The sequence below is a fragment of the Cherax quadricarinatus genome, chromosome 1 (genome assembly GCF_038502225.1).
Source record: "Cherax quadricarinatus isolate ZL_2023a chromosome 1, ASM3850222v1, whole genome shotgun sequence".
In the NCBI taxonomy this organism is placed as follows: domain Eukaryota; kingdom Metazoa; phylum Arthropoda; class Malacostraca; order Decapoda; family Parastacidae; genus Cherax; species Cherax quadricarinatus.
The window spans coordinates 76739954-76794953 of record NC_091292.1 but is presented as its reverse complement, the minus strand read 5'-3'; the positions used below and the strand labels follow the sequence as shown (position 1 = coordinate 76794953).

The following is a 55000-nucleotide window of genomic DNA, read 5'->3' as shown; positions in this document are numbered from 1 at the left end:
CAAACCACCTCAACAAACTCTCTTCAGCCCTCTGACTAATACTTTTATTAACTCCACACCTTTTCCTAATTTCCACACTCCGTATTTTCTGCGTAATATTTACACCACACATTGCCCTGAGACAGGACATCTCCACTGCTTCCAACCGCCTCCTCGCTGCAGCATTTACAACCCAAGCTTCACACCCATATAAGTGTTGGTACTACTATGCTTTCATACATTCCGTTCTTTGCCTCCACAGATAACGTTTTTTGTCTCCACATATACCTCAATGCACCACTCACCTTTTTTCCTTCATCAATTCTATGATTAACCTCGTCCTTCATAAATCCATCCGTCGACACGTCAACTCCCAAATATCTGAAAACATTCACTTCTTCCATACTCCTCCCCAATTTGATATCCAATTTTTCTTTATCTAAATCATTTGATACCCTCATCACCTTACTCCTTTCTATGTTCACTTTCAACTTTCTACCTTTACACACTCTCAAATTAGTCCACTAACCTTTGCAATTTTTCTTTAGAATCTCCCATAAGCACAGTATCATCAAAAAGTAACTGTCACTTCCCATTTTGTATTTGATTCCCCATAATTTAATCCCACCCCTCTCCCGAGCACCCTAGCATTTACTTCTTTTACAACCCTTTCTATAAATATATTAAACAACCATGGTGACATTACACATCCCTGTCTAAGACCTACTTTTACCGGGAAGTAGTCTCCCTCTCTTCTACACACTAACCTGAGCCTTACTATCCTCATAAAAACTCTTTACAGCATTTAGTAACTTACTACCTACTCCATATACTTGCAACATCTGCCACATTGCTCCCCTATCCACTATGATATGCCTTTTCTAAATCCATATTATTATTATTATTATAATCAAAAAGAAGCGCTAAGCCACAAGGGCTATACAGCGCTGCAGGGTAGGGAAGGAAGCAAGGGAATTGGATGGCAGAAGGGAGGGGGGATGATCAGCAGGTTACAGAAAACAGCGGGGCAGGGGATAGTACGGGGGTAGAGGGTAGCAAGAGATACAAGTAGAAAGGGCTGAAAGTATCAGAATTTGTGAAGTAAGTCAGTCGTTGTCAAAAAGTCAATGAGAGAGTCCGGATGAAAGGTGGGTCCATCAGCGAGAAGGGAAGGTAAAGAGAGAGCAGCGGGGCGAAGACGACGACAGAGGTAAATTCTGCGTGCTCGTTGATAAAGTGGGCAGTCCAACAGAATGTGGCTGACTGATAATGGAGCTTGGCAATTCTCACAGAGAGGAGCAAGACGCCTCTCCATGAGATATCCATGAGTAAGACGAGTATGGCCAATGCGAAGACGGGAGAGAGTAGTCTCCCAACCTCGACACTGGTGATAAGAAGACGGCCAGTAACCTATACTCGGTTTAATAGACTGAAGTTTGTTGCCGAGCATAGTAGACCAACGTTGTTGCCAACGGGTGTGAAGGTGGGAAGATATTACAGCAAAATAGTCCGTACATGGAATACCTCTATAAGAAACTGGTAGGTCATGTACTGCTGACCGCGCAGCAGTGTCTGCCTGTTCATTGCCCTGTACGTCAACATGACCAGGGACCCAACAAAAAACAATATCTTTATGCTTAGTAAAGATGCGGCGTAGCCAAAGTTGGATACGGAGGACTAAGGGGTGAGGTGTATCAAATTTTTGTATAGCCTGTAAAGCACTAAGGGAGTCTGAGACAACCACAAATGATGACACAGGCATAGATGCAATACGGATAAGTGCTGTAAGGATGGCATATAATTCAGCAGTAAAAATACTAGCTGAAGATAGTAAATGCCCTTGTACGACGCTGTCCGGAAACACTGCTGCGAATCCTACGCCGTCAGAAGACTTAGAGCCATCTGTGTACACAGCAATGGCATGAGAATGAGAGTGAAAGTGGTCAAGAAAAAGAGAGCGGGAAGCGACCGTAGACAGTTGGGCTTTCGAGCAAGGGAGGGAGAAAGAACAGACTCGAACAGCTGGAACTTCCCAGGGGGGTAGGGAAAAGTGAGATGCTACATGTACATAGAAAGGTGGTAGTTGAAGAGAAGACAAGAGCGAATGAAGGCGAAGAGAGAAGGGACGGAGTAAGCAGGGGCGGCGAACAAATAAAGAATGTCTACTAATATCAGTGACCATTCTATAAATGGAAGGATTGCGGAGATCATGAGAGCGTACATAGTAGCGCAGGCAATGGGCATCACGGCGATCGGATAAGGATGGAACGTTCGCTTCTGCATAGAGGCTTTCGACAGGGGAAGAGCGAAAAGCACCAAGGCATAAACGTAATCCTTGGTGATGAATGGGGTTAAGGCTAGAGAGAGTAGCAGGAGATGCCGCTGAATAGATCTGGTCACCATAATCAAGTTTCGATAAAATAAGGGTGGAATGTAGGTGAAGGAGGGTTCGACGATCAGCTCCCCACGAAAGATGAGCAAGGGTTTTAAGAAGGTTCAGCCGGCTGTGACAAGTTGCCTTCAGAGAGGTAATGTGAGGTTTCCAGGATAACCTACGATCAAAGAGGAGGCCCAGAAACTTGACTGTATCACGTTCAGGGATACGTGAGCCATAGAGGTACAAAGGATGATCAGAGATGACAGAGCGTCTAGTGAAAGTGATTTGGTGGGTTTTAGTGCTGGAAAATTTAAACCCATGTGTGGTGGCCCAATTGGAAACACGGTCGACTGCATGCTGGAGAGAAACTGTAAGGAGGTGACAGTCAGCGCCTGCACAGGCAATAGCGAAGTCATCAACATAGAGTGATGACCAAATATTTGATGGAAGACTAGAGGCCAAATCATTAATAGCAAGGAGAAAAAGTGTTGTGCTCAGAACACATCCCTGGGGGACACCTTCAGCTTGGACAAAGTCCGGGGAGAGCACATTATTAACCCGAACACGGAAATGCCTGTCAGTTAAAAAGTTCTTAAGGAAGGATGGTAGATTGCCTCGAAGGCCTAAGGAGTGGACTTGGGCTAAAATATTATACCTCCAAGTTGTGTCATATGCCTTCTCAAGGTCAAAAAATATGGCAATAACTGAGTGGTTATTCGCAAAGGCATTACGAACATACGTATCCAAGCGCAGTAAGGGGTCTATGGTAGAACGTCCCTTACGAAAGCCATATTGACGAGTGGAGAGACTGTTGTGTGTCTCTAAATACCACACTAAACGTCTATTTACTAGACGTTCCATTACTTTGCAAACTGCACTGGTAAGAGCAATGGGACGATAGTGGGAGGTTTCATGTCCCGTAGTGCCTGGTTTGCGGAAAGGGAGAACAATGGCGGATTTCCACAGCTGTGGAAGAACTCCTTGTGACCAAATAAGATTGTAAAGGCGTAATAGGACTGCAAGGGCTGACTGATGTAAATGTTGTAGCATACGAATATGAATGTCGTCGGGCCCAGCTGCCGATGATCGACAAGCTGAGAGTGTTGCCTCCAGTTCTTGAAGTGTAAAAGGCACATTATACTGTTCTTCTCTGAGAGAAGAAAAGTCCAAGGGTGCTAACTCTCTGGCAGACTTTGAGGAAAGAAATGAGGGGCATAGATGGAGTCCCTGAGAAATACGGACCAGATGATTGCCAATTTCATTGGCAACATCTAGTGGGTTTGCTATATCAACACCGGCAACTCGCAGAACAGGAGCCGGGTCAGGAGAATATTTACCACTCAGTTTTCGTACTTTTTTCCAGACTGCACTCATAGAGGAAGCAGAGGTGATGGTGGAGACATAATCTCGCCAGCAAGTGCGTTTAGCGTCACGGATGACACGGCGAGCGATCGCACGCTTCTGTTTAAAATTAAGGAGTCGCTCTGTGGTTCTATTGTACCGGTACCTGCCCCATGCAGCGCGTTTCAAACGTACTGCACGAGCACAAGCAGGAGACCACCAAGGCACGCATTTCTGAGAATGCCTGCCCGAAGTTTGGGGTATAGAATGAGAAGCTGCGGTGAAAACGGAGGACGAGAAGAGGTGTAAAAGCTCATCGATGGAGGACGAAGAAGGAACCTCTTTAAAAACAGTCAGGTGTGAGTAAAGGTTCCAATTTGCCCGATTAAATTGCCAGCGTGGGGTGCGAAGAGGTGGCGAATATGAAGGGGAAGAAAGAATGATTGGGAAATGATCACTGTCATGTAAGTCCGGGAGAACAGACCAAGTAAAGTCTAATGCGGCGGAGGAAGAGCAAACTGAGAGATCGATGCAAGAGAGAGTATGAGTCCGAGGATCAAAATGGGTGTGAGTACCTGTATTTAAAACATGGAGGGGGTGGGTGGCAAGAAAAGCCTCTAACTGAATTCCACGGGAATCACAGTGAGACCCTCCCCAGAGGAAATGGTGGGCATTAAAATCACCAAGTAACAGAATCGGTGGCGGTAATGACGAAACAAGGAAGGCAAAATCCGGAATAGATAATGCCCGAGAAGGAGAGAGATATAAAGAACAGAGCGTATACCACCTATGTAAGTGGATACGGGCTGCTGTGTAATGCAGCGAAGTATGAATAAATAGTTGATGGTACGGAATATCAGTGCGGAGAAGAAGGGCACTTTCATTAAAGGTCCCATCAGGAAAAGGATCTGAAGAATACAACAAATTATAGCCTGAGATGTGAGAAATAACAGCAGAGTGTAATTTTGGTTCCTGTAAGCAAACACCAACAGGGGCAAACTGGGAGAGTAACATCTGAAGCTCACCCCGATTACCCCTGAGGCCGCGTATATTCCACTGTAAAAAGGCCATGATTGGCAATGATAAAGATACTTGAAATCCGCAGGTAAGGGTTCCTACGGACTAGAAGGGTTAGAAAAGTCCACATGCGGAGGCAGTGGAAAATGTTCAAGCAGCGAAGGAACGGTGCGCTGTGAAGAAAGGAGTTGCGCAGATGGAGCAGAGGAGAGAGAAAGAGCGGAAGGTGGATCAGTGTCCATTGATGGTTTGGTCTCTGCAATATATTCAGAGATTGCTTCAAGTGTTTCGGAATTCAGAGATGTCGTATGGGAGACAATATTGGGAATGGTAGGGGGAGGATGAGTAAAGATTGGAACTGTATTGGACTGTACCAAGGTAGAGGGGGGCGAAAGGGTGGAGGGAACTGGAGAAGCGTGGCAGGGGACAGAAGAGACAGGAACCTGGGAGGTGGCAGAAGAGGAAGAAACTTGGGAGGGAACAGGGGAGGAAGGTACATTACGAGGAGGAGGGTGAACCTCTGCACTTGTAACCGAGCCAGTGAGAGGGGAAGAACTAGGGACAGAGACAGGGAGGGTAAAATGAGGAGGTGGAAGATGGGTAGGAGGTGTTACCGGACCTTTTTTTGACTTTTGAGAAGTAGAGGGACGATTGGGAAGAGGTGTCGTACGAGGTCTCGTCGATACTGAGGCTTGTAAGAGAGAACTCGAAGAAGCGAGATTAGACTGAGGCGTTGAAGTAGGGACGTCTGAGCCGAGGACAGCAAAAGGATTAGATACAGGAGTGATTATGGGAGAGGTAACCACAGAGGTGGGTGTAGAAGATGGGATACCAGAAGTGGGGGGACGTTTTGAAACATGGGAATAAGAAACACGTGGGAGTCTCCCTTGGAGGCGGAGATGAGAAACTGCCATGGCATAAGGGAGACCTTCTGTCTCTTTGAGGTAACGGATTTCCCGCTCGTTTAAATAGACCTGACAACGGCGAGAGTACGAAGGGTGAGCCTCATGACAGTTAAGGCAAGAGGGAGATCGATTGCAAGACGTATTAGAATGGTCATCGGCACCACAGACTGGGCATTCGGCGATAGATCTGCAATATTTCGCTGGATGGCCAAATCGCCAGCAATTTCTACACTGTTGTGGTGTAGGGATCACCTTTCGAACTTGTAACCGATGTCCTGCTATATAAACGGAGGATGGGAGTTCTCGGCTGTCAAAAGTTAAACGAGCCACATTGCTAGGGTATCGTCTCCGCCCACGGGCAGGAAGAACGTAAGTGTCTACCTTGAGGATTGGGAGATCTTGGAGTTCCAGCTGTTCGAGAATGTCGGTGCCACATGTCTGGAAATTTTGTTGAACTATGGTATGGGGCAGAATAACGGTACCACTACAAGAATTGAGGGAATGATGTTTTTCAAGGGTGACAGGAACAGTATCTATATGGGAAAGACGAGAGAGCTCACGAGCCTGGGTAGCATTCTGTACGGTAATGATGCGCGTACCGCTCTTAAGAGCATGAAAAGAAATATCTTTACCAACATGGCGTAGGAGTGCCTTGCCAATACTATGGTCAGAAAGATAGGCAGTAGAGGAAGTTGGTCGTAAAGTGAAGAATTTAGTCCACTGTTCAGTCTGAAACTGAGCGTGGAAAGGTAGTGAAGGACGTGTCAATCGTTTCTGAGAAGAACGAGAAGGTGAAGGTGGAGAAGTATCATCAGCAGGTAATTGTCGTTGACGTTTAGGCGTGGGACCAGAGTTGGTCCGACGTGGAACGGGTTGGCGATTTGAAAATTGCCGCACCGTAGAGGGAGAGGCCGGAAGCATAGTCAGAGGAGAGCGAAGGTCTGATAAATCGAAGGAGTCAGTCGAGGCCTCAGTACCTGAAGCGGGTGAGGAAACAGCACCGGCAATAGGTACAGAGGCATGAGGAATGTCTGAAGAGTGGTCCAAAGACGAGGTGGGGTCAGAACGGGGTGCGGTATCAAGAAGGGGCCCGGGGGTACTAGGTTCATGGACTAGGGCTGCCATGGTTAGGTTACTTCTTTCTTTTTGTTTTTAAGAAAAAAAAAGAAAGAAAAGAAAATAAAAACAAAAAAAAGAAAAAAAAAGGGGGGACCGGGGAGGGATAGTTCCTAGGAGGAATGAAAGGGCCAGAAATCTCCCTCCGCGCCCAAGAGGACTCGACACCGCTAGTAGCGCAGATGCAGCATGGAACCCGTGCCATACCCTACCCTTCATGCCAGTAAACCAGCAATCTGGGATAGCAACCTCACATCTGCCGAGCTACCTCGGTGGACAAAAGAGAGGGCGGCCGGATATCCGCCACAAAGCATACCTCCTTCAGCCACCACCCCCGGAATCCGAAAGGTGGCTTCCAGAGATACACCCGTCGCCCAAAAGACACCCAAAGCTACTCCGGGATACCGGAGAGGGATCGGGACATCCCTAGGCAATCCAGATTCCACGGCAAACTACGCCACCGCCAAGAAACCTCAACGGAATGGGATGGACCCCGGTGTCCTTTCCCCTACCTAGGAACTAGCGCGCCTGTGGGAGAAATCACGAAGGCTAAAAAGAGGAAGGGCAAAAGGGAGGGGTGAGGAGGAGGAGGAGGAATGGAAAAAGGGGAGGATGGGGAGGATGGGATAGGGGAGGGGAGAATGGGGGGTAATTAGGTTCGGTCTGAGGAAGAAGACCGACAGGGCTAATTCCTCAGACCAAGAGCCTCTTCACCACGCCAAGGAGCCCCCCTTGAAGAGGTCTAAATCCATAAATGCAATAAAAACTTCCCTACCTTTATCTAAATACTGTTCACATATATGCTTCAGTGTAAACACTTGATCTACACCTCCCCTACCCACTCTGAAACCACCTTGCTCATCCGCAGTCCTACATTCTGTCTTACCTCTAATTCTTTCAATAACCCTACCGTGCACTTTTCTTGGTATACTCAGTAAACTTATTCCTCTAATTTTTACAACCTCTTTTGTCCCCCTTCCCTTTATATAAAGGGACTATACATGCTCTCTGCCAATCCCTAGGCCCCTTCCCCTCTTTCAAACGTTTATTAAACAAAAATACCAACCACTCCAACACTATATCCCCCCTGCTTTTAACATTTCTGTCATGATCCCGTCAGTTCCAGCTGCTTTACCCCCTTTCATTCTACGTATTGCCTCACGCACCTCCCCCACACTCATCCTGTTCTTCACTCTTACAAGATGGTAAACCTCCCTGGCCAGTGCATGAAATTACCGCCTCCCTTTCTTCGTCGACGTTTAAAAGTTCCTCAAAATATTCTCGCCATCTACCCAATACCTCCGTCTCCTCATCTACTAACTCACCTACTCTGTTTTTAACTGACATATCCATTCGTTCCTTAGGCTTTAACTTTTTTAACTCTCCAAAAATTTTTCTTATTTTCATTAAAATTTCTTGACAGTGCCTCTCCAGCATCATCTGCTCTCCTTTTACGTATAATACTTCTGCTTTGTAAAAACCTCTCATAAGCTACCTTTTTCTCTTATCACACCCTTTACTTCATCATTCCACTAATTACTCCTTGTTTAGCGGATATTCATATAAAAACTTCTAGAGTACAGAGGGTCATCAAATGCATTACAGAACTGATGAATTGGCTATGTGTACGACTTCGAGGGAGTAGATTACTTTTTCGGGTTGTCAGCTAGTAGTTTGAGAATACGAAAAGAACTTTTCAACTGAATTTCCATAACTTAACAGAGAAAGTGTGATACAGGTCAGTCCATGTATCATCACTATCTTGCAAGAGCAGTCACATGTAATGCAAATCCAACGAAAGCAGTCAACTCTGGGTGTCACCCTTGCCCGGCTCCAGCTGGACAAGTACCTCTGGGAGTTTGCACCACCAAGTGATGTTAGACATAACTAAACTTTGCCAAAGGAACTGTCACGCCCTGAACCATTGTGCTGGAATGCGTAAAAATAGAAAATTAATAAAAATATTAACGAAATAGGGAAATATTTTATCTACGGTGGTAAATTACCAATCATTCTGGAAAGCTAACCACTTGCTTTGTCTAAATTTAGCCATACCTTGCTAAATATTAGGTATTAGTAACTTATAATTACTATAAGCTACACTAATGTTTGTGGCAACATGCACTTATATTTAAAGGCGGACATGTATAACTATGTGGAGTGAACCTGCCTAGCATGGGCCAGTAGGCCTTAGTTGTCTGCATAAATTCATTACAAATTGTTACAATCATTAATTTGAGAAAAATTCATTACCACCGCCCACTGCGTAGCTATCTAAACCTTGACTAGTCCTTGAACTCATTTCGTGCCTCATCTTTTGACTACCGCATGCGGAAAGGGCGGTGAGTGCATAAAGCCATTGAAGTAGCGCACAATTAAAAACTAAACGTATATCACTCGATATCAACCGTAAATAAGGCGCAGGTATTACATTCGGGGAGCGCTGACCCCGTAGAGTCATACAGCTCCTGGGAAAATGGAAGACAATCAGGTTCGAGGTATAGTTCAGTTCTCCTTGATCAAGAGCCCCCTCATCGGACTCCAGGAACTTTCCATGATGGGCGAAGCATAGATAATATCTACCTTAAGAACACCATGTATATTTAGCTAGTCATACAAGTACGTGCACGAGCCTTTGCTTTCTTGATATCAAGGTGGCCATCAATAAGACTAGCACTAGCACCGCCGTCAGTAAGACTGTAGCACTAGCACCGCCATCAGTAAGACTGTATGTAGCACTAGCACCGCCGTCAGTAAGACTAGCACCGCCGTCAATAAGACTAGCACTATAGCACCACCTAGGTATAGAGTTGTGAAGGATTACCTTGATTATTATTATAATCAAGGGGAAGCGCTAAACCCATAGGATTATACAGCGCCCGGGGGGGGGGGGATGTGGAAGGCATTCAGGCTTAATTCGGGGAACTGGAGCACAGATCCAATTCCCTAAATCAAGAGCCCCTCACCAACATCAAGGAACCTTCCATGAGGGGAGGATTACCTTGAGGCCAATGGAATACCAAGCGGCAGAAAAAGGAAAGTGGCGATTTTTTTTAAACTCGGTGAGGAACGAGTGGTGCTGTGTAGTGTACGCGTTAGTTACACGCTTTAGTTGACAAGACGCAACGTGGTCATCATGAAGCGAGAGTATAATAGGAAAATATCTATCGCAACTATTAACCAGATTAATCCCCTCCCAGGAGGAACGGTGATTCGTCGAGGAAGTATGGATGCTGAAAAACAAGGAAAAAGAATACAATGAGAAAATGAGCTGGACTCTTGTATCATATTACCAAGGAAACGCTAAAACTAATCTGCTTTAAAACAAGGAAAGGGAGCATAATCCAACTTTTTATGTTAAATCTTTCACCCGCATGCGTAATTTAATGAAATTAAGTGGTAATCACCAGCATGATGGCGCTTGGCGAATGAGTTTGATAAGAGGTAGACGAGGGTTAGCTCTAACCCCATGGATCAAGAACATAGCAGCATCAAGACCCTTCCCCCTCAGAAAAAAGAAGACCGACGTATGTCTCGAGACATGTTGTGGTCCCATATCAGAAGACTTATTACGCTCACGAGGAAGCGCTAAATCCGCAGAGTATGTAGCGCTCCGGGAATGAGGCTAAGGTTCGGTCACATTCCTCGAATCAAGAACCCTTCAGTAGGGTTACTCTCCCCCCAGCCTCCGAGAATGGTAAAAAAATATAGCCGTGGGTAGGCAGACGAGGCTACAATTTAACGAAATGGGTTTTGCTGTTGATATTCACTTCATTTTTTAATTAATTTAATTGGCAGCCCAAGCTGCTATTCGCATTTTGTATGTTAGGTAAAAATGCGCAAAATGCAATTTTTTTATATACTTACAGAGACCATTAAGCCCGTATTGCTATAATTTTACTGTAATAAATTTGGTAAATATTTAAGATGTTAACTTTCATTTAAACATCAAGAATGCCAATATTTATTATACTCTGCAGATTTCAAATTTACAAATTTCTATGTACCAAAATCCAAGCAGTGCCAATGATTTTTCAAACGCCTGGGTAGGTGATGCAGGTTATATGACAGACGCAGTAATAAACAGGTTTGTTGTGGTATCAGCCTGTGTCACTAATACTCCAAGTCGACCTTTTACATGAAGTTTGTCGACCATTTTGACTGCACTGACGATCAACATTAAAGTGATTGAAAACGAAGTGCTTTATTTTCCTTTATTAAAAAATATACAAAGCCAAAATTTGTGTAATCTATGCATTCTTAGCAAAGTTAAAGACTTTCCACTGTCACCCTTTTAAACACTGTGCACACTGTCATGACCCACGTCCACAAGAACATCCAGGCATCTCCTTAAGTGTTTGTGACATGCCTTTCATAACAAGAACCAGGGAAACTTCAGTGTGAATTGTGTTCATAGATGACAGGTGTAGGTAGGAGTAATTCATTACTTTAATAGAAATTTAATGTCATCTTCGAGAAGTCGCGTTTGGAATTTCTTGCTGAACCTGCAAAATAAGAAAAGTTTAGTGAAAACTATGTACACTACACATCACTTAAGAAAATACTATACAGGCAGATTTTTTTTTCCATGTCATATGCTAGCCCAATTTAAAAGTTTATTATATAATGCATCCGAGCGAAGGATGAGAAAGATTTAAATTATATACTCGCAAAACAACGTTAAACCCGTATAGGTCGTTCAGTTTTAAGAATAAGAGCTAACTGGCGTAGCAATGTTAATCAAATTCAAAGTTTATTCTCTAAGGATTACAATGCTGAGTTTACAGAAATTTGGTTATTGTTTGGTTTACATGTAGTAAAATTGTGATTACAGAGTGTACCACTAGCCTCAAGCTTTTATATAAGAAGGCAAGAAGTTTAATTCTCAAGTTTTAGTTAAGGCTTATACATTCCAAGATTGCCATTAAAGGTAGTGTTTCCTTAACAGGCATGTTGTCATAAGGTTATAATATAATTTAATGCTCTTAAGGCTTATTTACCGCCAGATTTATAAAGACTACGCTACTTAATTTCCGTGAAGAATGATTTACAAGTTTGTTAGGCTGCTGGAGGGATGGTAAGAATGAGGATAAGGACTGCGGTAGCATAGATTAATGAACAAAGGTTGTGGACAAACAAGAGGCAAAACAGTTTAGTGTGAACGCTCCTTCTGAGTTTTGTTTTCTCTAACTAGTATGGTATACCATCCAAGCATACTTTAATTTTCACCCATATGAGAAGCCCATTTTAACCAACCTTTTGTATGGTACTCCATCCTTGCCAACGAGAAACTTTTCAAAGTTCCAGCCAATATCTGAACGCGTGACTGGGCTCCAGATAATGCACTTTGGATCACACATTAAGCTCACGCTGTCGTCAGAGGGAAAGGGAAGTCTTTCTTTCAGGTACTGAAAAAAAAAATTAAGTTTTTCAAATTTGGTGTTAAATATAAAACAGCTAATTTTTCAATAATTTTTGGATAGCGCTAAATTTAATATGCAAATGGATGTTCAAAAAGCCTAATTCAGTGCTGTAATCGAGATTCAATACAATCAGTTTCCTACCATATCCACAATTACTGTGGAAAAAAATTACATTCTAATATGGTCATCCCTGAAATACAAGCCATTATATGATCACTTCATCCTTTAGGTATGCAAGGTAATTAAATTTAAGAACACTAAATTGATAAGGCTTTTAGAACTTAAATCAGACCGTGAACAGAGAAACGCTTAATTTTTTTTTTAATAAAGATTTACATGCGTTTTATAGCAGTCTATTGGACTTAACAATTCCTTTTGAAGCTTCAGAAAGTACGCTCCGTATGGCTACTACATGATCGAAGCATCTGGGTTAAATTTTTCTAACTACGACAAATTTTATGCATATTTTCTTTCAAGACTTTAAAAGTAAAAGTTTTCTGTATTTTACTCTATGGGGAAGGGGGAAAAAAAGTGGAGATTTTAAGGAAAAAAGTTATATGCCGAACTCAAGAACGGTATACAACTTTACGACACATTAAAGAAATCTTTAGTTTAGACTGGACATGCTTACGTGACCTTAACTTTAAATGGTATTCAATACGGCAAGTAGCATGTATGGTACTTAAGAGTTGCCCGGTCAGTGAGCTTGACGGCCAGACTGGAAAGTCTGGACACCGACGTCCTTGTCAATCCTGATTAACGTTAACATACACAAACCTTGAATAATGGGTCTGCAGACTCTCCATTAACATCAACTTTGCTGAACATGTCCATCTTTGGGATAAAGTTGTTACCAGGTCGAACGTACTTTAGGCTGCATAGTAACTCCGACTCAGTGGCATTCTCCTGTAGAAAAAAAATATGACAAGCATAAGCTTTTTAATTAAACCATTTTTAAAATCTATGGTCATATGCTAACCCTAGCTTAATTAAACTTGCAAAAATTAAATATTCGTATATAAAAGCCGCATGGCTGGCAAAGACTTAAGAATTAATGATTTTAAATTTAATTTATACCCTTGTTAATTAACTACTTTCAACAACCTTAGTAAAATTACAATAACTAGTGTCAAGTTCTAACTTCACCGGCTACCATCTGTAACTTACTCGGCACTATCAACTACTTCATTACAAGAGTAGTAAGCTTGAAAAAATAATTCACTGGGGGGCTTAAATCACGGAGTACAATAGAAACAAGTTGCATTATATCCAACATTGCTAGATTCAAATTAAGGAAGTAAAATGGTTGTAAGAGAACGGTTATACATACCGTATATATATTCACAAATAGGCTAAACTGGAAAGTTTTTAAACTGTACTATGAAAAATGACATGCCAACTGCTAAGGTGTGAATTTATTTGCAAAGCTTATGCATGAAGCAAAGAACCTGGAGGTATATATTACCTAAAATAAGCTAGCAAATTATGCCTTCCGAAACCTGAATAAATTTATGGTGTGCATTACGCCATACAGTACTTAGTATGCATCAACAATGAGAAATTACTATGAAACTTTTAATATCAAAGTTTATTTGCATTCAAATGTTAGCCAACAGATTGGTACAACAATTGTCACGAGCAAGGAGGGCAACGCAGTTTATCGCACGTGACAGGAACATTAACGATGGACAATGTAATTGTATTTTTGTTCATTTCGGCTTTATCAAATGATACATGGGAACTGACTAGATGGAGATTCTTTAATGGATAAGAGATTTTAATCACGCTAGTCTAAGTTCAACTTAAGGCAGGCCTTGTTACTCTAGTTACCTTTAGCAAACAGGACTTTTGGAAATACTACCAGAGCCTTCTAAACTGTTACAGCAAAACAGTATCGTTTCTACATAACCCACCATGTCTCCACAAGCTACTTGCCCGACTTAAAATAACCCAGCATAATATTCGGCATAAAGGGGATGTGGATTTTTTTTATAATTTTCCTGAATGTTGAGTACATACATAAATGTAAATAGATAAAATGTGTAAAATAGTGATTAATTAGTTGCGTTTTCTGCCTTAACATCTTCATTTAAAAATGCGTATGCATTTTTAAATAAAGCGTCTTTATTATGTTGAACAGTAAAAAAAATTATGCATGACTACATAAAGCCCCTGAGTGTAATATTCAAAGGTTTAAGTTCCATGTGGATAGATGTTGTGGGAAGGGGGGAGGAGTTGCATTATATGTTCGAGAAAATATTAACTTGCATAAAAACAGGTATAAAAATAGATGGAGCAGCAACAGAATCTGGGTAGAGTTTGTAGAAGGTCAAGAAAAGCTAATTCTAGGTGTAATATACCGACCTCCAGGCTTGGATCACGATAGAGGGAGACTTCTTTGGGACGAAATTATTAGGGATTCTAGACACAATAACAGTGATTGTAGGGGATTTTAACTAACCAAATAGACTGGAAATCTTTGACCGGTAATCTGGAGTCCAGTGACTATGGAAACAGTTCAAGACTTTTCTAAAGCAGTGTGTAACAGAGCCTACCAGGAGTAATAATTTGCTTGACCTAGTATTGTCAAATAAGGAAACACTCGTAAATAATCTGGAAATCACTGAAGAGCTTGGCGCAAGTGATCACAAATCCATCACTTTTAGCATTAACTGGGAATACAGGAATAATGATAATACAGTAAAAATTCCCGATTTTCGTTCTGCCGATTATAATGGACTTAGGGAACACCTGTCAAATCTTGATTGGGGGTTATCTAGCTAATGATTCTATTGACGATCATACTTATGATTACGATGGGATCTGCGTTTATGATTTTCTTAATGTACACCGTGCTCAGAGTATATACATTCCCCAGAGAGAAATTAGATCTGATAACGATCCCAAATGGGTTACCAGGAGGCTAAAGCATTTATTAGGGGAGAAAAGGGGAATATATAGGCGCATCAGAAGGAGAGAGGTTAACCTTACTGACCAATGTGTTCAGCTTGAGAGAGAAGTAAAAGAGGGGATTAGAAAGGCTAAACGTGACTGAAATTAGAGTTGCTAATGAATCAAAGACCAATCCAAAGGGGTTCTTTCAAGTGTATAGGACGAAGGTTAAGGAAAAAGTAGGACCTCTGAAAATTGGGAATGGACAGCTGACTGATAACGAACTGGAAATGTGTTCCATATTTAATGACTATTTTTTGTCAGTTTTTACACAGGAAGACAAATGAGATTCCAGAAATTAATAATTATTCAGTTCCTGACGAATTCAAATTTACTAATATTACTGTCACGAGGGACATGGTTATCAAACAGATAGACAAACTGAAGCAAAGTCAGTCCCCGGGGCCCGACGAGTTATTTTCCAGGGTACTTAAGGAATGCAAGATGGAACTTAGTCAGCCATTAACGAGTGTGTTCAATGCATCCATCCTTGCTGGTGTTGTGCCAGAGTTGTGGAAGATGGCCAATGTGGTTCCTATATTCAAATCAGGGGATAAGTCCACTCCTTCAAATTACCGTCCAATAAGCCTGACATCTATAGTTGGCAAATTATTAGAATCAATTATAGCTGACATTATTAGAAGTCACCTTGAAGAGTATAACTTGATAAATGAATCTCAGCATGGGTTTACGAGAGGTCGTTCCTGCCTGACAAACTTACTGACGTTCTTCAATGGAAGATTTGAGGCAGTAGACAGTGATAAAGAATATGATATTGTTTATTTGGATTTTAGTAAAGCATTCGATAGAGTACCTCACAAGAGACTCTTAAGGAAAGTGGCAGCTCATGGTATAGGAGGTAAAGTTCTAGCATGGATAGAGGCATGGCTTACCACTAGAAAGCAGAGTTTTTCCATTAATGAGTTCAAATCTGAATGGGGCTTAGTTACTAGTGGTGTTCCACAAGGATCAGTTTTAGGCCCTCTCGTTCATAATTTACATTAATGACCTTGATGAAGGGATTACGAGTGCCATGAGCAAGTTTGCTGATGATACAAAGATAGGCCGTATGATTCATTCTGAGGAGGATAGCAAAGAACTGAAGGAGGATTTAGACAAATTAATGTCTTGGTCTGAAAAATGGCAGATGAAGTTCAATGTGGATAAGTGTAAGGTACTGGTCCTTGGTAATGAAAACCCTCGAAGCTATAACCTTGAAGTAGAGCATCATACAGAATGTGAAAAGGACTTGGGAGTCATGGTAAGCAGAAGCCTAAAGCCAAAGCACCAGTGCCTAATTTATCTCAAGAAGTAACAGAAGCCCAACAGTTATTTTACAGCTCTATACGTCACTGGTGAGGCCTCATTTAGATTATGCTGCTTAGTTTTGGTCTCCTTACTACAGGATGGATATACTCATTGGAGAACATACAGAGAAGAATGACTAAAATGATTTACTGTGTAAGGAATCTCCCGTATGAAGATGGAATTAAAGCCTTAAATCTTCACTCTCTGGAGAGACGTAGAATGAGAGGAGATATCATTGAGGTGTTTAAGTGGATGACTGGCATAAACAAAGGAGAAGGTACTGAGGGTGTCGAACCAGGTAAGAAGCAGAAATAATGGATTTAAGTTGGATAAATTTAGATTTAGAAAGGAGATAGGCGAGTACTGGTTTTCTAACATTTGTGGATGCGTGGAACAATCTTCCCAGTGGGGTGATAGAGGCTAGGACCTTGGGTAGCTTTAAGAACAGATTGGACAAATATACGAGTGGGAGGGGGCTGGGTTTGATTAGTGTCATTGGGTACGGGAGTTAATTCTTGGGTAGCTTTGGGTAGAGGTCGTTTTGATAAGGACTTGCCTTGTGGGCCAGTAGGCCTTCTGCAGTGTTCCTCCATTCTTATGTTCTTAAATACACCTCTTATAAGTATGCAAGGGTTGGCCAACTTTTAGTTATTACCGGGGAGGTGTTAGGATGTAAACAATTTGGTATTTATAATTTTTTTATATATATTTTATTGAAAAACACATTACATGGTGCACAATTATGCTCAACAGTTCCAATGACTTTGTAGATGAATGGTTCAGAGAACCGACATGTTGATAAATTAGACACATGTGCAACTCTTGGGTATCTTTATTGAGGAAACGTTTCGCCACACAGTGGCTTCATCAGTCCATATAAAGGAGTCTTGGGCACGACCTACTTCAACATTGAACAAATGTTACACGACCTATGACTGCTGCACCTCTCCTGCCAACGGTTTATAAGCTGCTTCTCAGCACGTATGCCGTATTCTATTCAAGATTGATGGACTGACCACATCGACTCAAGGTTGAGGGACTGATTACCTCATTCTCCTCCTGTTCAAGATTCTCCTTTGTATGGACTGATGAAGCCACTGTGTGGCGAAACGTTTCCTCAATAAAGATACCCAAGAGTTGCACATGTGTCTAATTTATCAGTTCCAATGACTAACAAGTAGAAAAGATAACTTACATAAAGCCCATGTTTCAACCCCTCCCTCCCCCCCAAAAAAAAATGCAATTGTGAAACCTCACCACAATGTTTGATGGATACTCCCCCCCCCCTTCTCCCCTAGATACGGCAAGATCTTGACAATTCTAGATAAAAAAAAAAACAGCCCACACCCGACCATACAGTTGGCTGCCATTATGATGCAGAAACTTCCTATGCGAGTAGAAACAAAGTGACAACACACCACACGGTGCACTTATTCATACTGGTGAATATAGGTTTCTTACAAAAAAAAAAAAAAAAAAAAAAAAAAAATTTATAATTAGGGTGATTTTTTTTTTTATTTAAACACAATACACATCATACATGTATGCTATACTTACGTTACATAAACAAAAACGTTATCCATTAAATAATAAAAACAAAACTCCACATTCCTTATCCCAGCACTAAACTACATAAGAAAAACACGTTCAACTGTAAATGCTTGATTCCCCCTCCAAAGTGCCCAACCAGCACACACAACATACATGTAACTAAAAACAGCCCACACCTGTACATACAGGTGGGTTTATTATATCCATAAACTACAGCCAGTATCTTATAACACAAAAGGCAATATAATCCAAAGAATGTCACACTTATTTACATTATATATGAAACTTTATAAACAAAGACATTCTCATAATCCAATTCGTTGCACACTCATTAATATTGTATATTAAACGTTATACACAGACATAATACTAAACACCTCAAAAATTACAATATAATAAAGGTGACAAAATAGCCATTTCCACACCTTACCACAGAGAAACTAAACACACTATTAAAATAAAGATACACACTCATGTTACATAGCACATTATTATTAGTGTGTTAACAATGCTTTGAGTGTTCCTTCTTGTAGTTGTCTCACTGACAAAGATCATTTACTTTATTAAAACTATGATCATCAATGACCTCTTGTCTTTCCACACATGGTTAAACTAAAACATTCACACACGAGAAAACTCTCCAATTATACCACATCTAACATGTCATCCCCTCCCATACAACTCTCATGACAATCCTACCACAATTACATATCCTTCATTATGGTCATAACTCGCTCTAGAAAAGGAAAATGGTCCCTTAGTACTTAAGTAGCCAAATTACAGAGTCCCCTTACCGTTATATTTCTATATGCCTCCGGGAACGCAGTCGCCCACCTGTTACCATAAATGAGTTTATTTCTGCATACCGTGCGATAAATTCCTGCCGCAATAGCCCTTACCCTAATCCCCCCGCCTTTTTCCTTCAAGCCCCAGGAATAAAATAAGAAATCTGTCACAATGTACAGAATGGCTCTTTACAACCTCAGACACCCCCCTTACCTCTAAAGTTAGGGCACGCAGGAGCTCTACATTGCTCCCACCCATTAACTTGAAGACTACCTGCCCCAACTCCCTACAAAAATATACGGCATGAAAAGCTGTTTCCGATTCCTCACAATGTTCGCATTTCGCTTCCTTTACCAAACCCATCACACACAAAGCCTGCTTTGACGTTAAAATCCCCATTACAAACCTATAAACTAACTCCCTTACCCTAGGCATTAATCTAAGTTTCTGGAAATCATGCCAAATCGTGCCCCAATCATACAAAGGGTATACCGCCACCCCTTGCATCACTTCTGGTTTCCTACTAATCTCTACTAACCTTCCCACCTTGAGCTTTTTTACCTCACCTATTACTAACATAACCCTTAGCATATTCTCGCATTCCATCAAGTCCTTTCCTCCCCACCATCGTCGTACATCCCTCATCACCCTCCCAACCCTCACCCCTTTTACCCCCCTCTCCCTTACGTACTTTTGTTTAACATACATGGCCTTTACCCTCGGCCCTAGCATCAAAAGCCCTACTCCCCCTCTGCGCACATTCGTCATAACCACCTCTTTACTTAGCCATGCTCGTCCAAAACCCCATATATAACGAAGCACCCTTCTCTATCTCCTTTATCTCCTGTTCCCGTAAAGGATACACCACTGCCACGTTCCACACTTTACTATAAACCAATGAATTTATTATTCTTGCCCTTTGCATTAGAGTAACATCCTTCGCTCTTAGGTTCCTAATCCGTTGTACAACTTTCTCCCACCAATTCCGAATTCCTCCGCCTAGATAATCCCACAAATTTTCAGCTGTTCAGTCACATCCCATCCAGACTCCACCCCCATTCTACCCCCCCACCCAATCTCCTATCTCTAATAATTTTGATTTAGCCCTGTTGACACGCATGCCTGACGCCTCTCCAAAAAAACTCATTACTCTCCACCTTTCGCAAACCTTCGACATCATTGATCAGTATTGTTGTGTCATCTACATAACCAACTACCTCTGTGAACCCCTTACCCTCCTCCTGTAACGTTGTTGCTTCCTCAACCATTCCATAAAACGGGTGTTGCATACATGCAAACAGAATTTGAGACATAGGACACCCCTGTCTCAAACCTTTCTCCATTTTCAACACGCTACCCAACCTACCATTAATTTGCACCTGAATCGTAGCTTCTGCATACAAGGTCTTCACCCATTTTACTATTCCCTCCCCAAAACCCATAAGCCTTAAAGTGTCAACCATGTACTCGATATTCACACCGTCATAAGCATTCTCCCAATCAATGCCCAAAATTCCACCACCCTTACAACCCTGCAGAAATTCCCTAATACGACTATGTCCATCCCTCATACTACGACCCGGAATTCCCAACTGACCCTTGTGCACCATACCACCTATTACCTTCTTCATCCTGTTCCCTAAAATCTTCGCAAAAATCTTATAATCCGTACACATTAAAGATATGGCCCTGTACGTGCTCAGTGTTCTCCCCTCGCTTTTTTTCTTTACAAGCACGACCACACCCGTCCTCTGACGTTCCCAATTTCCCTTCCTTCAGCATAATTCAATACCTGAACCAAACATTTATGGTTTCCCAATGCACTCTGTAAAAATCATTGGAAAGCCCATCAATTCCCGGTGCTTTCCCCTTAACTTGAACACTGCCTCTTTCACTTCTTCCATACTTATTATTCCCTCCAATCCCCCTCTATCCTCCCCACCTTTCCTAGACCTTCACCCCTCCTCTTTCTTTATTAACTATCCCCACATTACCTTTTTCCCATTTCCTTTTAAACCAATAGTCCGCATAATTACTTATCCCCTCAGTTGTCACCAACATTTGCCCCTTAGTATAACCTTCCAAATCGTCACTAACCTCTAAAAGTATTATAGTGGACTCCTGTTGTCTAATGCGAAAACTTCTTAACACACTACCCGACGGTTTATCTCCCCATAGCACGGCATCCATACCTGCCCTTACCCTTAATTCATCAAATCTTTCATTATGTATGTTCCTTAGTCTCCCTCTTAGCCCTGATATTTCTTCAAAAGACTTCCCCTCATCTCTTGCGTAACACTCATTGAGCTGCTGTTCCAAATAATTCTGTAAACCGTACCTCCACCTCGCCTCCTCCCTTCCTTTATATTTATAAAACCCCGCGATACCAGGTTTAGCCCTATTTTCCCACCAATCCAAAATACTCCCTACCCCATCCCTTGCCCTCCACAATTGTCTCCACCAGTCTCTAAACTCTGCGTTCACCACCTCACTCCTCACCAACCTCGCATTTAACTTCCAGAAACTTGAATATACCTTTACCACTCCCTCCCAGTCCAGTTCTACCAAAACTGCCCTATGATCTGAAAACCCTACGTCCACTGTTTTTACCCCTCCTACCCTAACTGTCTCCGTTATATAAATCCTATCTAACCTCGCTGAATAATTTCTCCTAACAAAAGTGTAATCCACTCTCCAAGCCTCACTCCCCTCCACGTCCCTCACCCCTGCATCCTGTAAAACATTGCGTAACGACCGTAACACACAACCCGCCCCCCTTGGCTCCACGTCCCCCCCCCCTTATAACAGTTCGTCCCCCCCAATTACAGTGACTAGAGGTAAACCCCTTAAAAAATACACTAAAACGTCTCACAAAATCCTCTTTTACTTTGATTATATTCTCCGCTGGCATATAAACCCCAATGAAACATACTCTAGATGCTCCCCACTCACCATCCACCCTCACTACCCTCCCCTCCCCCTTCTTCCCACTTTATAATACGTTAGGGACTATTTTCCTTCACAGCCACTGCCACTCCCCCTTTTAACCTAACAGACCCACTTACATACAATTTATAACCTTTTAATGCCAAAGCACAGGCTATCTTATAATTATGTTCTTGTATAAAGCATACATCCACATTATATCTCCTCAAAAACCATTCCATCCATACTCGTTTCACTTCATTCTTCAATCCATTTACATTTACAGTTACTATCGTGAATTATTTTAATAGTGGTGGTTTACCCTTTCTTCTTGGCACACACCCTCCTATACCATCCTGCTGTATGGCATCTTTCTTGACAGCTTGCTTATTCACCCCCCCTATCCCTTCATTATCCCTAGAACCATTGAACCCTACATTACCCCTTCCCTCTTTCCCCTTATGACATACATCCTTTCTCCAAGATTTTACTCTTGTTCTTTGTCCTGGAGTAAGAACATCGTCCATCTCAGACGTTCCTGCAGTTCTCTTACGAGAACTCCCCTCCCCACACACCTCGTCACCTGTCTTTTCCGCCCTATGGACCTCTGCCACAACGTTGTGCACATAAACATTAGTGCACACAGTATTCAAAACCTCCTGATCTTGCTGCACCGTTGCCTGCACCAGGTTACACCCTTCATCCACCTGTCCCTCTTCAACGTCATGCAAAAAGGAACTAAGTACTTCCTCCAGCAAGCCATCCTGTTGGCCCGTACCCTCATCAGACGTCGATGTCGTCTGTCCCTTATCAACTGTTAGTGTTACACTTTCCTCCATGGCCGCCTCAGCCCTATCCATTTCGTCACTCCATCGGCAAGGAATCTTGTTTGGCCTTACTCCTTCCTCCGACACCTCCAGAGCATTCCTCTGTTGTAAGATCACTGGTACCTGCTCCCTCCGTCCAGCTTTTTTATAGCATTGGGCCACCATATGTTCAAAAGAACCCCACAATCTGCAAGTCTTCCGCTGCCCTGAGTAGTACACGTAGACCTGCGTTCGGAAGACCTCCATAAATACGTATGATGGAATTGGCTGCCTCAACGTCATTTTCAGCGTAAATGATCCTTCAGGTAGCCCCTCATAAGGTCCATTTTGCCACACCCCCATCACTGCTGAGTGGATTTTCCCATAGCTGCTAAACACCGCCGTCACATGCTCCGTCGCCTCAAAAGGCACGTTTCGTACTTTCACCCACGTCACATAGCTGGACACATCATGTAAGCAGACTTCCACCATAGTGTTCACTGCTAGCCTCTTCTCTTGATATTTGTTGACTGCTTGTGTAGAATCCTGCGTCTTTAAACTTGATGAAAATTCTCGACACACCATTTACTGCTACTCCATATAATTCTTCGGTCGGTATTCCATATACCTCACTGATGATGGCATGCAGTAACACGTGCATGGTTGTTCCTGTAAGCGTGCCACGCACCAATTCCACACAAACAGTGCTCACCCGGCGTCCAATGCGATCCGCCATGTTGTATGCACAAAACAGGAAAACTGCGCAGTAAACCAGTTGTATCAGGAGCTACTGCGCAGCCTGTCCGCACGGCACAATAGCGATGCGAACAATCAATAATATTAAAGTGATGAGAAATTTTACCCAGTCTATATACAATAGTCTAAAATTAAATGTTCCAATTGACCATTTCTGGAGATAAAGTCCTTAAATTTATACAGTCCACAACCATAATTTTCCAGTAGTACTGGTTTAATTAAATAATTTTTATAGGTCTAACTTTGTGTGAGTGTAGTTTGCAGTTAGTGGGCATCGAGGGAGATGAAGTGTTGTGACCTGTACCTCAAGTCCCACCTATCTCAGAGGTACAGCTAACATCAGTAAATTAAATTTTTACTCTAGTACTACCTGGTCCAAATTATATGCATGCAAGAATTCGGGTTAATGCCTGTGAACCTCATGCACAATTTATCACGGGATAATCCCCTCAAGCCTAATTTGCTGACTGCCGACAACGAATTGAGGATGTATTATAATTAAAAACTAAGCTCTAAGCCATCCGGGTCATACAGCGCTGAATTAAAGATACAGCTTGCAGAAAATTAAAATAAATATTTAAGTTTTACAGGCTTTGGTATTGTGTGTACTATGAACTGGCTAGGCAGTAGTAAATTTTGAATTTGCTTATGCCGACACAATGTTTAAAGTACTGACCAAGGGTTCTAGAGCTTTGTAAGGAAAAATGGAAGCACAAAAACCTATAATGCAAACTGTCAGCCCTAACCTGATGCCCGAACTGGTTGCAGGGAAAAGCCAGGACTGCCAGACTGTCGCCGAACTTGTCGATCAGCTCGTTCATCTGGACGAAGTCCTGGGTTGTCGTGCCTCAGAGAGACGCTGTGTTTTCTATTAGTACCACTTTGCCCTGGTATTTCCTTAACGACACAATCTCACCTGTGAAAGAGACATTTATCCTGACTTCAAGCTTCCTAAACCAACTAATGAAGATTTTAAAAAATTATGTAAATTGAAGTTTCAAAACAAGATCAAAGTTTTAAAAAGATCAAACTACTTAATTACAATATGTTGCCCTGAAGTTTTTTATAAAAAGCTATATTTTGGTACCGGTGGGCTGTGAAACTGCTCAGTTTCACAACCCACCGGTACAACACCCGAGTAAATTTTTAAGACTTTTCGTCAAACAGTGGCTTTATCAATTCAATACGGAGTTCACTAAGCAGAAACATTACAAGAGGTGATTAATCCCTCAGCCTTTAAAGTGTTCACTTCTTTTGTCTATTAAAAAACCGAGTGAACAAGGCTGAGGGACTTACTCGTAAGGGGTCACACATTGCTGCGGAGATATTAGAGAAATTACGTGGGAAGAGTGAGAAGTGTTAGTGCAAGAGTAAAATTCTGTAAATTAAAGTTGATGTAATAGGCGAGGTGGTCAGTGAAAGTGTCAAAGTGGTGTAGATGCCTGCTTGCCCTCTGACAGACTACAATTTATTATTGTTGGACTGACAGTGACCAGTCTTCCCAGAGCGGCGAAGGTCGTTCCTCAATGAGGCATCTAGCAAATCGCATGTCCAACACGTATGCACGAGTTTTCTTCCAAAACCCAATGACGAGGTGGACAGTCAAAATGTGGATAAAAGCAGCGAGAATTTAAAGCAACTCATAATATTGGCTGACTAATAAAGGACTTGATTATTCTTTTAGGAAAAGCAACTATACCCAACATCAAGGAACTACCATCAGACCCTATAAAAACAAGCTTGTGTGTGGCAAAAAAATTTGCAGAGCATAACTAGGAAGAGTTCAGATCTGCAAGACTAGCTCAGTGACGAATTAAAACCAGGCTAGGTCTAATATGGAGCACGGTTGTCAAAAATGTTTTAAACTTATTTTTTTCCATTTAACATTAATTATATTCAAAAAAGCACGAAACTAATTTGCTTCAAAATGGATTTACTTCTGTACCCCTCATGATAAACTAAACTTTTGCAAAACTTTGCTAGCTTTACTGTAGAAAAGTTTCGCCAGCCAGTGGTTTCCTCAGTGCAATACAAAGTATGATAGATCACCCGTCTGCAGTATATAAGCCCCTTCTCCGCTCATATGCTGTCAATTTAGCAAGGTCACAGACTACAGACTGAGGGACTAATTACCTTTAACTCCTCTTGGTCTTCAACCATTCTATGTATTTGACTGAGGAAGCCACTGGCTTTAGAAACTTTCCCAAAATAAAGATACCCAAGTGTTGCACAAGTCTCATTCATCAACTTGTCGGTTCTATGAACTATCTACAATTCTACTAATGAAGCCTACTGTGTAGACTAAACGTTTCGGATTAAAGGTTAGGCAAGGTTCGTTCAGGAAACATGATAAGCGTTTCCTGACGCGATCTTTAGTCATATGATGACTCACCATTAGTATAAAAGATACCTAGCTTGTCTGGATTGTATACTATATTGAATCTTACCATTGGTGGGGAAATAGTTTAGCCTTTGAACAACACTGCAACTTGCATGGTAATCTTATTTTTGTCTCACTTTTCAATACTATCTTGTTTAATGCCTTTTCCTTTTCTTAATAGGTACTACATGCGCCTTTATCTGGCAGTTATGTCAGGAAAGTAATTTAGGGCCTGAAGCCATTAGAAGCATTCATTACACATGGAAGTTTAAGCTGCTTCCACTGCCTGACTTGTGCAGATCCTTCAGGAAATTATTTCAGTCACTTGCTGTTACAGTGACTAATTTTACTTAATTGCCCTCGTTCAGTTGTGAACCTCGTAGCTAGCGAGTCCAAGAATTACACTGTTAGACGACAATTTATGCATTCGGATAACATTAAATTTTCCTGCTAAGACTGCAACAGTGGTTTCGTTGCCTGTAACACTTACCAAAAAGCATAAATGTGTGCAATGTCAACAGATGAATATTAAATGCTGTAGCGCAGGGTTCTCCGTTCCAACACTTTAGGTTAAGATTTACAGTATAAATACACCAAGATGGAGACCTCATTGTACAATGGGTATATACACAGGTGTATACGTGGGGGCAATGAGGCAATTGTTGGGGATAAATGAATTTGCAGCACTCGAGACATTTAATTAAGGAAACTTTTTGCTTAAGGGTTTTTGTTAATCTTTCACTGTATTTACTAAGAACAGTGCTTAAATTACGGAATCAAGTGGAGAGGGGAGCAGTTAGGTGGCCGTAGTGTAATGCCTGGGGGAGTTTTTTTTTTTATTTTAAACACCTTATACAGTATACACAGATCTTTACACATGTTAACAGAAAAATATAGTACAAAATCTAACATTGCCGTACCCTCTACAATAATGCCGCATCCGCATGAAAATTAAGCGTTATGAACAATAGCAGAATTATACACTACCCCACTCCCCCCAATTGCCAGAACATCCTACCTACTATATTCCTTTATGACAAATGTGCAGATCATATCGGCTGTACAGAAACCAGTCCTAGCCAGTTTTATCACAAACCATGAAGTATACCTACTGAGAATTACATATATAAGAAAAAATAGTCAACATATCAAATAACTGGGAATCTACCTCTCTACAAGGATGTTTCAGCATAGATTGAAACACTCAGTCACAACACCAAGATGTCCGGCACATAGCCTCATCTTTCTGCACGACACACGAAACATTACAAAACTAATCCACGCCTCTACAGGTGCAAAGCCCCTGAACAATTTCCCTACATGCATAACTATGTTTAGCATCAATATTGCATGCATTCCAGCCTTGCTACCGACGGCCGTACAAGTTTACTCAAACCCAGACATTAACAGAACATATCCATACAACGTAACCCACCAGACACCCTATCAGCAGGCTCCCTTGCACCAAGCCACTCACCTCTCCCACGTACCAACACCATTCACCCCCTCTGCTCCTGCTCCCGAGACCAGCCCGTCGCAACCCCTGAAAACCCCAAACAGAACCCCCCCTCCCAGTTCACTCAACGCTAATAAGACTCCCACGTCCATACTACGATAACCCTCCGGAAAATCCCTTCCCACCGACTCCTGGGCGAGTTACTGTAGGTCATCTTCTCAACGGACTATTATAATCATGAGGAGCGCTAAACCCGTAGGATTATACAGCGCATGTGGGGAGGGGTAATGGAAGGTATTCAGGCTAAATTCAGGGAATCAGAACACAGATCCAATTCCCTAGATCAGAGTCCCTCATCAGCGTCAAGGAACCTCCCTGGAGGGGCTCAACGGACTAACTTCATCCAGTTTCATTGGTAAATTTAGGGTGACGAAATCAGCAGCCTTGCCCTAAAATACTTGGAGAAGCCGAATATAAACCCAAGCAAAGTGGTTGGAAAATTTGCCAGTATTCATAATGTAGATAACGAAAGTGCCGAACAAATCAACAACTAAACAATGGAACGAAACAGAGGCAGAGGGTGTAACACTAATGAATGTAAACCTCTGCGCGCGCACAAAAAAAAAAAAAAAATTACTTGTAAGGAGCCAGTTGGACAGGCACACTGCAAGTTTTTTTTTTTTTTTTATATTTTATTTAAAACAGTGCGATACAAATAGCAGAAATATATTAAAAAGATACACGACAAAAGCTTACTGCACTAGAATTTCACTTAACCCGAAACCTAATATTGATACCATACTGCACAGTGGTAATACACACACACACAACACACCGTATATTACAGTGAATATACACACTCACACTCAACACTATACATTACAGTGATATTGTTTTATTTGTTAAAGAACATCTCTAACAAGATTACTTATACAAAACATCAAACACTGGAAATTATAAAGATTGTACAATAAAACAAGAGATATAAAAAAAAACTAAACACGCACAATGACACACATACACAAGCACACACAGGTGAGGTTTCTGCCTGTCAACACACGTATGTGAGACTAAATCTAAGATCTCAGGTGCTTAACAGAGCACCACGATACTCAAACATTAATTTAGGCGATTATCACAAGATCTTAACATACATAGGTATTTAGGATACAAAGAAGGAAACGGGATAATACTAAAAGTCACAATAAAAACATCCAATATAACAAAACAAAACTACGATGTGAAATTTTACATCTCAGCGGAACTAAGAAAAAAATGATGCTAGTAGTTACATGTAATATAATATTACTGAAAAGCAGACTGTAACACAGCATAAAATATAACATAAAATAAGAACCAGTAGCTTATGCTAGGAAAAACAATTACAATTGAATCAAAATCATTAAAGACACCTATAACATATTTGAGTCATTGGAAATTTTCATCATAAAGTCCTTGAAATGATTTATGCATGATAAATGATAATATGCAATCGTAGTGCAATACATTTCTAAATGATAACTTTTTAGTTCCTGAAACCCTCGGGGCAATAACCATATTGCCCATAGATATCAAAACTCAATTATACATCCTTATAAACAGCTCTCCATGCTCACACCCATGTCTAGGAAAATAGCCCGTCGTATCCCCTTACCCACTTTGCAAATCCCATAAATCCCTTAATGTGAAATTTCGATAACCCTCACTAAAATCTCTCTCCCATCTCCCTCCATACACCCCTTTATTTCTACACTGTGTCCTATAAAAAGTTGCTGCCAAGGCATTAATTCTTGCACGCACGTCCGCCTCCCTCATAGCCCACATCATGTATATATAATCCGTAATCATATACCCAATCGCATTCTCAACCCTTTTATTCACCCCAGTTATATCTAAACTTAAAACCCTCAAGACCTGCAAACCCCCTCCCCCCACTAACCTTAAAACCTTACCCATCCAAACCCTTATAAGTTCAATACAATCGCAAAAATACACCGTATGATAAATAGTCGCCAATCCTCCACAATCCTTGCATTCCCCATCCTCTCGTATTCTCTTATAGAATAAAACCATTCCTGACGGCAATATTCCATGTAAAAATCTATACATAACTTCTCTGACTTTAGGTTTTAAACGCAATTTGTTTAAACGCCCCCAAATATTACGCCAATCATACATCGGATAAACTCCTTCTACCGTCGCTACCAAAGCCTTACCATCTGCCCTATCAAGATTTCTCAATTTAATATGTAAAGGATCCCTCACGTTTATAAATACCCGTAACATTGCCTCACCTATCATGAACTCCCTACCCCCCCACCACCGTCGCATATCCTGATGTATCCTATGAAGACCGTCTCCTTTCACCCCTCCCTCCCGCTTATAACTATGTTTTAAATACATACTTATTATCCTCTTTTCGACATCTATAAGACCCAGCCCTCCACGGCCAACCGGGAGTGTGACAACCGCTCTACTTAACCATTCGCTCCCTGTTCCCCAAATGAATCTAAAAACACTTTTTTGTAGCCTTTTTAACTCACAACGAAGTATCGGAAATATTACCGTAACATGCCATAGTTTACTATATAATAGCACATTCGTTGTAATCACCCTTTGTTGCAAACTTAAATTAGCAGCTCTTAACCCACTAAGACGCTTCAGAACACTATCAACGATACGCACGGAATTTATTTGCTGTGCTAACTTGATATCATTTACATAAACGATCCCACATATCTTTATTTGGTCCACCCTTTTCCACCTTTCAGCAACCATTCCGTCCTCACGTGACCCTTTTCCAAGATTCATATACTTTGTTTTCCCCATGTTGATCGTCATGCCAGTAGCCTTTTCAAAAACTTTCACTAACGTTTCTACCCGAATCAAATCCATGTTTTCTCTCACCAAAATCGTCGTATCGTCGACATATCCAACAATGCCCGCTCCCCCATCCCTTACATTACCCATCCCCTTTGCTTCCAATAAAACCCTTATCCCTCTATAAAAGGGATCTTGAAAACAAGCAAAAAAAATTTGTGAAAGGGGACAACCTTGACGCAAACCCCTTCCCATCTGAATTCGATCTCCCAACCTCCCATTCACCTGCACACGCAAGGTTGCCTCCTGATACATTAATTTGGCCCATGATATAATTTCCGCCCCAAACCCCTGCCATCTCATGATCTTCCATAACGTCTCCCGTTCCACACTATCATATGCCGCCTCCCAATCTATAGCCAATACCCCCCCCCTTCCTAATCTTACTCTTTCTTCAATAAAACTTCTAATCATACCGTGACCTTCATACATAGACCTGCCCGGCACCCCATATTGTCCCTTGTCAATCACTCTGCCCAGGACTTTTTTTATTCTGTTAGCCAAGATCCTTCCAAAAATTTTATAGTCACCACATAATAACGAGATTGCACGATAATCTTTAACCGTTAATGGCTCGCCTTTAGGAACTAGGACGACCACAGCCAACCTTTGTTGTTCCCCTAAAACCCCATCCCGCTTCATTATATTGAATAAACGTACCAAAAACCCCTTTAAAACGTTCCAATTTTGAAGATAAAAGTCGCTGGGCAACCCATCAATTCCTGGCGCCTTACCCAATTGCGCCCCAGATAAAGCCTCCCAAGTCTCACACTCCGTTATCGGCCCTCCCAACATCAAACGATCATGCTCCGTCATCTCACAACACACAAACCTACCGATTGACTGCAATGCAATTTCACTTATTCCAACACTTTGCGTTTTCAATTTAACCCAAGCATCTATATACCCACTCATACCCTCCGTCGTCGTCAACTCCTGATTCACTCTATACCCCTGCATACCTACCTGAACATTCAACCCCATTAACTCCATTGCTTTGCGACGTCTGTGTTGATTCCTCAACACACACGCCGACGGCCGATCTCCCCACAAAACCTCTTCGATTCCACCCTTAAGCCTTTCCCCATCAAACCTTTCGTTTTGTAAATTTCGTAGTTGCTCCTTAATTCTTTCAATTTCTATAACAGGATAATTAGCATTCGCTTGTACATAGCAGTCGCGCAACTGCCCCTCTAAATATCGTTGGAAACCATACTGTAACTGACTATATCTCACTCCTTGACTAATATAATATTCCTTAATTCGCTTTTTGGCTATCGTTTCCCACCAATTAACCAAATCCACATCTCCAGGTGCTTCAACCACAAGGCGTTCCCACATATGCCCAAAAGACAAAAGACTTTCCTCCCTCTTCAATAACTTTACATTTAATTTCCAAAAAGATGGACCCCTTCTAGGCACACCGTCAATATCTACATCCATTACAACTCCTCTATGATCCGAAAAAACCACATTTATCACATTCACTCTCCGCACTGTAACCGCACTAGACACGTACATTCTATCCAATCTCGCCGCATAATCTCGTCTAATGAAAGTATGCTCCACCATGCCACCCCCCCCACACACATCCATTAAACCCACACTCGTCAATAAATCTCCCAGGAATCCCAAGCAACAACCCGCTCCTCGAGGCTCCACATCTTTTCGTCGTATTACACAATTCCAGTCGCCCCCTATTATCGCTACATTTGGTAAACTACGTAGATAATATACTAATACATCTTGTACAAAATGAGTTTTAAGTCGTACATCTCCCTCGGCCGGCCCATATACACATACAAAACTTATGTGTGCTCTACCCCATAAACCATCCACCCTAATCACTCTCCCCTCCCCCCTTTCACTATGGCGTACTACAAACGGGCTATTTTCCTTTACCAGAATGGCGACGCCTCCTTTTAACCTCGTCGCATATTCCATATACACATCATAACCATCCATTTCTAACTCATATCCAATTCTGTAATTGTGTTCTTGGATAAATACCACATCCACATCTAGACGCACCAAAAATTCATTAAACCACTTTCGCTTCCGCTCAGATCTCAAACCGTTAATATTTAATGTCAAAACCTTGAAGTCAATTAATGGGGTTTTCCTTTCGTTCTAGGTATAGACTTTTCACTTATACATTTTACACCACCTCTATCCCTCCCCCCTTTTTTGGGAACCACCTTGATAAACCCTTGTTTCGTGGATTCTCTATTCCCTGTCCTCTGTACATCCGCCCAAGACTTTTTTCCTGGCCTTTGGGCAGGAGTAAGCACGTCGTCTGAGTCTGATGGGGTCGCAGTTCGCTTTCGAGTCCTACCCTCCACCTGCATTGGGATTTCTTTAGTACTATCGTGATGCACCTCCACTTCTGCTACATTTACCGTCATACCATGCGACACACTAGACTCAATGCTTCCATCCGTCGCCTCACCATGATGTTCAACCGATCCCAAAATTGTACCTGGATCCTCCACACGGTTGACGATCGACTCGTCTAACAAAACATCCAGTGCCTTCACTAAAGACGCCGCTACATCCTCTTCCCCCATAGTGGGCAGAGTCTCTTCAAATACTTTATTTATGTCCAGTGACGGTGATTCTTCTCGTTGTTTTGCATCCTCCAAAGCATTCTCCTGCGCTTTTTCTACCTCTTCACTCCAAGATGACCGTTGTAGAGACGGATGAGCATAAGACTGTTCTCGTCCCTCAACTTCCTCGACTTCTTCCGATTGTTGCTGTTGTGATATTTGGAGATTCCCACGACGCTTACCACACTGTGCCGCTATGTGGTCATACGACCCACACAGCCGACACGTACGACGTTGCCCCGCATATGTTACATATACTTGAGTTCGAAATGCTTGCAACATAATATAGGACGGTATGGGATGACGTAAGGTCATTTTGACTGAATATGTTCCCTCCAAACTTCCAGCATAAGGTCCAGCGGCCCACCGACCTGCAGAGGCCATATGAACCGTACCATAATTACGTAGTTCATCTTTTATAACAAAATCAGTCGCTTCAAAAGGCACATTCTTGATTTTTACCCATGTGTAGTATCGTGATACATCATGAAGACGTACTGATACAGCTGAATTGACGGCTATAATGGTCTCTTGATACTTATCCACCACTGCTTCGTAGACATTTGCTGACGTCATTTTAACGAAAATCCGTGTCGTCCCATTAAGTGCTACACCACATATCTCTTCATTTGCGATACCATAGGTATCACGGATAATCGCCGGTAGTAACAAATCCATCGTGGCTCCCGTGACAGCCCCACGGGTCAACTCAACGCAAACAGTGTTGATGCGCCTGTTGCTATGCAGCGCCATGTTGGAAAATGAGCAGCACACGTCCTCACTACTCAATGGCTGTTGACGAACTGATGTAGCTCGCCTGAAACAGTAGAGGGGTGCAGAGCACAACCGCACTCTACCGTGGTCAGGCAGCGAATGACACTGCAAGTACATGTACTCCTAAACCAATGTGGTACAATGTATCATGTCACAGCTGCATGCTTATGTTCTTTAGTTTGTTCAGAAGTTCTAGATATGTCTAACACTTCATCACTCTTTCCTGCCTCCAGCAAGGACTTTAATCACGGTCTCTAAGCTACACATCTTTGTTAGAGCTGTATGCCACACTGCGGTTATGAGCTTGCTACGTTGTTGACAAAGGAGGACAGTGAATTTAGTGGTTCCTGTCTAACGTGTGTTAATGTAGAGGGTGCCTAGTTGAGTCTAAGATTAAGTATTACGGAATTTTAGAGGGCTTAATACTTTAGGTCATACTTGTCCGAGGAACTGTGGGCTGGGAATCGTGGGCGCTCAAGAAGGAACCCATTATTATGACTCATCTGGTTCTGGTATGAAGTGTACAACTTGGTCCTATTAGTTTGTTTCCTGTACATTATAAAACGTTAATCAGTTTATCCTAAGATTAGCTTTCATCAAATTTCAATGAGCGAGGACAGCCTACACAATCAGTTTTAAGTGTTATGACAGCATCATCCAATTTTTTCAAATATAAATGGGGATTTTATCTTATCTGTGCACTAAATTATTTTTACATCAGAAGACTGCAATCAAGTGACAATGTGGACTACTCGTGCGCCAATACCGCCACCTGACTACCTCTCCGCTTCACCTTATTAATTATTTAAGGCCCGTGTTCAGTAAACTGTATAGGGGTGAGAAAGCTCTTAATGTGCGAAAAGTTTCCATAATAAAATGGAGGCGAGGCACACGGCTCCCGGACAGATGGCCTACGGATATTTAGCAGAGACATTTCATCGAATATCGGATATCTGGCTGAATGGACGTATAGTCTTAAATTTTATTAATTTCTTTTATGTAACTGCTTTATAAAACTATAAAAAACGATAAAAGGATAACATTGTGCTATTAAAGAGTATTACACATGTATTAACTTAAATATTTAAGTATGGGCAACTGCTTTCAAGAAATCAATTCTTTATTGAAGAAAAGTTTCCCCACACAGTATCTTAATCAGTCCAATAAAGCAGAAAGGTGTAAGTAGTAGTTTGAGGTAATCAGTCCCTCAGCCTGGAATCTAGTCATCAAGCAATAGTTTTCTTCCTCTTGTTGGTATGAATTCCATGATCTTAAAACAAAAATTTTCTTCAAATGATTCGACTTTTACCATTTATTTATAGTCACTAACAAGGAAGAGAAGGAGGCAGTATGTACAGGCCAGCAGACGGACGGGACAAGAGGTAGTAAGAAGGAAAAGTGGAAGCAATAATGGAGCCTAGTCAAAGACCATGAGAGCTAAGGGCCCACGAGGGATAAAAGCAAATTTGCCAATTGTCTGCTCTCTAGTTCATTTTTTGATCAAATGTCAATTCGGTCGATGAAATGTTTGTTCAGCCAAATGTCCGTCGGCCATGTCTGGCCATTGAAGCACACGCGTCTTTACCTCGGTGACAATTTATACACGACTAAGGAGTACAGATATAGTATAATTTACTGCCTTAATAGCCAATGTTTAGTCTATCCACCAACTGTGTCACCGCAGCATAAAGGAGGTGAATGTGTGGCAGAGATTGTGACAATTGAATCTTGGGTGTAACTGAAGTCACTTCCAATGATGTTAAAGATATTTAGTCCTAGTTTGTCATGAGCATACTTTTTTAAAAGCCATGTTTCTATAATACTTCTGCCCTATTTTCAAATTATCTTCCTGTTCTAATAATCTGACTACCAGCATTAAGCCAGCGAATCAGACAGGAACAAGCGTTCTATTAAAGTGTTACAAGCAATGCGGCTATGCCAAGCCCAAATTCTACGAAACTTTAGTCACGTAAAAGGTTTAGTGTATTTACTAACACATGATTTCATCAAGGAACCTGGTTGAATGTCTGCCGGCAAAACAGGCTCAGAGTAGCCAGAGCTAACATCAACGTATAACCCTTCACCCCCCCCCCCCCTCTAGTCTAAGTGTTGCCGAGTGAAAAACGCCGCACATTCGCTTCCGTTAATGAAATAAAACTCCGGAAACTATATTTCGTGGACAAAAAGAGTCATATCCTTATGACTTTTGTAGAGTTAATTCCAGCGTTGCTCAATTCACTAATTTTGGCCCTCTACTAGAAATAAAAATCAACTAAGCATTTTAGAACATTTGCCGAGTCAGTCCCTTGACGTTAGTTATTGCCAACTGAAAAAAAACTTAAATTTAAACTTTTTTTTTTTTTTTTTTTTTTTTTTTTTTTAAGTTTATATCCTTAAATTAAACTAAGATAGATTACAGGAAATGCCTACTATCTACCCTGTCAATGTAAAGATTCCAGCCACCAGTTGATACTACAACAATACTTAATTTTTAAGAGGTGGACCGGTAAGCCAGCGGAAGGCCTCTGTCAGAGGACAAAAGTTCAGTGGCGGGTTATCATGAGAGACCCGTGTCAGGAAACAAATGTCCTGTTTCCTGACAAATCTTACCCAATCTAACCTAGCAACTACATTGTTTCTAAAAGAAATAGGCAATATGCACATAGATGACCTAGGATAATTCTTACACGGGCTGTATCGTTTAAAACGAATGATATAGACAAACTTCTTATTTTATGCATAACACACCACTCAGGTGCTTCGAGAATAGTTAGTATACGGAAATACCTGGACCTTACCACCTTTACCTGGGTATAATCTAGGGATACGTCAAAGTATCACTGTCGGTGGTTATCGGCCGATACCAGCCGATATTCTAAAATATTACGTGTGCTTAAAATTAACATTAACACTACCATACGATTGTGGAGCGCGCCCGTAAGTGCATTGTGCTGGAATGCGATAAAATTAATGAATTCAGACAACTCACTTTGAAATGTGCGAGAAATAAAGTATTTTATCCACAGTGGCATATCAACCATTCTTGAAAAATGGTTGGACTTTGCCCACTGTAAATAACTACTTCAAGCCTATTTGGTAAAATATAAAGCAAAATTTTATGCTTTATGTGACTTAATTCAGGTCTGCATATTAAGTAATTCCATTACGATTGCAACCAGATAAACATTTTAAATAGTTAATTACCAATAATTTGTTTAGTTATCAGAAGTTTGTGGCCCACTCTTGGGATCTATTATATGCCGCTGTAATCTTTTGACTACAGCCCACAGAATGGGTATGGTGTGTATAATAAAGATATTAAACCAAACCATTATAATAAAGCGCTAAACCTACAAGGGCCATACAGAACCAAACAAACATCTGAGAAGTTAAGCTATTTAACACTCAACCTTCCTGTGCTGACTAATACCCACTTTAGAAAATATTGTATATTTTCCAAAAATACAGTATTTTGTATGTAAATTTATGGAATATATTGTAGGTAATAAAAATTAATTTGTAAATAAAGAACCAGCGAAATGGGTAAGCGTCGCTGGGGAAGAGACGCCATTGTTTGGAAATGGGCTGAAGGCACGCTAGTGAAATGTGCATAAATTTCGTCGCTCTGGAGGTTAAATTGTGGTTGAAACCTCCCAACTAGTAGAAATTGCAGTCTTGCAAAACTTGAGAAGGCGAATCGACAGGACAGTCAGGGAACCCCAGCTAAATCATGCATTTATGTTGGAATTCTGGCCAGTATTTTCTTCATATTTAGGCAGGGGTTTGTGTATGACACCAAGTAATCTCCAGACAAATTGGTGAGTGATATTAAGATAATTTCTCTTTCACTGTATATGTATTCACATTTTAAATTAATCCAGTCCACATTTATATTAGTGTTTTACCAGAACTCCTGGTGATATTTCATTTGAAATTAATGAAGGTCCAGAGTGACTTTTGGAGATATAGATTGTAGTAAGGTATCGAAGGGGGACATTTTTTGCGACCTAAGTGTCCTAAAATTCCTACATGTCTCTGTAACCTTGATAAAGAATTATTTGTTACCATTTACTGGTATGTATCTTATGAGTTACATCTAGGTAAATTTAAATTTTCTATACCCACTGTACAATAAGCATTCCCTTGTATACTGAACATGGATTGTAATTTTGAAAGTGAAATTATGAGAAAAGCATCGATATCGTCCGAAAAATTGTAAAAAGGGTAAAAAAAAAAAAAAAAAAAAAAATTGATATCATCCCAGCTCCAAATTCACTAGACTACATATTCACTACCAATCACACAGTTTCCAAATTTCGTCATTTCATTTACTTCATTACACATACGGAAGTTGCTTAGCTAGTTTGGACTATTAAAATCCGATATCAAGTCTACTCAAGAATAATTCCATTCCTAAAACAGATGAAGCAAACTATACATACACTGGTGTGTAAAGTCTCCAAAATATTTCTTATTAACTACCAGGAAAGCCTGGCCCTCGGCCGGGCTGCGGGACATAGGTAGAAACCAAACCGGTCAGAGGTATATTACAGTTTACTTGCTTACAAACTGCACACGCGTCATTAAGACCGTGATTTACCTGTACGCTCAGAAAGTATATTGTACCTGAATCTGAAAGTGTTAAAAACATCCGCCTGCTATGCTTATATATTTTAAATCTTATAAAACAACCACTCATTCTACAATACTTTTAAAGTGAATTCCTTGGACAGCATTGAAAAATAGACTGGGCAAATATTTTTGTTAGTGGGTTTGAGAAAGACATGCCTAGTATGGGCCAGTAGAACTGCTACAGTGTTCCACCTTTAAGATTTTTTTTTACCTAAGTAATAACTTATTACCCAAAAATACTAAGAGCTGAAACCAACTTACCAGACAAAGTTCTGACGCTTAGTTCATACAAGGTCTTAGCGACCACTGAAGCCATCATGCAGTTGAACACTTGAACCTTCAGCAGCAAATACAAGAGCTGGAAAAAACAGAGATCTAGAGACAATATAGATCTGGAGGGTTAATAAGCTACTCCACTCACTGCGAGAGTTGGAAGGACACTGGTGAGTGTAGGGTCGTCCGGACCTTCCACCAGGAGTGGCCCGGCGGGGCCAGGAGGGACAACTCTCATGTCTTTTACGTCATACATGCTATATGGTGAAATTATCCCTCTTCTTTTAATACACTAAATAAAGTAGGATATAAATCATATGGTAAATTATGGCAATTACAACTAGATAGATTCCATATTTCATAATGGGCTGAACCCTTCTTGTATTTTATATTACTTAGTGAGGATAATAAAGGTTTAAATCAAAATTTGGTATTAATCTGGCCGGCTCCGTGCAAGGCTCGAGGACTAGCCTCAGTTTATGTAAAGATCATTTTAAGATAATTTTTCATTATTATATGAAAAATTACACTGATAGAACAATAATTAAACGATCATTGATGTTCATAAGTAAGAAAATGTGTCATTTAAGCTCTCTCTCGACCTCTGAAAGAACAGGTCACGTAACTATAACGTCACCAACGAGTCTACGTAAAGGAGGAACTCATTGCATTCTAGCATGACGCAATCACTACTTTTCTTCACTTACAGGAAATACACGAACGCTGTTGCGCAAGCCCAGCTGTGTATACACAGTATTAATTAAAATAAGTTTCGTTGTTGAGATGGAATGTGCTCAGCATTAAACTGAGGTTTAATAAACCACGGAACGGGTGGTATTTGATGCCATGGAGAGTTTTACGACTCACTCGCCAGAGGTTCAAAACTCACCCGTTCCCTGGTTTGCAATCATGTTATTACGATTTCGTAAGGTTTAATAACGCCAACACCCAGTTATTACGACACAATAGTCTGCTGACTCCCAGGTGTATGTTTACTGTAAGGTGAAGAGGGATAGCAAATGTAAAATGGCATGCTCAATAGCCTTGACTTGCTCTGGATTGAGCCCAGGTCCTTCCGTTGTGAATCGAAGGCGCTACCACCAATCAAGAAGCCAGTAGACTGTAATTTCTTCAGTTACTTTACTGTTTACAGCAACTCTTTTTCCAACTAGTTACTAACTAGCCATCATAATTCGACCTCGAAAATAGTGGATACATAGCATATACACCGACCGATATATACCTGTGGAGATATGTGTGTATATACCTGCGTATACACCTCATACCGCTAACCTTCCAGCAACACTTTTACACTAATGACGATGTAAATTGCCTTAACCATGTTCTTATTAATGTTTTTAGACTGGCGTGACCTTGACTGTCTCCCCATACAATAACTGACTTCCTGGAAACACCAGCTAGCGTATCAACGCAGCCAACTGCAGCAGAAACTTTACGATTAGTATTGATAATAGCACCTCCACCACACTAAGTGTTGCTAGACTACTAGTACCTCTACCACAATGTGTTGCTAGACTACTAGTACCTCTACCACAATGTGTTGCTAGACTACTAGTACCTCTACCACAATGTGTTGCTAGACTACTAGTACCTCTACCACAATAAGTGTTGCTAGACTACTAGTATCTCTACCACAATGTGTTGCTAGACTACTAGTACCTCTACCACAATGTGTTGCTAGACTACTAGTACCTCTACCACAATGTGTTGCTAGACTACTAGTACCTCTACCACACTAAGTGTTGCTAGACTACTAGTACCTCTACCACAATGTGTTGCTAGACTACTAGTACCTCTACCACAATGTGTTGCTAGACTACTAGTACCTCTACCACAATGTGTTGCTAGACTACTAGTACCTCTACCACAATAAGTGTTGCTAGACTACTAGTACCTCTACCACAATGTGTTGCTAGACTACTAGTACCTCTACCACAATAAGTGTTGCTAGACTACTAGTACCTCTACCACAATAAGTGTTGTTAGACTACTAGTACCTCTACCACAATGTGTTGCTAGACTACTAGTACCTCTACCACAATAAGTGTTGCTAGACTACTAGTACCTCTACCACAATGTGTTGCTAGACTACTAGTACCTCTACCACAATAAGTGTTGCTAGACTACTAGTACCTCTACCACAATGTGTTGCTAGACTACTAGTACCTCTACCACAATAAGTGTTGCTAGACTACTAGTATCTCTACCACAATGTGCTGCTAGACTACTAGTACCTCTACCACAATAAGTGTTGCTAGACTACTAGTACCTCTACCACAATGTGTTGCTAGACTACTAGTACCTCTACCACAATAAGTGTTGCTAGACTACTAGTATCTCTACCACAATGTGTTGCTAGACTACTAGTACCTCTACCACAATGTGTTGCTAGACTACTAGCACCTCTACCACAATAAGTGTTACTAGACTACTAGTACCTCTACCACAATAAGTGTTGCTAGACTACTAGTACCTCAACCACAATAAGTGTTGCTAGACTACTAGTACCTCTACCACAATAAGTGTTGCTAGACTACTAGTACCTCTACCACAATGTGTTGCTAGACTACTAGTACCTCTACCACAATAAGTGTTGCTAGACTACTAGTATCTCTACCACAATGTGCTGCTAGACTACTAGTACCTCTACCACAATAAGTGTACCTCTACCACAATAAGTGTTGCTAGACTACTAGTACCTCTACCACAATGTGTTGCTAGACTACTAGTACCTCTACCACAATAAGTGTTGCTAGACTACTAGTACCTCTACCACAATAAGTGTTGCTAGACTACTAGTACCTCTACCACAAGTGTTGCTAGACTACTAGTGCCTCTACCACAGTAAGTGTTGCTAGACTACTAGCACCTCTACCACAATAAGTGTTGCTAGACTACTAGTACCTCTACCACAATAAGTGTTGCTAGACTACTAGTACCTCTTCCACAATAAGTGTTGCTAGATTAGTTACTCCATCACAGAAAGTGTCACCTGAGTGCTAGAAGTTGATACCCCAGTTGGAACTAATTGGAAAATGTATATACGTACATGCACATGTATACTAATGCATATATTTCGTGCATTTTATATTTCATCACCGGCAGTTGTATGTCAATCTTACCTGTTTGTGCATTGTTTTGCATATGTATGCCAAGTTTTGTATGTTGGTCAAAGGCATTTTTATAGTAGGTGTTAGTAGCTATTATAATCTCTCATCTGGGTCTAGTGGAACGTACTATAGCTTACGTCTCGCCGTTTTCCTTTGTGTATTTTTGTGTTTGTAGTGGGTACTTTGTGTCAGTGTATTTCGTGTTGGGTGTATTGTTCAGGGATTATATTCGGTGCCATTATGTTCGTGTTGGCTGACTGTTGTGTCGGTGTGTTGTTTTCTTGTTGATTCCCTGTTAATCTTACGTAAGCTTTGTCAGGAAACAGGACAAGTGTTTCTTTACGCGGGTCTTAGTCATATAATGACCCGCAGCTGGAGCTTTTGGTCATCTGACTGGCCTTTCACTGGCTTACCGGTCCACCCCTTTAAAACTTATGGTTATAATTGTAACCATTAGGTATAGTCTCCTGTCAGTATTATACACCCATAATCTTTTCACGTTGTTGTATGTTTTAAATGAACACTCTGGTACATGTATATAACGTTTTAAATATAAAAAAAAATGTGAAAAAAGGTCTTAGACTCTAACTTAATTTCTAAAGTCCATGCTAGATCAAGGCAAGATCCCACAAGTTTATAGGCCTATATGAAATAAATACATCATTTATTACTCGAGTCACAGACTGGCCAAATAACAGCTGCACATTCATAATTTATATACTGAATATACAGTATTTAAAAAGAACTGACATTTAGAAATACACTGTAATAAAAATCTCGCACTCTTCATCCAGATTCACTGTTTACACTTGATTTCTCAAATTATGAGTTCGATATTAAGCAAAAAACTAGTGCACCAAATGCTAATTTTATGCATTTGATTTGTAAGAAAAGTACATATTAAAAAGGAAGATTTAATTACGAAACAGGTTATGTCAGTCTTTTTTCTCTTTATTCATGATGACTGTAATGTGGCTAGGCTGTCCAAGGTCGTTACTGGGACAATTGCTTGTTATACCAGCGTGATGTATGCCTCTACACGTTGTATATACATCGAGAGATGCATGTCTCTGTGTATGGTATCTACAGTGAGAGGCTTATCTCTTCCATTATAACCAAGAGGTGCCTATCTTTCATATATATCTGTGCAAACAATCGCAGACAGGCGATCTTAACTATGCAGGACAAGCCACGAGGGGAGGGGTGGAAATCTTTAGCTCAAGTACTCTCACACTTCTCAGTGCGTCATCAGGAACCGTGGCCAGTGACACATCTGCACTACGCTACTCCCTCCCTGCTTTAGTTGCTCTTTTGCAACTTTGCACAGCTCCTGATGACGCACTGAGAAGTGTGAAAGTACTTGAGCTAAAGATTTCCACCCCCTATGGCTTGTTTTGCATTATATATATATATATATATATATATATATATATATATATATATATATATATATATATATATATATATATATATATTAGACACATGCGAAACGTCTACAATAAACATACCCAGAAGTTGCACATGTGTTAAATTTTCATCTTGTCAGTACTGTATACCATTCATGTACACACACACACACACACACACACACACACACACACACACACACACACCGAGAGGAATACTATAGTAATGTATACACACGGAATTTACTGCAATCCATATTTTAGGGAGTAAAATAATCTTGACATAGTGTACAGATGAACCTTATTAACCTGCTTGCTTTAAAACTAACACTAACTTATCTTCCTCCTAGCCTCTCTCACTGTGTGTGAGAGAGAGAGAGAGATAGATAGATAGAGAGAGAGAGAGAGAGAGAGAGAGAGAGAGAGAGAGAGAGAGAGAGAGAGAGAGAGACTAAATTTCACATGTCAAACGAGTCTTTTTCTTCCTGTCACTTGATCCATGGTTACAAAACCTCGCGTCCTGTGAGTCAGTCTTGTGTGGTCTCCCCTGAAATTAATCTCCTTCGTCACTATGACACATACATGTTCAGTCTATCAGGTCTCTATACACGTTTAATCTACCAGCTCTCTCTACACACGTTCAGTCTATCAGGCCTCTGAACACACATTCAGTCTATCAGGTTTCTGTACACACGTTCAGTCTACCAGCTCTCTGAAAGTGTAGAATTCGACTCATTCCTTAAATCCTTACCCCATAATCTTCCTCACTCCCCACCCCATTCCTCACAATCTTCTATCTGCCCCCTCCTATCATATCGTCCCTCACAATCTCTCTGCACCACCTCCTCCCTTACTATCTCCCCCCGTGACATCCTTCTCCGTAATCTCCCTCACTACATCCTTCACAACATACGAAAAGAGTAGAGTACCAATAACAGCAGTGAAGATTACGTGGCCTTGACTGGCAACACTCCATACGTGTATCAAGCATTATGCGCTTGTCTCTTTCGTATTTGTACGTTGTTATCATGTCTTCCCTGGTCCTCTTTTCCAAGACTGACAGATTTATTCTTATGAGCTTCTCCTCATAGTTCACTCCCTGGAACGCAGGCGAGAAAGATTCATGATAATATACACTTGGGAAATCCTAGAGAGATTAGTCCCAAATCTATACACGAAAATCACTCCTTACGAAAGCAAAAGATTCGACAAGAGAGGCAACATCCCCCCAAAGAAAAGCAGGGGCTCCACGAGTACGCTAAGAGACAACACAATATAAGTGTCAGGGGCCCAAGACTGTTCAACTGCCTCCCAGCATACATAAGGGGGATTACCAATATACCCCTGGCTGTCTTCAAGAAGTAGCTGGATAGGCACCTAAAGGAGTACCTGACCAGCCGGAATGTGGTTCGTACGTCGTGCGGCCAGCAGTAACAGCCTTGTTGATCAGGCTCTGATCCACCACGAGGCCTGGTAACGGACCGGGCTGCGGGGGTCAACACCCCCGCAGCCCGGTCCGTGTATGCTGTATACTATACTCACATATAGTATACAGCATATACAAACACTACGATGTGAACTCAGTGGTAATGCTGTATACTATATGTGAGTTCAATTTTATATATTTATGTTTTGTATATTGTGTTATGGTGCGTCTTGTCCTGCTCGAGTTTGAAACAAATCAGAGTTTGCGAGGCTACCAGAGTTTGCGAGGCTACCAGAGTTTGCGAGGCTACCAGAGTTTGCGAGGCTACCAGAGTTTGCGAGACTACCAGAGTTTGCGAGGCTACCAGAATTGTGCTATTTTGCATTTTTTTATTTTTTTCAGAAATTTGGTGTGAAAATTATATTTGTATTTTTTAAGGTATTCACATATGTACATAGCACACATGCACACACACATATGCACGCATACACACACATACGCATGCATGCATACATACAGACATACATACAAATGAGGAGGAGGTGAAGAAGCTGCTAAGGAACATTGATACCTCAAAGGCAATGGGACCGGACATCTCCCCATGGGTCCATAGAGAGGGAGCGGATATGATCTTCAACACATCTCTGGAAACTGGGTAACTACCTGATGTATGGAAGACGGCAAATGTAGTTCCCATTTTTAAAAAAAAGGAGACAGAAAAGAGGCACTGAACTATAGACCTGTGTCACTGACGTATATAGTATGCAAAGTTATGGAGAAGATTATCAGGAGGAGAGTGGTGCAGCACCTGGAACGGAACAAGAATATAAACGCCAACCAACACGGATTCAAGGAAGGCAAATCCTATTTCACAAACCTTCTGGAGTTTTATGACAAAGTAACAGAAGTAAGACACGAGAGAGAGGGGTGGGTTGATTACATCTTCTTGGACTGCAAGAAGGCCTTTGACACAGTTCCTCACAAGAGATTAGTGCAGAAGCTAGAGGATCAGGCGCATATAACAGGAAGGGCACTGCAGTGGATCAGAGAATACCTGACAGGGAGGCAACAACGAGTCATGGTACGCGATGAGGCATCACAGTGGGCACCTGTGACAAGCGGGGTCCCACAGGGGTCGGTCCTAGGACCAGTGCTATTTTTGGTATGTGTGAACGACATGATGGAAGGGTTAGACTCAGAAGTGTCCCTGTTCGCAGATGATGTGAAGTTAATGAGGAGAATTAAATCAGATGAGGATCAGGCACGACTTCAAAGAGACCTGGACAGACTGGATACCTGCTCCAGCAACTGGCTTCTCGAATTTAACCCTGCCAAATGCAAAGTCATGAAGATTGGGGAAGGGCAAATAAGACCGCAGACACAACATAGTTTAGATGGCCAAAGACTGCAAACCTCGCTCAAGGAGAAAGATCTTGGGGTGAGTATAACACCGAGCATGTCTCCGGAAGCACACATCAACCAGATAACTGCTGCAGCATATGGGCGCCTGGCAAACCTGAGATCAGCGTTCCGATACCTTAATAAGGAATTGTTCAAGACACTGTACACCGTGTACGTCAGGCCCATACTGGAGTATGCAGCACCAGTTTGGAACCCACACCTAGTCAAGCACGTCAAGAAATTAGAGAAAGTGCAAAGGTTTGCAACAAGGCTAGTTCCAGAGCTAAGGGGATTGTCCTTCGAACAAAGGTTAAGGGAAATCGGCCTGACGACACTGGAGGACAGGAGGGTTAGGGAAGACATGATAATGACATACAAAATACTGCAAGGACTTGACATGGTGAACAAAGACAGGATGTTCCAGAGATGGGACACAGAAACACGGGGTCACAATTGGAAGCTGAGGACTCAGATGAATCAAAAAGATGTAAGGAAGTATTTCTTCAGTCATAGAGTGGTCAAGGAGTGGAATAGTCTGGCAAGTGACGTAGTGGAGGCAGGAACCATACATAGCTTTAAGACGAGGTATGATAAAGCTCATGGAGCAAATAGAGAGGACCCAGTATTGATCAGTGAAGAGGCGGGGCCAGGAGCTGTGAATCGATCCCTGCAACCATAAATAGGTGAGTACACACACTGCTTATACAAAGGACAAAATGGTAACTAACACACATGCAAATACAACAGGCCTAGTGTCTAATCCACATGTGCCTAGGACAAAATTGTAACACACATGCACGCAAATACAACATTTCTAGTGCCTAGGACAAAATCGTAACTAACTACCCTTCATTTGTTGCATACAACCTTAAGTCTAATCTTATGTTCTCTATTAACTAAGAAGAGGGAGGGGCCTCAGTACCAGGTTGTCACCATTTATGTAGTGAACTTAACTCTCAACATTTTTAAACTTACATGCTCCTGCTGATAAGTTTAATTTTATAGACCTTCCACCTTTTGTTCAGTCAGGACCGCTTTCATTTTTGGTGACTGCAATTCTAGACATAAAACATTGGAAGTTCACAATTTTGTAAGCGTAATGGTGAATAACTCTGGTCAGTCTTCAAAGTGTCATGATGATATGCAGATTGTTGGCGACCTTGAACTCTCACACATGTATGAAGGCACCTTTGATCTATATCTTGGTTTCAACACTTCCTCTGCCAGCTGTGTGTGTCTTCCACTGTAACAGATATAGCATCAGATAATTGCCCAAGACTAACCACTATCAATATTGACAATACTATCCCCTTCCTGGGTGTGACAGTCAAGCTGAAACGCTGTTGTTACCCATGACTAGCATGATAACTTTGTCGCTCATGATAAAGATTGGCACATCTCATATGAACGTTTCTCAGTCGAGACCTTGTAATACTTAATATTAATGTAAACCACCTAGGGCATTCGTCTCTCGACCTGCGGGGAGAGAGGACGCTTCTACAGGTTCTCTTGCACGCCACCTGGTGAGGAAAACATAGCATTAGCACCAAGATGGCGGACCGACTGTACCGGCGCATAAATACTGTCTGCATTGAGCTGGTTAGAGGATCTTTAAGCAACGCCACGATGAACGTTCTCCTGCCAAACATTATCAGGGACTGTTATGGCATCCCCAATGAAGAGCTGTATGGTGTGGCACTGAATGGTATGTCAAGGGTCTTCGTGAAGTTCATGAGGGCTGACTTCTATTCTACCATCGTCGACGAATTTCAAGAAAGGCGGATGAGTATCAATACGGCAGTGGAAGTATGCTTGCATGATGTGTTTAAGTATTTTACTTGGGTGAAGGTAAGGAATGTACCTTTTGAGGCAACAGCCTACAGCCTACAAGATGTGTTCAGTGGTTATGGGACTGTACACTCGACGAGCATGGGAATGTGGAGGGACGGCCCTTATGAGGGGATGGCGGAAGGATCCTTCACACTGAAAATGACCCTGAGGAGGCCGATACCATCATATGTTACATTGCATAACCATAGAACACAGGTTTTTGTACACTATGCGGGGCAGAGGAAGACGTGCCGTTTATGTGACTCTTATGAGCACATGGTGGCACAATGCCCCAGGAGACAGGGCCCTAGGCGTCAGGAGACAGCTTCTGTGGATACGCCATTAGAAGCCGCGGACGTTATGACGGGTGAAGTGGAAAGCCGGGGTACAGGCCTATGGAGTGAGGAGGTCGACAGGGCAGAGGTGGTTTTGGAGACGTGTGTTACACTACCAGTGGAAACGGGGGGGGAGGGAATATCGCTGTCAGACAGACCGTTAGATACTGCAGAGTCAGCTCAGGACGGGATTTTGGAGGCTGTGCTGAAGGATTTTTTGGAAGAGTCGGAGCATGGTGTGGAAAGTGATGTGAGGTCAGGTGATGACAAGGTGATGGATGAACAGAAGCAGGGTAAGGAAGACTTGAGTGAGGTTCGAAAGGAGAGCAATGTGGTGGTGGAGGTCCATCAAGAAGATGTGGTTGCAGAAGAAATGTGTGTAGAGGGTAGCTCCCGCAAGAGATCAGCGGGGGCATCAGACATGGACGAAGTCCTCACACCAGCGCAGAGGCCTGGGAAGAAGATGTGGGCAGCTGTGGTAGCAAAGGCAAGTCCGGGAGGAGGGGGGGGCAATGGGAAGCTAAGTGGGAAGGGACAGGGAGGGGTTGGAGGGCAGGAACGAGGGATTGATAGAGAAGAACCGAGACCTATGAAAGGAGGACCAAGTAAGCCTCAGCGGCACAGGGGTAAGCCGCCATTCTTGTAAAATTCAGGTGTGTAACTTTCAATGTAAACGGTCTTAAAACCGAGGTCAAGAGGGTATGGTTAGAGTGGGTTTTGAGGAGATTTAGTATTGATGTCTGTTTTTTGCAGGAACATAACCATAGGTTAGGATGTGAGTTGTTGTTGAAAGGTTATAGGTTGTTTACATGTGATGCTTTGAGGTTGAAAGGAGGTGTGGCTGTGGCGGTAAAGGAGACCAGTCCTTTGCGTATCCTGGGTTGGGAGGAGGGGGGGGGGTGGGAGGGTTGTCAGGGTGGAGGGGGTGTGGGGGGCCAGGAGGGTTAGTTTTGTAGGTGTGTACATGCCAGCAACTAGTAACACTAGAGTGAAGGTGGATTTTGTACGCGAGGTTCTGGTATATCACTTGAGAGGTTTACCTGCTTTTACGGTGATTGGTGGGGATTGGAATTGTGTCATTAGGAAGGGTGATGTGGTTCCGAGGGGGGCGGGTTGTGTTTTGGGGGTTCTGTGGGATGTTTTGCGAGATGTTGGAGTGGTAGATGTGGTGGGAAGTAGGGGATATGGAGTGGAGCACACTTTTATTCGTAGGGGATATGAGGCACGGTTAGATAGGATTTATGTTAGGCAGGGCATAGGTGTGGAGAGGGTGAGGACTATCGATGTGGGTTTTTCTGATCATTGTGCTGTTATAGCAGATTTGAGGGTAGATGGCATAGTGAGAGTTTATGCAGGATACTGGAAATTAAATGTGAGGCTACTTAGGGACGAGGGTGACCCTACGGGGTTTGAGGATTGGTGGAAGTTCTTTTGGGAGACTAGGAATATGGAAATGGATTTGCTGGATTGGTGGAAAATGAGGGCTAAAGTTGAAATTGCAAAATTTTTTAAAGTACGGGGTAAGGAGATGGCTAGGTGGAGCTATGGCCTACAAAATTATCTTGAGGGTCAGTTAAATGACTGTTATGCAGAGGAACGGGTGGGGCGGAGTGAGGACATGGAACGTTTGCGAAATAGGTTGGCGGAAATTCACAATGAAAAATTTGAGGCAATTCGAGTTAGGGCAGGGTTGGAGGATGTCTTAAGGGGAGATAGGCCATCGGGTTTTGTATTAAGGAGGTTTAAGGAACGGCAGGCGAAGACCACCTTGGCGTATATTGAGGCAGGTACAGGGGGGGGGGTGGCTTTGAGGAGGGTCAAGGCCTATCCACCACGGAAAATATTAGTTTGTATGCAGATTTTTGGTTTAGGGAGAAGTGGAGGTGGGTTGGCGGGGGAGTGGGTGAGGGACGGTTTGGGGATGAAGGGTTTAATAGGGTATTAAGTGAGCAGGACAGTGACAGAATCGAGGGTAGTATTAATGTAGAGGAGGTGGAGGAGGCAGTTTTTGGGATGTGCCAGGGTAAAACCCCAGGCATAGACGGAATACCAAACGATTTTTATAGGTATCATTGGGGGAGTGTACGGCATTGTCTGGTGGGGGTTTTGAGTTGTATGTTAAGTAGTGGGAGGATGGGGAAATCACAAAGAACGGGTGTCACGGTTTTAGTGCCCAAAAAGAAGGAATGCCGAGTTTTGAATGATTACCGTGCGATTACGTTAATGTGCTCGGATTACAAGATTTTTGCTAAGGTTTTGGGCAACAGAATGAGGAAAGTGTTGGGTTTAGTGTTACATAGGGGACAGTTGGGAATTCCGGGAAGAAGGATGAGGGATGGACATGGTTTGATTAGGGATTTTCTAGAGAGATGTACGGGAGGGGGAATACTAGGTTTAGATTGGGTGAATGCTTATGATTGCGTGGACAGAGATTTCTTAGGGGTTTGCTTAGAGAGGTTGGGGTTTCGGGAGGGGGTAGTGAGGTGGGTGAACACCCTGTATGATGGGGCAGAGGTGAGGGTACAGGTCAATGGGAGGTTGGGTGAAAGTGTACCAATGGAGAGAGGTTTGAGGCAGGGCTGTCCGATGTCACAGCTGCTCTTTGCGTGTGTGCAGAATCCTTTTTATGAGTCTGTTGAGAGGGTAATGAACAATCAGGAGATGGAAGGGGGGTGCAAAGGGGGCATCGTTGGGTATGTGAATGATACTACTGTTTTGCTAAGGGGTAAGGAGGAGTTAAGGAGGGTGGGTAGAGTGATTTAGATGTTTGGTATGAATACCGGAATGAGAGTTAATATGGTGAAATCAAGGTTACTAGAGGTCGGTAATTGGATAGGGGGGGGCTTGGGGATGGGGTTAGGATGGACAGTGGTTGACAGAATCAAGGTATGTGGGATATGGTTTTTGGCGGAAGTGCAGGCATGCAGAAGGGTAAATTCGGAGTCTGTCACGGGTAAGGTTTTAAGTAGACTAGGAGGTTTAAGTGCGAGGGACTTAGCTTTACATCAGAGGGTAGTGGTGGTAAATTCACTTGTTTATAGCAAGGTATGGGGGGTGGCAGAGGTTTTTCCCTTAGAGGTACGAGATATTGTGGAAATGCAGAGGAGGGTGCTGAAGTTTGTGTGGGGATTTGGGAGGGCATGGTTAAGTAAGGAGGTAGTTATGATGGATGTTCGGAGAGGGGGTTTAGGTTTGTTGCCTTTAGGACTGAGAGTAATGGCTGTATATATCAAGTGGAGGTATATGAGGGAAGGGGGTGTGAGGGGCGCTAAAGTAGGAAGAGTTTTGGAGGAGGCACGTAAATGGTGGAGTGGGAAGGAATTGAGGGTTTGTGAAGATATGTTGAGATTTTTATTGACAGTGCAACAGGTGGATAAAATCAAAGTGAAACGGTTGGTGAGGGTAGTGAAAGGTCAAGGGATTATGCAAGGGGTAGCCGTGTATCCAACATATGATTGGGGGGTTATTTGGAAAGATTTTAGTAAGCTTCGGATACCGGCTAGAGTAAGAGAATTAGTATATAGGTTTATCATGGGGATTCTGGCTTCCAAGGAGGTGTTACGTAGTATGGGGTTTGTGGAAGAGGCTTTTTGTCAGTTTTGTGGTGATGTTGAAGCGGCATTTCATGTGGTCTTCTTTTGTACCTCCTTGGAGGGGGTGAGATCATGGATGGGTGGGGTTATCAGACAGTTGGGGGGGGGTCGTTTGCCGCTTTTAAGGGCTTTACTACTAGATGTAAGGGGAGTGCCTAGGGATGTTGGAAGGGCTATAATGTATATCATAGTGGATTATCTGGACATTTCATGGGGAATGAGGGGATTAAGGGGTGATATGAGGATAAAAGCGTTGGCAGCTAGATTCTATAGGACGAAGTGTAGGAATAAGTTGGTTTATGGGGCGTCTTGGGAAAAAAGTTTCCCGGAAGGTTATAGGAACCTCACTGTGGGTTCCCTTAGGCGGGGTCCCTGAGGATGGACAAAGGAGTGGTCTCCTTATGGGGGGATGTAAAGGGGGGGGGTTGTTTTTGGTTTTATCTGGAACTGATGTAGTGTGTAAGAGGAAGGTAGTGAGAATTAGGTATGGATGGTACGCCATGTTTCACGAGAATGTTTGTCATAGTGAGATATAAGTGTGGTTTCCAGGGTTACATTTCTAAGCCTGATGGTTATGTTCACTGGGTTTAAAATTTCCTTGAAAGCCAGGATACCGAGCCCTTAGGATCTCGTTTTTAAGTAATTAGATTGGCACGTTGGTATCAACACAAAATTTTTCTGAGATACGTGTCAGTTCTTTTGGGACTGGCACATTACAGCAGCCTTATCCTTATTACTACTCTAGTCTTACGTTTAACTTTTATTGTCAGATGAAGGTTCTATGTGAAAAAATTTAAGTGTATGTATAGGTTTTGGGTCTATATCATGTTTTTATGGGGTTAAACCAACAAAGTCTTGTGGACAAGATTTTCGGTTTATATACATATGTGGGAGGTATAATTATGTATAGGGTTTGGTTATAAACCCTTTAATGTGCCGAGGTTTGTTATAAATACTTGTTTTGGATTCTTTTATTATTGTATTTTACATGCATGTTGTTCTGTTTTCTGTATCAACATTATTGTATTAGAGGGTTAACATCTTAATAATAGTAAAATCCTGTTTCTCTATGGTTATTGTGTAAGGAATCATATGTTCCTTCCGGGTTCCTATTGGTTAGGATCTAATGTACCATAACTTAACCAATAATCTGTACCCTGTCATAGCGGGTATGTTAGGGTTTTGTTTTGTTTTGTAGTGGTTATGGTAGTTTTGGTTAATCTTGTGATGTTGTACATTTGTATGATGTTTTTGTTGTAATAGGACATGTCAGGTATTCATTTTATATTGTTAAACTATGTAAAGTTTCTTTTTGGTGTGTTTTCTTTGGGTTGGCGGCTTGGCGGCAACTATTAATGACTGATAAACTTTAGTGAGGTTTGTCTTAGCGTGTATTGTTTTGCTATAACAAGATGTTATAATACTTGTTCCCGCAAGGAATAACCTGGTACTAGTAGAACAAAAGAATGTTTTGTATTCCTGTACTTTATTATGCATCCTTTGTACTTTTGTAAGGTTTCTAATAAAAATATAAAAAAAAAAAAAAAAAAAAATCAAAGTCTGGGGAGTGTAATACCAGTGTATGTGTTTGACTTGGCAGTGTTACATTGTTCTATGTAATATTACTCTTTTGCATGTATTTAGACGACCTGGTTGAGGTGTCATTGTGTTGGATTCTTGTGTATTAATCGGTTCTGTGTTTTATAATCATCTTGTATTTGCATTACTTTCAATAAAATACGTTAATCTATTAAACGTATAAGGATTATTAATATATAAATAACAAAGTGGAATATAAATGCATATTGTAGGCTTGGTGCGTCTTTGTTAATAATAATAATAATGCATATTGTAATGTAGTCGTGTTCTTGCTTAACATAGGTGCATGGGATATAAGGCATTGGGGATGAGGGACAGTTTGTGTTAGCACAAAGTTAAATGTCTGTGTGTTTTGTTAATGAAATTTATAATTCTGTGTAAGAACTGATAATGTGTTCCTTTATCTATTTAATGTATTGTATTGTTTTAAATAAAATATAAAAAAAAAAACCACCTAGGTAGCTACTCAGGCATCCATGCACAGCAGATCCTTGAATAACGTCGCTTCCTTTAACGTCGTTTCGTTGTAACGTTGATGAGAAAAAAATCGAATGAATACAAATTGTAAAATAAAAGTTCGTGAAATATACGATAATCATGCAAATGCACGACAATAAAGGATGCGGTACGAAAGCAATCATCGAGCCTGCCATATTTGTTATTGTTTTTGAAACCATGGTGGTAGGAAGTGCTCTTTACAATTTTTGTTTTGCAAACATTTATCCCCTGCTGCAATGAGTGATAAAGGCGCACTGTGCACCCCTGACGTCTGTGGCCACAAAAGAAAAAAACAGAAAAAGTGAAATTAGAAACAAATGTAAAAGTTTTAAAGAGGTTTGACGATGGACAGGGAGAGTGGTTTCATTATACTAACGTATTTTTGCTTAAAATCGAAGTTTCCAAGAACTTATCGATGACATTAAGACAGGACTTACTGTATTTCAAATTCAACTAACCACTCTAATAATCATACATACCTTAATTATTCCAAAGTTCGAGTACTGAAACTGCTATGAGATTAGGTCTAACCTACGGAAACCTTCTATGGTGTAGAAATATACCTAGTTGGACGAATCTTATTGTGGCTAGCTGGTCTAGTGGCTAACGCGACGGTCTGCAGTTTTGAGACTCTCTGACCGCGGGTTCAATCCCGGCCGGGGCGTATGACAGCTTCGGCAGTCAGACTGGGCAAACGTTTGTTAAAGCTCTCAATGCCCACACTCTATTTAGCAGGACATGGATGGATATAAATATAATTAAGCGTAACACGACCGGTCAGGTCTCCTTCATCCTGTTCACAGATGATAATTGAAGGTTCGCCAGGACGCGGATCCCGGCGGGGGTCTTCTTCAGATGGTGTCCCAACTCTGGCTCCCAGGGAAGCAATAGTTAATCTGTCACATCAGTGTTCTTGAGTGCTTATGGTGAAGACTTGCTCGTGGAAGAGTGGTTGCTCTACAGAGAGCAGGTTAGTCAATGGTTGGGCTGCTATATCTGACAGTAAGTCTACCCACTAACACAGACAAAATTAAATCTAAATATGATACTAGAGGGAAGACTGTTTCATGCTTAGCGAGGATGACTGAAACATTTTTTTTTCACTGAAATGGAACTGTAAGCTGTAATAACTAAAGGCAAAGCCACTTTTCCCTGGAGAGGATGTTACCATTTACAACATACTCAGGTTGCTCTGTCAAGTACCAGTCAAGTATGAATGAGCTGTGCAACTGGGGAGCCTCCTAAACATTGGTTTCTCATTATTCCCATTCTAAAACCCAATTAACATAATGTATTTCACACAATATCTCTTACTAACTACTTTTGTAAAACATTTGAAAATCAAACAATTATTGTCCCTCTTGTGGATTTTTTTTCTAATTTTCTTGAAATAAGTGTGTAAATATTGAATAATGCAATATTGTTTAAAAAATGTAGTGTTGGTGTGACTTTTAGATTTTTTTTTTTAGCCACGAGAGAACCAACACACAGGTTGGGAAAGGCGTCGAAATATGGCGTATTATAAAACAATTGGAGAG

The 55000-nt window shown here is 41.6% G+C and overlaps 1 protein-coding gene across 2 annotated transcripts; it reads right to left on the bottom strand.

The window, feature by feature from the left end:
* Positions 1–10935: 10935 nt before the first annotated feature.
* On the bottom strand, positions 10936–38452 carry LOC128688827 (glutathione peroxidase 2-like). 2 transcript variants are annotated; one of them, XM_053776818.2, is made up of 5 exons: positions 38232–38452; positions 23989–24158; positions 12936–13064; positions 11992–12143; positions 10936–11240 (listed from the first exon to the last, which is right to left on the bottom strand). In XM_053776818.2, the coding sequence occupies exons 2-5, from the start codon at positions 24061–24063 to the stop codon at positions 11180–11182; spliced, it is 417 nt and encodes a 138-aa protein (XP_053632793.2). In that variant the 5' UTR covers positions 24064–24158; positions 38232–38452; the 3' UTR covers positions 10936–11179. The 2 variants fall into 2 exon arrangements, with proteins under 2 accessions (XP_053632793.2, XP_053632800.1); XM_053776825.2 differs by having other exon boundaries at positions 38392–38416.
* Between the last annotated feature and the right edge of the window lie 16548 nt (positions 38453–55000).

What these genes read in the sequence shown, in the direction of transcription:
- LOC128688827 (XM_053776818.2), bottom strand. Translation starts at nt 24,063, where the DNA reads ATGAACGAGCTGATCGACAAGTTCGGCGACAGTCTGGCAGTCCTGGCT. An exon ending in CTGCAGACCCATTATTCAAG is followed by an intron (nt 12,144 to 12,935) that starts GTTTGTGTATGT and finishes TTTTTTTTTCAG; the next exon opens with TACCTGAAAGAAAGACTTCC. An exon ending in GATGGAGTACCATACAAAAG is followed by an intron (nt 11,241 to 11,991) that starts GTTGGTTAAAAT and finishes CTTATTTTGCAG; the next exon opens with GTTCAGCAAGAAATTCCAAA.